Source organism: Colletes latitarsis, chromosome 5 (assembly GCF_051014445.1).
Source record: "Colletes latitarsis isolate SP2378_abdomen chromosome 5, iyColLati1, whole genome shotgun sequence".
NCBI classification, from domain to species: Eukaryota; Metazoa; Arthropoda; class Insecta; order Hymenoptera; family Colletidae; genus Colletes; species Colletes latitarsis.
In genome coordinates, this window is record NC_135138.1 from 37,038,008 (window position 1) to 37,110,096 (window position 72,089).

The window sequence follows — 72,089 nt, forward strand, 5'->3', positions numbered from 1 at the left end:
GACGAGACTGATCTAGATTTCCCTCCTATCGAGGACCATAATTTATCGAACTTATTTAGATCACCGGAACTGTCAATTTGCCGGATTGAATTCAAATTATATTTACAACCAACAAATATTACTTTACAGTTGGGAGACGTTCGCGGAATTGTTCCCATTTTTCGAGCACTTCTTTCTCGATGGTCTACGGAAAATCGATCCACGATCCTTCTACCGGGAATGCTTTCGATTCCGGAGTAATTACACACTCCGATTCTTCCATCGGTGGAAGCGAGGATCCGATCTACTTTCAAGTACACAATAACTCAGAGTTCGAGAACGAATCGTCAAACTGTCCGTGACCACGTTACTTCTCGGGGCCAGTATATTCGTCGGTGTCGAGAAGAGAGTTAATGGAAAAAGCGTATCTGTAACGTGTCTACCAGCCCTTCATCCTTAGTACCTCCGGCGTTCTTTTTATTTCCCTACCGCGTTCCGGACCATCTAGCCCAGGCTATAAAACGCTGGTCGCTTCAACCCCTTCCTTACCTTCCCTCTCAGTCTTTCCTTCCCACTCGGTCTTCTCCGTTCTTCTCATTCCACCCTCTATCAGTCAGCCACCATCTTTCTCCCTTAGCCTGCATCCAGCGCAAACACGCTGTTTTACAGCGACGTTACCTCGTCCGTTCCTTTTTCTAACCGGCCCTTCTTCGCCCCGTGCACCCCCCTACCCTGTTCACGATCCTCTTTGGTGGTTGTTCTTCACCCTTGGTCGCCTCGCATGGGAGCCGTAAAGTTCGTTGCGCAAATAACGAGATATTCAAGGGACGTTTGCTGGCCACGAAACTTCTCGAGCACTGAAAGACACGTTTGTAGTCCGAGAAATTTAACATAAAGATCGCCATTTGTCTGACGATACGCGTCCACAGACTGTCCGCGATACGTCTGCAAAGTTGGATCGTTCGCGGACAATTTGCGGAATTGTACGGTCTGTATTTTGACATGTGTTCACACGGGAAATAAGGGACGAAGTATTATTTCGGTCGTATAATTAATAGGAATTGTTGAAACTTTTTTAGGTATATAGCGTCAAAGTAAATGTCAAAATAAACATGGAAGATAGCAAAAATTATAGTAGGTGATATGGTCATTAGATAGAGGATGAAATGTCCTTTAAAATGAGCGTTTGTGAGAGTCGATAGCTTTATTAGATCCGGAGATATGACAATTTTTGTTTCAAGTCGAGCGTCAAAGTAAATGTCAAAATAAACATGGAAGATAGCCAAAATTATAGTAGGTGATATAGTCATTAGATAGAGGATGAAATGCCCTTTAAAATGAGCGTTTGTGCGAGTCGATAGCTTTATTAGTTCCGGAGATATAGCGATTTTAGTTTCGCGTCGATGCGACGGCTAGTTCCGGAAATATAAGTGTCCTTGTTGTTTACTACGGCCTTGCCAAGGTCGTTGACCGCGCGCGCACATTGGAAAGTAGGTCACTCGGCCAGATGGTCACGTGTCACGTGCGAGAAAGAGAGGTCCAGCGCGACGCGTCAGACGAAGACAGCGATAGTCGAATTAAGAAAAATTACCATTTACATAAATTACGATATCTCGGAAACGGAAAGTCCGATCGACAAAAACCAAAAGCCATTTTAAAGAGGAAGGTTCACCGCCGCCAACAATGGTTCAATTATTAATAAAATATTAGTAGTTTCGGAACTGCATGCGTCTAAACTTTTAGTATTTTTAATACGCGTCTATAGGCTTTCGTACGTCGTGGACAGCGAGATAGCGGAAATTAAAAAAATACCTCCTTACATAAATTACGATATCTCGAAAACGGAAAGTCCGATCAACAAAATTCAAAAGCCATTTTAAAGGGGAAGGTTCACCGCCTCTAACGATGGCGCATTTATGCAAAAAGCATGTGTAGTTTCGGAACTGCGCGCGTGTAAACTTTAACTATTTTTGATACGCGTTGTTGACTGTTCTAAGACAGTGGAAACTGAAGATTCTCTTTTTCTACAATAAGAATAAAGACTAATAGTGGGAGAAACAAATTACCAAAATTGCTGAAAACAAGCCCTTGGAAACAGTTTAGTCGTACCGTTCTCAATGGTAATTGACGCATCGTAATCCCACAGCACCGACAAGGGGGACTTTAATTTATGGACTAGTTCCTTCGTAAACTAAGGTACTCTTGTGCAGTGTCTACAGACTACAGAATGCATTAGACTTGTAGGCGTTGCACAAATTAGGAAAATGCCCCAAAGTTTGCATTGGGAAACTTCTGTTCCTATCTCCGAGCTAGATTTCTCAGGGAATCTTCCAAGTAGAATCCGAACTCTATTGGAAAATAACTTCTTTTTAAAGAAACAGAACTTTGTATAAAAAAAATATGGAAGTTCCATTCGCGTAACAAATTCGATTGAAATTCGTGAAACCGTTTTCCCATTCGGTAATTGTGCCTTGAGAATACTTTGAAATATTTAAATTGGAAATGCACAGTTCGAGAGACCAGTTACGTAGACCAAAGAAAGTCATTCAATTTGCAATTTATCTGTTGCTCATTTTGCGAGGTAAGGAAACTCGCCACGAGCGACTAAGTGTACACGCGACGCTAAATACTTAAAATAATTTTAAAGCGAACGAGTAGCTTTTGTATTCAACGTGTAATTTAACCTGCATTTACTCTGGGAAAATGGCGAAATTAGTTTCGACTCTTTGCTACGGTGAAAGAAACGTATGCACTCTAAAAGCGTTTTCCGTTCGAGCTCACAATGCTTTTGATGCTTTTAGAACTTTAGAAGGGCATTCTTAAATCTTTTCGTTCGGTGCTGACTATATAATGTTACTTTATGTCGACCATTTTATTACAGAGGTCGAAAGGAAACTCGAGAGAAATGGAAAATTACGGGGCAAACGGAAAGAAGGATCTTGAACTGAAAACGCATTGCCCTGTTCTGCAAATTATTTTATCCGTGAATTTTTCATTACAACCATTATACTGTCGTCCAGTCGAGTTCTTATGTATAAAATTAATCCGACTTCTCGTATCGCCTACAGCGGATCGGGCTATCGCGTAATCGATTTCATCAATCCCCTTCGAGCGTACAAAGAGTACGGGAAGCCTCGAGGAGGTTCCACGAGCGTAATGCAACGGACCAAGCATTTCGAGAGCGAGCTCGATCGATAGAGGGCCGTAATCGAGACGCGGATCTTTCCGTTCGTCACGGATTGGATGGCACCCCTGGTGTTTCCCTTCGAACACGAGAAGAAATCCCTAAGAATTTTATCTCGTGGAGTTCGAAATACCGGTGTCCCGTTACCACGTACCGTCTGGTTCGGCCAAAACGCTGGCCACGACGCCAGCTTTCTTTTGCTCAAACTCGTCGGGAGGTCGTGCAACTCCATTCGCGGTTAAACCTACCTTGGGAATTCGTTACGTGTCGGCGCGTGGCCCGTTTGCATGTCGACTTCTCGACACGGTCGGTGCACGCGGGTCTCGTTCCAGACCTCCCTTTCGTTTCGTTCCTCTCCGAGGGCAAAAAAAAAGATGCGCATTACGAATGTAGAACTCGAGATTGGAGGGACGCGTGCGCGGAACGCCTCCGCCACGGGCTGGCAATTAATTTCGCGGATAATTAGAAATTCCGCGGAAAAGGAATTACGTGAACGGCAAAACAATGGCAGTACGACAACTCTCTACCACCCCCTCCCTCAGAAAACGAGAAATTTCTTACATGAAGCACGACTCCATTCTAGGCGAAATACCTTTCTATTCTCTTTGTTGATTTCCTCATAGTAATTCTTCTTGTTATTATTAATAAAATTCTTGGCGTTGAAACGCCTAGGATTAGTGTGTAGTCGGACACTGCATAACGTCGTTAGAGTTTTCCAGTTAAATTTCCATAGGACGGCGTACTTTTCCCACCACTTTACATACGGATTTCTCGGGCGTAAAAGCAACAGCCGCAAACAGCAATTGGATTTACTGCGAGCTCCGCTTCAAAAGAACGCCTGGGAGATTGCTAGCTCTGGTCGAGCATTTTCGTTAGCATATAGTAGAATAAGGAACCATTATACTCTCGAAGTATATATCCTAAGAGATTGTACGTACTATTTTCTCAAATATTACTTTAGTAAAATTGAACGTGTTAACCGGGAAAGTACAAGCAGACGATCCGTAGCTTCCATACAGCCCCGATAACGGTGCTCCTGTTCCACGGATGCGTTTTAATAAAGCCAGGGTTTACGAACAATGTCAGATCGCGTGCATACAATGTTTTTTACGCGTGCTCGAGGGAGCCGTTCGCGAAATTGGAGGGAACGTTCGTGCGAGCCGAGGGAAGACTGCGTCCGAACAATTCCGTCCGCATCGCTCGACTCGCGTTTATTTCAGTGATTCGTTAGTACTTACCGTCCTTTTGTTCGTCCAGCGGTCCTCGTTCTCTTCGTTTGGCCCGAAAACACACTTTACCAGGGTTTTTCGCTCTTCTCGTTTCGCCGGAAGGTGCTCGCCGCGAGCGCTAATTTTCCAGCGGGGGAAAAAAACTTCGAAAAAGGTGTCCCGTCCGCGGCCAGTTAGCCTTAATTTGGACCGCGGCCAGCTACCGGTTATTAGGAGAGGACCGACCGAATCGCGCGGATTAAACTTCCAATTTCCATAGTCTTGGGAGGTCGTGAACTCTTATGTTTTCAAGAATGTCTTAATGTTTGCAAGAATGCTTTTCCGCGAGTCTTTCGTACCTATAGAGTCTATCGAACCATGAATTAGTCGTTTAGGTGTATTATTACCACTCGAACAGTGCTGTGGTTCGTACGGGGCGCGTGATCGAAGCGAGAATTATAAATGTTACGTACCTTTCCTCGTCGATGTGCACGAGCCTTTAATAAGGGCTGGTTGTGGAAGTCAATCACGTAACTAGCGCTGCACGGGCTAATGAAGGTCCAAGTTTTTTCCAGTCGTTTCGTCGGTTGTAAAGTTTCCATTAACGAGGCGATCGATGGAGTTCACCGCGGGGCTCCTCGACTTCCGCGCGCGACCAAAGTCGGAGCTCGAACGTTTCACCGTTCGAGGATCACCTTTCCTGGGCGCGATAAATTAAACGATCGTAAGAAGCTGTCGTCTCGATCCTGCATCGTTGCAATTTTTATCTGTTACTCGCGAATAAAATTAATCCGTCCATTGTCACGATAATTAAGTTGCCTATTTTCACAGTATGCCGTTTCTCGTGTAAAAACGCGTTTCAATTTGTACGAACGTGTATACACGTTTCAGCCCCAAGCTTTGGACCATTGTCACGAACACTGGGTTGCACGCGTAGAACAGTACGTGCTTAATAATTAAAACAAACATCGCCTAATAATGAATTGCATGCGGGCTAGGAACGTTACAAACATTAGATGAATAGTTAAACGTAAAGAACAGATGTTAGGTACGTTTTCTACATAATTTATAGTGTTTCTGAGAATGAGTTGAACCCTGGGGCCGGAACTTTGTTTCAAAGATTCATAAGCCCTTGGTTTGTCCACTAAATACTGCGCTGCATTGCGTGGATCTGCGCCCAATGTGTGCTCAGCTTGAAGGTGGATATTCAATTGTTAAGGTACGTATCCACTTGTTGCGTATCCTCCTATCGAATTGATGTTGCGTATCATTCGACGATACGGTGCAACCGGTGTGTGATTTTTCCCCCGTACCGTCGCTCCGGATGGTGGCCTGTCGATACACGGAAACTCTGATCTCAGTTTTACCTGTTATCGATTGCAATCGGTTTATCTATAGTAATAAAATTTAGAAACGCAATATATTGTACACGCAACGAGGCTACGAAAGAAACGGGTAGCCACCTTAACGCGGTGCAAATGGTGTCAGCGGGTCTGGACCCTCGTTAGTTACTTATCAGCGGGCAAAAGGGAGCAGTCGCGAGGAAAGGATCGCGGACTGGGCCGGAATAAAGGGTCTTCCACAAGGGCGCGCGCTCTGCAAAAGCTGCAGTCCGCCTTCCGGGATCCGTTCGTTTTCGCGGGACGAGCTCAAAGACAGAAATCGGTACAAAGGAACTCCGACGCGATGAAACCGAGCCGGTGAAAGCGCCAGGCGCGTCCCCCGGTGAAAAGGCGCGATGCATCTTACTCCTTTCAACGTATTTATTTAGTAAACATCGTAATGTTATAGTATGTACAATAATATACCTATCTAGTCTAACGATATCACTGCGATTACAGATTCTGTTCGTGTATCCTTCTCTCTCGCCTTGATTCATCCGCTTTCGCTTATGAGCTACAGGCTGTCGAGTGTGTCTCGTTACTTTTACAGGTTTTTTTTTTTTCTTTTTATCCTTTTTCACACACCGCGACACTCGGTCTCGCTTAGTCGAATGGTTGATTTCCATCGGCGCTCAAGGAGCGCGCTTAACGGAAAATACGATAACGTTGTTTCGGATGCGAGCGTTTCGAACGAAATTGATGCTCCGCTCGAAGTTGCTGCATCTTGAATTTGGTACGAGCGACCCTCGAGCGCTAATGGGAACGAAGCTTTTAGCCGGTCGCTCGACACGGCGGAGGAACGTCACCCTGTTGGTCGCGGTTCGAGTCGAAAGGGTGGACCGACGCCCCGGTATTTGCGGTGCCATCGACGCTATTTTTTCTCTCGCCCCGTACGTTTTTCCCTTCGATCCACGTCAGTCGCGATATCACTTTTCCTTTCGCGGGACGAAACTGGCGCGTGCACCGGAACAAAGTGGCCAACGAGAGGCCAAAGCGATTCGTGCACGGTCACGGGACCAGAATCGAAGCCGACGCGCGTGGAACAACGATCCCCGAATCGAATTCTATTCGCTGGGTGGAATTCAATTCGCGACTAGCTCGGCCAGTCGGAACGAACCGACGAAATCCAAAAGAGAGTTTGTTTCGACGCGTCCTTCGTTCTTCCTGTTTCCACCCACTGTCCCTCTTTTTGTCAGCCTCGTTCCGTCGACGCGCAGCGTTTACCTCGTTTCGCGTTTCATAAACCCCGGGAACCGCTATATCCGAGCCTCGAAAAACTCGCGCTGAAAGCGCCTCCCTCTCCCACGTTTCCATTCAAAAGACCAACGGACTCGTCTTTCGAGGGTCTCCATTTTCCTCGCGCGATTACCAATTACTACCCGCCGCGAATGGAAAATTGGCTAGCCACTCGAAACCTTCCAGCAACGACGCGGACAAATTTCCATCGTCGACCAGACCCACGGAGGATCCTTCGAAACTCTGCTCGAGACTTCGACCGACACCGGCGACGAAATAAGAATTCGCTAACAACCACCGCGAAATAAATACTCGCGCCTCTTTCGCATGGATGCACCGCGGAACGCTGAACTCGAGTTACTTTTAAAACGATTTGCGTGCAAGGAGTCGACTACAACGTGGGCGAACTCAATTGCAACCGAGAGATTACATTTTTCGATGCAACGAGGCGTCACGCTCCGAGACGCTGGCGCGGAAATTTTAGTTACAGCGACGATGCTTCGGGAAAAATTCCGGGGAAACGATGTTTCGCGCTGTAGACCCCATTAACGAGGTTCCCTGGTCTAAAACGCCGAACAGTGGCGTTTCTTTATGAACTTATGCCTGGAACGCTATCGACTTTAGGATAGCGCATCGACGTTTACATCGCGCGAAAAACTTAATTTCAAACGCTGTTAATCGAAGGCTTTGTAAATTCATTTAGAAAACCGTGGAGAAGGAATCACATTGAAGTTTTTAATCCGTCAGATCTTTTAAAAAGATTAAACAATCGCGACGCGTAATTTTTATTCGCTCACGGTTATCTACCAATTCTCATGAGTCCGTAAATTTTTCGTATTTCAATCTAATACTTGAGGATTATACTTCCAAAGCGTTCGCTGCTAAAACAGTTTTTCGAGATTACTTCGTTTTGCCGACTCGTGCTTTTTGTACGTTTGGTCGAATTTAGTTGCGGTCTTCTGTATGCGTGCATAAAATCGTATTCCCTATCCACTGGAAACGCGAAAGGGATGTACGTACGTACACGTAGCGTAGGATATTTTGAATTTATTCCCAGCGCAAACTAATTTTTACGTGTTTTTATTTTCGTAGCGCTTCTTTTTCTGTTTGCTTTAAATTTCTCGCGTGCGAACAAAATTGGGAAAACGAATTACTTTATTTTTGCTTCCATTGTCCGATTTTTTAATCTCGAAATACGAGAAAATTATCACGTTCCTTCGTGCTAAAATAAATTCATTCCGCGATAATGATACATTTCGACGAAATAAATCAAAGAATAACGCGACGACAATATCGCGCTAGAATTACTTCTTAAAGAAAAGCACAAGTATACTACGCCAAGTTAACTGAAATTTTAAAGTCGATCTTGACTGTGAACGAAACTTTGATACTTTATTACGATCCACTTTCGAAACAAGCGTCTATGGAGCAGCGCTGACCCAGCAAAGCCTGTTCTAAGGTAAGCATAGTCGATCGGTCCATGAAAAAGTAATAGCTACACATTTTTAAAACTGCAAAAATGAAAGCTGAATATTGCGCTAACGTACAGTAAAAAAAACTGGGTTTAATCGTCGAAGAAAAACGAAAGATGAGAATAAATAAAATTCGAGCTCGTGACATCGATGGTGCGATACTGATCGAAATTCCCGATTTTCTGTGGAGAAAAGAAAACGTTACACGGTATTACCTCGCTTCTTGCACCAAGTTGCGTTAGGGATACTTGCAACCGGCAAGAAGAGAGGCAGTACTTTAGTCAGGCTTCGTAAGACAGACAGCGAGTCCAATTCTACTTACTCGTAGAGATCCCCTTGCTCCGTGACTATTCTCTCTTTCTCCCTACGATACATCCGCCGTTCCTTTCGACTCTTTGCGTGGGATCCAAGTGGGAGAAACGACCACCACCGTGGTAGGAACACAAAACTGACGAGGGGATTCGATTCGTGTTTCGCGCGGGAACGGTCCGCGCGATACTTTCGCTGCGGGTTATCTGCGAGGATATCACATCGAAACACACACAAATAGAGAGTGAAAACTGTCGTGTTGCGTGTCGCGCACCGGAGTGGTCCCGAGCATCGATGGTCCGCCAAAATGTCAGCGGTTGCGATCGCGCCTGTCCCTTTTCGACGCAGCCCTTTCACGGATTCGCACACAGTCGACGGGGAAGCCTTTTAAAGGAAGGAAAAATGTACAAAGTAGTAAAAAGTCCTTCGGGGCTCAGAGGGGGAAATTGTCTAAAAGTTCGCGACATTCGGTCTGCGGACCACCGTACGAAATACGACGCTAGATCATCGCTCTGTTTCGAGTTGCCCACTCAATGTTATTCGTATTAAAATAACCAGAAATATTCTCCTTATTTTAGCATTACGTCTAAAGTAATTACTCAGCTGCGATTCGAAAATTTAACTAAAATGACTTGTCGGACCATCCCGAAACGGGCAAAACTTTCTTGGAATAACAGATGACGAATAAACCGGACATACAGATATTTATTCGCGAAACTTATCGATCAGTTGCAGATTAGCATTTGCCTGCTGCGAGGTACTTAATTCTACAATTTACACTTTCACTCAAAAAGTAGAGAAGTCTATATTTCATTCGTTATTCGGAATTTTATTCTGGCAAGAATTCTGCCCATCCCGTGGCCACTGTCGAGTCGATGATCCCGCGTTCGGTGTTCGAAGCTCGTCTCGACGAGTCCTCTCGAAGAAGTCTCGTCTCGAAAGACGACACTCTCGAGGCCACTCTGGCCCGCGAAACCCGATTTCCAGGTGAGAGAGGGTTCGCGCGCCGCGTCGAGCGGAGCAGGATGTCGCGCGGCGCGCGTGCACGCATTCACGCCTCGCGTCGTCGGCGTGTAACTACCATCGCCCAGCCACAATTTATAATACAGACGTTTATGTACAGATTTCGTGTTTGCCCGCCGGCGCTAATACCGGATCATCCGCGCGCGCGTGTGTGTGTGTGTGTGTGTGTGTGTACGTCCCCCGCGCGATCGCGCCGCAAAGTGTTTGCTCGGAGCAAATTGACGCGTGTGCGTGAAACGACGATCGCGAAACCTCGACCTCTTCCTCTTTAGAGTTCGTTCACGCGCACTCGACGGAGCCGCGTCGTCGTCGCGAGCACTCGAACGAGGCTCGATCGCGTTTGGAATTCCTCGTGCACCCCCGCCGGAAGCGTTGCATCCAAGACTGCTGCGTCGATGTTTTTCAACAGGAATTTTTTGATTCGCCGTTGTGGATTTTGCGAGTTTTATACTCTTTGACCGTGTTTTATTGGCTCTCGGTGCTCGCGTTTCGTTCGAGCGTGTTTCAAAAGCATTTTTGTCGCCGTTGAACGAAGTATAAACAAATCGATAAACCTCCTTTGTTTCGCGGCCTTTGAATATTTCGCGCTTTAATACGTAGTACCAAAGAATTGGGACAGAGACGTTTGGTGCGTGACGTTAAAAATAATTCGGAAAATTCGTCAAAGTATTGTCCCGTGACGCGAACGAATAAGCTCTCGAATGTCTGGAAATTAGAACGCGACTATTCTGCGAATATCGCGGCGATAATAATATCCAGTAATTGTTTTCAAACGTGGAACGTTTGCAATTCTAACTGTTAATCGGTTGGAACGGATTTGCCCGCGTTTTTCGACCCGGCTCGCGACAATGATGCACGCCTCGAATATTAACATTCGTATCGCGCGTATCCGTCGCCTGGATTGGAAATGTTTTCCTGCTCGTGTTATAACAATCCTATCCAATGTAGGTCATGTTTCGCTTAAACCATCGTCCAGCACGCTTCCGGGTCTAGTTCGACCCGTGCTAGCTTCAGAATTCTTCTACAACGTATTCGTATTCGTTGGGACAAAGAATCGAGAACAGAATAGAATCTTCCTAAATGAAACTCGTATTTTATTTATTAAAACCTTGTACTTGGAAGTGTGAAGTAACGAAATTTATATTCGGATCAAAGTGGACTCAGAATCCGTCGTTCTTATTGCTAGTGCAAGGTTTCCAGAAGAAAGATCCAGGAAGGATTGCGGCACGAAACACTAGGGCCACCCTCGTGGCGAGCACAACACTACGCGACCAGTCTCGGTAGGTGCTGACATTTCTGCGATTCTGTTCTGACCCCGGTGTTGCTGGTCGAGAGACGACTCATGATTCGAGACACTTCTCGGGGAAAAAGTTTTCTTGCATTCGTGGGGTCGAGCAGTCGAGTCACGTTTTATTCTCCAAGCGAATGCTGTCTCGCGCACCCTGCATCTTGGATTCGACCAACCGTAAAAGCGTACCGCGAGACGCTCGTTCCTCGCCTTTACGCCTTCCGTAAATCGGTTTCCCTCGATGCGGATTATCGGGTCGGATTATGGTCAACCTCGGAACGGAACAAGGCGTATAGAAGGGCCAGGCACTCCGAATGGCCACGACATCCGGTATTAGCGTCGACGTTCCCTTAACTAAACGCTTCCCGACCGAGATACGACTCTCGTCGGTGTTTCCGCGACATGCATGCTCGTTGATCTCGATTCCCCCGTCAATATTTTATTATTCTGCGCTCGAGTAAGACCACGCGTACGATGATTAGCTACTAGGAAATTTAATTAGGATCCGCTTCGATAAATATTCCTCAACTGTCAACGCATCGGAGTTATCAAAGTGCATATAAAGCGAAGAAATCTTTTCCATCGTACGTAAATAAAGTTTCGTGTACTGTCGAACAGAAACTATTAGACTGTCTCAAGTTTGAAACGTATCCTAATACAGTTTGTTTCGTATCGAGCCATCGTACGCGTCGTTTTAATCTCTCGCTGGGGACGAGCCGAGCTTCTGGGTCTTCTGTGTCTCGATCAAAGATCGACGATCGATATTAGCGCGGATGAGACCGCCAACTTTCGATACCTCGTGCACGATTGTGCTCGATATAGACGCGGGAAGCGTACGTCGGGATACCGATTCGTCGCCGATTCTCTCGATTCTTGCAAACAATGGCGCGCACTTAACGAGAACGTATCCCGACGGACTTAAACTCGGCCTAAGCGGCGTTGCGGCGACGCTTCGTGTCGTTCGACGTTCGTTTACACCGACGATATGTACAAAATGATCAGAGACACCAAAAGACAGCTCGAGGATAAAATGGGTCCCGCCGTTCCGGTCTGCATCGCCTCCGGTCGTTCGCCTGCAACAAAAGGTCACGCGTTCTTATCACAGCTTGCGTCCCGTCTCGACACTGTTTCGTCCATTTCATTCCCGACGTCGACGCGAATTAAATTTTTACTGCGCTCGATGCACTCGTAAAGAAACTGCGCGAAAAGGGTAAAGCACCCTTCGCGATTATGAAAATAAGGACAACTCGAAAGTATCCCCATCAGTCGCAGTATTTCCAAACGAATATAAACGCCGGAATTCTTGGTGCAAATGTTTCTGTTTACCATTTTGCGCGAGCAACGAGAAGCTGAAAGCATCGTTAGAGATTCTAGAGCCGACGAGGCGACTCTCGAGGAACGTTTCCGTACGCGAAATTAACGACGATTACCGGGGCTCGCCGCGACGGAACTCGTTGTTAATTGAGCGAGGTAGGAAAATTCATTAGACCGTCGTATTTTTTTTCGCGTCAGAGCCGGCGGAACTCTTTTCCAACAAAGAGATACGATCGTCGTACTTTAACGTATCGAGCAGCGGCCGCCAGCTCCGTGAAAACAAGTTTCGTCCATGGAAGATCCAGCATTATTCGACGGAGGAGTTTCCAAGATTGTTTACGTTGCGGATGAAAAATACACCTGAGCGTAGCGGGAGACCGTCTAAATCATACTCCCTCGACCGAGTCGTTTCGACCGCAGTGTTTTCGAAAAGAACAACGGGGGAGAACAACTCTCGAAACTCGGAGACGCGGAGATACAGTCCGAGACAAAACACAGCGACCAAAGAGTCAAAGTTGAACGTCGCTCGAACACGATTTTATTCGAGTAAGTTAACTCCGCGCTGGGGATCGGAATTGTTGTTAATACTGTCCCCGACTGTATCTTCCCACCGATATTTCCCAACGACGCTTTGGACACCGTAGTTTCGTAAAGGCTGGCGACCGTCTCGAAGTTCCGTTCGCCGCTTCTTTCTTCGTTAAACGTCGCCCGCGGCGGCAAAGTATTTTATGCGACGGATCGAAATGCAATTTCCGCTCGATTTCGGTTCGATCCGCGCGACGTCGTAAGAATTCCTCGACCCGTGAACGCCGGAGTCCCCGTAATTTACATGGACAAATTTGTCGTCGACGATCGACTGGCCTCATTGTCCGCCAGGAAACGTTGAGTTACGCTCGAAACGCGAACGAACATCGATCCAATGGCGCGTTATTCTAACAGAAGAAAAAAATACTGTAGGACCGAAATTCAATATAAATTTGATACGTATGCTTGCAGGGTGGACCATCTAACTCCACCGTTTCAAATAGCTCCTAAATTGATTATTCCATATAAAACTCCATCAATAATTTAATCTTTCAGAGAGATTTCTAGGCCAGCGTTGATACTTTTAATGGAACTAAACCACCGTTCGAAATGGTATCGAATTTTTGAGCGAAAGGGTATTACAATAGAATATTTATTAAATTTGGCGTGTCACGTAAAATTTTTCTCGGTTTCTCGAGCAGAAAAATATTCGAAAATGTTGTTCGATCGTTCTTATCATTGGACAGGGACCCTAAATTGCATTTTGTCTTAGGCTGTTCGAAGAACACGCCACTGCATCGATCCACGCCCGGTGAAGAATTTCCGCTATTAAAAAAACAAGAAACTTTCGTCCTGAGCTTTCCGCGAAAATATGCGACGGAAATACCGCGCGCTGCAGGACACTGCGAGAGTTGTCGTTGAAGAATGCTGATGAAAAATGCCAGGACGCGTTACAGTTGCGGATGCAATAACAGAAATGACAGGAATTTCATTTGAAGCTGCGTTAACGAGACTAATTTCTCCGACGCGTTCGTATCGGGGAACCGACGAGCACGACGACAAACGTAGACGTCGCGTCGAAGCTCGATCCCACCGCGACGCTCGAGACAGCGTCGCTGAATAAACATGTGGAACTTCGCGACTGCATAATTGCCAAGTTTTGATAGGCTGATCGCGCGGTCCCTCGACGCTTGCAAAATCTAGGGAGGACGGACGCCGACGGTACGGTCAGAAATCGTTCATCCATCAGGAACGAATTAAGGGTCGTTCCCGTCGCGAGGGGGAACGAAATCGATTCCCTTCGTACCACGCAAACGATAATTAAACGGGGTCGCAATTAGCCATTCGTTGCTTGTAATTTTACTTTATTTCGAACCCTGAAAAGACGCTCTCGAGGCAGCGTCTAATATGTCTGATGTTCACGAATTAGGAAACATCTATCAGAGCAGGTTGGTGTGAAAATTAATATCGTAGCGATCCGTTACCGAGACAACGAGGAAATGGTCATGAGCGCCCAATGGGAGCATCGCGTAGTCACGTGTATAAGCACTCACCATTCAGGACATGAACTTTGATGGATGCCGTATTGGCGTTGCTGGGTTTGCAGCTATACTCCCCGGAGTCCGAGGGTTGCGCCGTCTGGATAAGGAGCCAAGAGGTGGTGATGTCTCCACCCTTTTCGGTTATCACCGAGACGCCGCCCCTGACACTGTCGTAGCTCAAGACGTTCTCGTTGTAGTACCAAAAGATATAAGCCGGTGGCTCCGAACTGAAGTGTATGGTGCACGTCAGGTTTATCGTGCTCCCGGCGCCCACGTACAGATCCGGACCGCCCAGTATCGTCGCTGTCGGCACTAAGATAACAAACGAATTCCTTTTTTCTTCTCTCAGACAACTAAAAATTAATCTAATCTTCATCTCAGACGATCGAGAAGCAATACTCGTGGCTAGGGACAGCAAAAGCATTACGGAGTTTCGTCCTGAGTACTGATAGATCGCTAACGTTTACATTAAAGTTAGCAATCAAGCGTTACATACGGTTACGAGCTTTTCATAGCGGGCGGAGAACATTTATCGATCCACGATAGTAATATAAAAATCGGTAATACGTTTCGTGGGACGGTGAGAAGTCTTTGTGGCTCCCCGTTTCCACATATCTTAGTCGTGGTCCGCAAGAAATACGGTGTGGCTCACCAGGGTGCCATATGACATCCAGCACCCGTCGCGAGTCTCCGCAGCAACGGGTCTAGAACGAAACGCCATAATACTTTGGCTCCCGCGAACCAAGGATATTACTTTCCTTTTTGTTCTTCCCGCTGTCTGTCCGTGCGCCCTTTTTCCACCCCGTGTCGCCGATCGCGACATCCACGTGTCGCGAAAGCTGTTCTCGCCCGAGAGGACTCGAGGAAACGATACTCGTCGAAGAGAAAAGGACCCGGACGATGCTTCAGCGATCCGCGAGAACTAACGAGCCGAAGCTTGTTATCGGGGCTCAAGGTCGTTGTAATTGAAATAATGAGGACGGCATCAACGACATCACGCCCCCTGCAATTACGTTAGGAAGTTTCTCCCCGGGCGTCGTTAATGGACGAGTCGATACGTCGTGCGATACGTCTGGATCGCTGTTGCGCGAAATGTTTCAAGAGCAATCGAGAACCCAGGGAACCGTAGGTACGTACTTCTGTGAATCCTTTCAAGAGGAAAGTGATATCGATATCAATCGCACTTGTACGATAATCCGACGTTCCCGTTCGGTGCACGATACCCGTCGGAAATAAATGCAAACATGCGTCTAAGAATCTGAATTTCCGTTTAATTAATTATTGGAAACGTTATTCGACGATCAACGTGAAAAATATCGAGGACGTTCACGCGATAATGAAGCTTCCAGAGGAAACGCAAATTCGATAGAATGAATTTTACTTTGTGCTTTGTCACAAGCTCTCGTATTGTTTAGATCGCGGGCGATTGTCACGCGATAACATTTTCGATCGTGTCGTTTAGACGAGAGAGCGACCCGAGGGGCGTTGAATGGAACTTACCGACAACGTTCAAGCGAAACTGATGCGACTTGACGGGGATGGTGGAGATCTGACATTCGTAGAGTCCCTGGTCTCTCTCCTGCGCCCATTTTATGCAAAGAGTCCATTCAGACCACTCGTTGTTTTGGCCTTTGTTTTGTCCGTGGAGCGCTTGGAATCGCTGATCGCTCGTGTAGGTGTACGCCCCCGCCGTTATAATGTGAATGTCCCTGTGCCTGACCCAGGAAACCTTTGCAAACAGAATTTCAAAGAGGAGTCAATGATTGTTATCGCTGGATGCCGAAAGGAGTGCAGTATTCAATAGCGCCGATTGATCGCTAAGTGAATTCGCTGACAACGCGATACGTTTGCGTTTGAACTTAAAACGTTATTCTTGCTTTCGTCTCCCTTCGTTTGAAAGTCGATAGCCGCGATCGGTGTTCGAGCCACACTCGGTACGGGCACACTGAAAATTTTATACAATTTTTATGCGAGCCAATTTCAGACGCTGGAGCAAACTGTAGCGCAATTCAGAGCTTAGATTCATAATACCGGCGCGGGGAAAGAGCTCGATACCGTAACAGGGGTAAATATATTTTCGCAATACAATTTTTTGTTCAACTTTTGCTTGTCTACATGGAAATATACGCCTTCCTTTACGGAAATTGCCGCGGGCAAAAAGCTCCGTGGACAGAATTTACAAATTTTGTCCAGAACGTTATTGCAGGAAGGGCGAACAAAAAATTCCGGGTTAAGGGGAACGCGTTACTGCGAGCAAGTAGAATGTGGATAGCGTCGAATAATTCTGCCTCACGGGGGCTGACTATAATGTCTGTCTATAAAGTCCGACTTAATACGACTCCTGCGGAAGGTCTTTTCTTCTTTCGACTACTGGTTCTGGCTTCTCATCAAGAAAACAAGTTTTACTAAAAGCATAAAGTTGTACCACGTGGTTAATAGAAGGAAACATTTTCTCGGCGGTATCTAATGTCGTAAAACGACGCTTTACCCAATAATAAATCGGCGAGAAAAATTTACCGTCGGCCAATCTAAAGTAGAATTTACCGGTGGATTAAAACGAAGCTCGGTCTAATATTCACAGTTCATTTTTCATATTAGATTCAAGTTTATTTTAAGAGCAATTAAAATATGTTCCAGCGCGGTAGTTTAACCGGAGCAAAAGTTACGCTTTCTAGTCGACCTAATTATTAGTTTCGACGCTCCGCGAGCAATGTTTAATATTTATTCTGCAGCTAGTTAGAGAATCTGCGAGCAATTGTTCGCGGACGAATGGTCGTCGACGCGAAATCGATAGATCGAACCGGTTCCGTCGTTCCGTGGCGTTAAATATTTCGCGAGGTCAGAAGTTCCGGCACGAGCGAGCTTCCGTCATCCGCAAAGGTCTCCCGCGCCCGCCCATGTAATACATAATTCGTTTCGACGAAGGAGACATTTAAACTTCGGCCCCAGTGAACTTCGACGTCTTCGGGGACGACGGTAATTTCATCAGCCCTGCACACGGCTACGGAGCTCTTACCGGCAACGGGAAAGTAATCTAGCAAACTCTGGGTAAGTCTGGCGCGGGAAAGTAGCTACATCCGTGGCGGCGCGAATCCACACCCCCAAATCTTGATACGGAAACACCGTAACGCCGAGGGTACCTCTATTTCTGCGTTTACAGCGAACCGAAAAACCTGTTCCGTGAGTTCGTTCCCGGCTGAAGTCACCAAGGAACGTGGAACGGTTTCGCCACGCTGTTCGAGTACACGTCGTCTCGCGGGGAGAAGTGTTTTCGCGCCAACCTCCGTGCCGGGAAGTGCAATTGCAATTTTCTAACCCGCACGATGGACACGGAGAAACGATCCGACAAATTCGTTTTCGCGTCGGGCGTCGCTTCGTCTTCTCAAAAATAATATCGTAACGGTGGAATTGTCGAAACAGATCGACCGATTGGTTACGAATCCAATCGAGACGAACGATCAGACGTACTATTATATTGGCCGAATAGGAGAGAGTAAAATAAAACTAGGACGTCGAGTGCTTTCGCACGAATTGTCGTTTGTGGAGCAATCGAGATAAAAATTCGATAGAATTTATCTTTTCAAAATAATTGTTCCTCGAGCCCCTGAAATAGCCCCCTCTTTTGTATTCAATCTTGTTGGCTCCGATGGAAAGACGTACGACGTCGAATAAACGAGGAGTTTGATGAAAAGTGTCTGGAAGCAGTCGTTAAAGCGAGTGGTAGTTTTGGATGGATTGGATTGGAATGACTATAAATGGTCCTGGCTCGATTTGCCAGGTGGAGAGATTCATGGAATTGGCTCGTGAAGCGAAACGATTTTAATTAGCACGTCTATGTCGATATTACTCTGAATAGACGTTTATTTTCGTTCCCTGTCAATAATCCATCGGAAGACTGGATTATTCGATCGTATAATACTCCGAAATACTCTTCCAGCGAGGCAGAAGTATTTTTAAAGAAGCATGGTTTTCGTGTAATAAAAGCTTACGGTTCGAGTCACTTTCTTACGTAGCTAACTATTATACGTACAGAACGTGGTTCGAAATTGCATCCTGCGCAAAAATAAATACCGTCCTATTTATATTCCGTTGTCTCGACTGCAAAATAATCTTTGCAATCTCGTCCGCTTCGACGAAGCAAAGTAGAAATCAGAGCGCCGGACCACGGCGAAGAAATCATTTCGTTGCCTATTGGCGCGAGAAATTGACTTTGCCGTGGAGGAGCTATTAGCAGTACCAAAGGAAGAAGGTGTGAGTCGGATGATTGGTTCGTCCAATTCCATAATCTAAATCGCTCGAGGCGCGAGGCAGACGTATAATGCCGGTGTTCGTATTTAATCGAACACGGAACTAAGACTACGACGGTTCTTCCGTTTACGGATCGTCCTCGCGAAACGAAACGCTTTTAATTAGGTCCTGAACGGACAAGGAAGCTGGCCGTTTAAAAATCGCAACAACGAGGCGTATAACTTTTTATTCGCTCGCGCAGCAAACTTCCCGACTCTCTCCTGGCACGAGTTTTCAACTTTTATATTAACTTTGAACGTCTTTGACACTGCCGGGACAGCTTCTTTTAATACGAGTTTGTCAGTTGCTAAAAGGCTGATGTCTATAGAGAAACTTGGGCCGTAAACAAAGAGAGGACAACTTTCGAAAATGGCCATTTACGAATTCTATGGACGGACGAATTTTTATACGACGCGTTGGTCGTAAGGAACGTTGAGAATCACAGCGGAATACCGAAAGGCAAACTTTAACAAGCACGGAATGTCCATTTTGGATTGATATTCCATTCGTTGCTAGACGTGGCGCTATCCTGGAGTTCGAGACGCGTTCTCCGACGTCAGTGGCGAACAGCGATCGGCATTAATAACCGATGGCGGAAGTTTGCGAATGGCGCGTGTCAGTCGGGCGGAGAACGCTCCAGCGAGCTTATGAACCTTCATGGTCGCTAGCCGATATATCCGCCGTAATTCATCCCTCGATGGAAACCGGAAAAGGCAGCTGTCTCCCGGCGACTTTGGAGCTATGTACGCGCACGTACGCCGCGTTGGCACCACTTAGCGTATTTACTCGAGCAAGTTTACGTCTAGCAACGTCTGGCCAGCCGTTGCTGCTGCCACTACAACGGGAATAGAAGCCGTTTAGCGCTTTCAAACTTACCCATCGAGACGTCGGGGCTCCGGGGCGCGGGGGTGGAGGCGAAACTAAGGAAAGACGTCCAAAATGATGAATGCCGAACGTTAAGCAAAACTGGTACGGGCATAACTGCAAATGGACTCGCGCATTCTCCGACGCGCGAACTTGCCAACATCGCCACCGACTTTTACGGGGGTGAGTATGGTAACGTTCTACGAGCCGAGACGAATTTAAATATTCATTCGGTGCATAGGAAATAATATAATTCACGTTAACTGTTGTTTAAAAAAAAAATTGCATAGTTCCATTTAAGAACTAAATGCAAGAGCGTATTTTGTTTGATGAAAAATCGACGTCATCGAAGAATTGTATCGTCCCTATTACGGATCTGAATCGTATCAAGTTCGCGAATCTTCCGTCTGAAAAGAGCTCGAGGTTGTTCCAGTTTCTGGAATCACCCTGTATTCCAAGGGATGTACCGTTGGTCTCGTGCAACACGGTTGCAACTAGTGTCAATAATTCCGGGGCGGAGGAAAATGAAATGCCAAAAGTGTTGAGGTGGCATGCAAAGTGGCGAGAATCACGTATCGAGGAAATCCGTGTGACCTAGCAATTCGGACGTCGAGCAAATGGAATTCCACGGCTGACGCGGGACAACGAATGAAATTAAGGGCACGTCTGCCCCCGACTGTATAATGAATTTACTTAATACGGTTTACACACTCCGAAATGCCGAAATTGAACGGCCTCGTTTCCATGCTATGCCCGTGTCTGCAGTCGCGCGATCCCGTGCATTTCGCCGCGATCTCTGTCGCGCTCCTTCTTTCGGTGTAATCCTGTTTGCCTACGAGCTTTTCGCAACCGCGGAACTCGGTTGGGAAGCTGCCGGAATATTTAATGACGGAAGAGAGTTGCTCGATCGAAGAAAAACCCCGATGGTCCGTGTGTGTGTGTGTAATTCGTTATTGGTGGCACAATCGAAGCCCAGGCTATTTGTAAAATGTAGCGAAATTTCATCTACGGGAAATTAACGTTTTACGTATATAAGAAATGGAATATACAGTAGAGTTTCGATTATCTGGCACGCGAATATCCGTAACGTCCGGAGAAATATATCGGTGTAAAAAAGTTTTTCAAATCGTTCTCAAAAAATTATTTTATGTTGCAGTGGTCGATTACAATCATTTTTGGTCATTACACATACCCCCGAAATCCTACGCAGTTTCGAGAAAAAAATTCATTACCGAAAATTCTATGTCTGACCATACCGTTGATATGTTTCACTGAAATTTCGTGCGTATCTTTAAAACGTCATAACTCCTGAACGGATTGGACGATTTTGATGTTTAAAAAAGCAAACGACGCGTATTTTAGTGGAGAATATGTAGAAATCACAAAAATATTCGAAAAGTTGCTCCTTGATACTGCAAAATGTGAAAAAACCCATAAAAGTGGTCCAATCTTCGAACAGCCATAACTCCTACAATAGTGAATATATTTCAATGAAACTTTTTTCTGAAGTAGAGCTTATGGGTACCTACAAAAAAGTATTAGACAACTTTTCTGTAGGGGGTCAAACAAAATTATCAAAAATGAAAAACTAATTTTAGACAAATTTATGTGGACAAATTTTTCGGCGAAAAAAAATTTTTTCAAATCCTTCTAAAAAAATTATTTTCAATTTTGGGAGTCAATTACGAGCATTTTTGGTCAATAGACATACCCCCGAAATCCTACACACTTTCGAGAAAAAAATTCTTTTCAATAGCGTTGAAAACAATTTTCAAATTTAGCGTTGGGGTTTCCCAAACGTGTCGTTAGTTTTTGATTTCCCATAGAAATAAAGTTAAAGTATATGATGGAATGAGAAAACTTCTCGTGATATTTCATTCCTGTGAACCATTTCATTCTTATTGTAGTCGTAGAATTACATCGAATTATTAAACAAAATACTTCCGTCGCTTCGTATAAATTTTGCGCCTGTTATTCCGAATTTATCGTGCGTTGCTTGAAACTTATCGCGAACCGTTCGCAATTTATCTTGGCCCACTTGCAGTTCGCCGTGAGTCACTTGAAACTTTCCGTGGGTCACTCGAAACTTATCGTGGGTCACTCGAAACTTATTGTAGGTCAGTCGCAATGTACCGCGATAGATCGGGCAGATATTTTTCCCAGCGAATGTTAAATAATTTGGGTGCATATCCGAGCGCAGTTTTTCCGTTTATATGGATCACAGAAAAGCACACGACCTAATCGCGTATTTCGTGTTTGTTGTGCCTCGCGTGTGTCGTGATTTCGTTCAAATTTTCGCAAAAGCTTTGTTCCGCTTTTCGACTTAGTTTTTCGATGAAGAATCATCCCGTTCTCGTTTGTACCGCCAATAACGGACCAGCATACAATTGAGGTCAACTTCATTTCGGGGTTTTCCTGGCATTTTAACCGCCGTTACGTGAAATTCCAATCTCCGGACGATTACCGCGAAACGACAATGTCTTCTCCGTTCTATCCTGTAATTACGAACTTCGAGAAGAAGTTCCAGTCTCGAGAAAACCCTCCCGCAGGTCCACGAACAGAAAGTTTTCCCTATTTGTCTGAATATCGATTCGCGTGAGCATGCTCCGACACGATTACGTGTATACGCGGTGATAACCTGTGATGCACCGACACTAAGAAAACCTTTCATTCAGAATCCTCTTAGTTTTATCGCTGTGCAACGTCTGCTGCGGACAGACGAGATATTCCAATTCCACGCTTAAAAATACAATTTCATCCCTGGATTAATGAAACTGAATCATTCGATCATTCTTCCTGTTCCTTTAGCTCGAGCAGTCGGAAGCTGTGAAATTAAAAGCGATATCGTGCATCGATTGCTATCCTTTTTCGTATCGAGCCATTTACAATTTATTACGGGAAATTTATAGTAAATTTTATTATAATAAATTTATAGATATTTGTATCGCTTTGCTCATCCTCGACGACGATAATCAATTCGATAATCAATTGAATTAAAATTTTAATTCAATAACGTGTTCTCCATAAATTAATTATGCCTCTATTTATACTCAATTTACAGTATAATAAAATTTCAATTTAATAATACATATTCCATAAATTAATTATGTCCTTAGGAGCAGCCCGTTCCCTACCGATCCTCGATTCTAGAGAACTCGGGAGCCACGATTTTCGATTTTTAAGCCACGTATTGTGTTACTACGCGCGACAGTGATGCAATAATCCGAGACCGTGATCGCGAAGTCATAACTCGAGTAGCTCGCGTACCCTTGGTCGATTACTTTCGATCGACCAATACCTGTAACGGCGGTACCGCGAGCTGCGATAAAATTGAGTTTCCAGTTGCCTTGAAGGTCGATTAACGTCCAATCGAGCCCGGGCAACTCGATTATTTCCTGCAAATCGCTTTTCCTAAGGTCTTTACGGAGACCGGTTTTCCTCTCTTACCGAGCCGAGAGTATACCACCCTACCCTCCCACGTTCGCTGTAATTACCTTACTGCCACAAATTTGTCGAAACCCCGTGGAATAACGCGGAGAAATCGCGAAAGCATTTTTCTGAAACATTGAACTGTCACGGACAATATTTCACGTTACACGCTGCCGGGCTTGCTCGAATAGCTTCCGAATACGAAGGTGAAAAGATTCGCGGAAAGCTGGGGGAATTCGAGGCGACGGAAAGCTGCAATTTCGTTCCGGGCTCGATCGGCGATACGTGACAAATAAACTTACGGTTTTGTCGCCCAGATTGCGAACTCTACACGTGAGATAAGCGGTCTTTCCGATCAGGGCTGTGACGTTTGTGTTCTGCGAGTAGTCGAACGTAGGCTCCGCTTTCGACTTGACGCCCGCAGAATCCACCAGCAGCTGATTCCGTGGTCTGCTCTGGCTCGAGTGTCGATCCATGTTATCTATTGTGCGATCCCCTAAGCTGAGCGTATCTGCAACAGAAAAGAAGAACACGTCGGTCAGACGGTTTTTACCGGGAACCAGTCGGCGAAATCTCCCGGTATCTTCCCCCGTCGTCGACAAATAGAATCGTCCTCCGTGAAAGAGTATCGATTCCGTGAACGAAACCGCCACCCTCTCTGTGCGTAAATACACCACGCGTCCTCCCACTTTTCGTAAACATCTCGATTGCTTTGACTCTGTTCCTTCCCGGGTATAAATACCAGTGCCTCTAGGAATCCAGAACAGCCTGATTCTCGTTGCGACCTCGCCTGGTATCGAATACCTTACTCGGTCACAGTTTCAATGGTTGCCCTACGTTCTATTTGCTTTATCCAAGTTTGATGCGTTCGAACCGAATCCAAGCGTTTCGTGCCATCGCTGCAGACTCGATACGCTTCTCTTATATTTTTTCGATACATTATTTTCCGGCGCGCGCGACAAAACAATGCCCGCTCGATGCCATCGGACTCGAACGAACATTTACCCTGACGCTCCAACGTTCTCGCCCTCGACTCCCCCGGCGCCATTTTATTGTTCGCTCGTCGACTAAACCGTGCTTCGCGCGAGGTTATAATTTCTAACCAGCTGCGGAAAAATACTATTCTACATTCGAACGTGAATTTATTTCAATAGCTACGTACGGATAAATTTTCGTTTTCGTATCGAAACGGTTTCATATTAAACGATACTGTATTGTGTATCGCGAATGATAACGATACAGCTAGTAATTATAATAAACCCATACACAGCCTTCTCGCCTATTACACCGATTTCAACTAACTCTTGCGACAATAATTTATCGGAATATCGCTATCCGTGCCGCGAATCTGTCTATCGATCTGTACGTACCTATCTGCGCTATTAATCTCCCTCGTTTTTCCCTCCCCCGCGGCTCTACCCGCCGTCTACTGGTATTCTCTTCTTATTGTACGCGTGCTAGGCCTAGTCGACGCTCGTTTCGGAAGAAAAAGAAATTTTCGATGCGCGAAATTGCTGGAGCGACGCGCCGCTTCGTCGAACGAACGTCTTATTAGAGCACACCGGGAAAATGGAGCGCGTCGAGAAGCGATTTTCAGTGCAGGGAAACGAATAACCTCGATGTGGAACGAGCGACTAAAATGAATATCAAAAGTACGAGTACCGGAAATGTTATTTAATTGATTTTAGTCGAACGATCGGAATTAGTATCGCGAGCGTCGGGCTAAATCGTTTGGTTATTATGGAGATTAGATTTCTCGTCCCCGTTAGACGTTAAATTTCGCGGTTCTTTCCGTGTCGCGGGCGCGCGATGTTTATGAAAATGCGGCGATAACGCGGCCCGAATTCCCGCGAAAGTCCCGCGGTCGGTGAATTGTAACCCTTACATTATCACAGTAGCCGGATATTAATGTTCCTCTATTTCGCTATTTGCATGGTAATCGTTGTTGCAGTCGTTCTTCGTACAAAGCCGAGCGCGCGCTTGTCGGCCAGGCCAATAAAGGCTGGCTAAAAATTCACAGGCGATACGTGGCGCCGCGGGGCAACGTTAATCACTCGGTCGTTGTAAGAAAGGTAACCCAGGGTCCCTATTAAACGGCAAACCAATTTATCGTGTCACCTGAATACCCAATTACACGCGAAGTGTCCATAAAAGCGTTTCTCTTTGACGTCTCGGGAGCGTAGCGTCGCATCGTTGCTCTCTGGCGAAGCTGAAACGCAAAGAGGAAGAAGAATTCTTTAACGAGACACAACATAGCCGAGAGTCGACGGGCCCTTGAGCATATCCAGTTAAATAAGTTGTTAGAGGGAAGAATAGAGACATTCTGAATAGAAAAGCGCGTATAGAGCGCCTATAGCTCACTCCACGGAGAACCATTATAGCCGCGGGGTGTAGCTATAGCCAGAAAGAGATTGGATGGTATTAGATTAGATCAGAGCTCATTACGCTTCGGCTTAAAAGCGAATTAGGCGGAGAATGGGTCGGACGAGAGCGTCGGAGAAAAGCCACCCCCCCTTGCCGACGGGGGCTGTATCGTCCCCCGTTGTTTTTCTCGTAATCCATCACCGTGAAAAGAAATACCGATACACGCGCGCTACGTCGCTTGAAAACGCGTATGCAGTCGCGTGAGTTATAAATATACATGAATAGGAGGCGACCCTCGACTCGATGTTACGGCTATGGTAATTTCGAAACGTGCATTCTCGCGTAACTTGCTTTCTCGATCGCCTAGCTCGAGAAAAACGACCGCTGCTTCGCTCTCGAATATCGCTCATAATGTACCGTTAAGGGTTTCAACCCCTCCTTTGAGCGTAATTATTTCAACGGTCACCTTTCATAGCATAGGCATTCTTTCCTTTTATATAATACTTCCTACTTCCATATCGTACTGTCATTTCTTGTAATTAATTCTAATTCTAAATAAGCTGGAACGTTTGTACGAAGAAGTTTGGCAGCGCGTTAAAAGGAACGAAATATAGGTTGTCGCGTAATTTTGTGACGCACAGTGGAGTAAATGGCGGGAAATTTCAACTTATTAACGAACCTGACGATCAAATATCGTTCGTGACATCTGCAGCGTAGAAGTTACTTCTGCTCTTAATTTGTATTCGTATGGGTTTAGAAATCCTATACAAGGAAACTGGGATTATTAAGAGCAAGAACTTTGTGTCGTTAATTGCTACTCTCTCTCGCTCTTTCTCTCTATTTCTGCAAGCTTGGCTGTTATTTAAACGTTCGTAGCGATCAGGAGAACAGCAATATAATAAATCCGTCGCGCGCCTAGTAGGGGGACATTTCAAGATATTTTATGCGCTTTACCACGCGCACGGTTTAATTAATTCTGGAGCAGCAACTAAGCCCCAAGAGCTTATAACGAGCTTTTCCGTGCACTCGGGGGACCGCTCTTTGGCTTTCCCAGAACTCTCGCGCCAGTATGCTCTTCGTTCGCTCATTGACTTTTCAGCAACGCGTCGGCAACGTATTGCATCGCGCGACGCTGACTCCGTTCATCCGATCCTCGTTGAAAACCCTCGTCTAAACAGGATGAACCACCTCGATGATTCTGCTAAATCGCAAATTATTTTCCCAGGAATGGGAAAAACATGGCCCATAATGAGATATTTGATTGCCTACATCAGCTTCTATTTAAGATGTCACAGAGACGAAATACTCTTCTTGGCATAAAATATGTCATTTCTCCACCTAGAAAAGGAAAAGAAGAGAGGGAAGAAATCTGCTGATACGGGGAGTGGCGCGAAAGGTTGTATCTCGTTTCGGGGAATCGAGGTCGCGGCAAAGAGCGTGGACTTTCCTCGCAGTACGTATAATTTACCTACAATATTTCCATTTATCTCGGTGGACGTGTAGTGGCAGACTTTACTTTAGAAGCTCATCAATATTTATGGACACACGATAGCTGTGTTACGTTATGGCCTCTATCTAAGCGCGGTAGCTTATGAAGTCGAGCTATAACCGGAACAAATATTCTTTGGCTTTATGGAGGGAATTGTATATAGATCGTGCGAACGGAACTCGACGGGAGAACGTTAAATCGATGGACGCGGTCCTCCATGCTTCGTGATCGAAAATCCTAGAAGCGACGGCTCGTTGAATTATTATTGCTCCGGCGAATAGCGAGGCTGATCCCTGGAAATTGTTTCGAATGGTTTGCAGGAACCGCGAACACGCTGTAAGGTGCATGAAATCTCTCCGGGCTGCGCTATCGCAGTTCGAGTGGATATTCGTTTATTCAAATGACTGGTGTTTGCGATACGCGCGAGCTCGAATATCTGAATAGCGAGCGGGCGTTGCACGCGCACAAACACATCGCTCGGAAACCCCGAGCGTATTTCGTCGACCCAAGAAAACGTGGACGAGACGTTTTTATCGGAATTCTCGCTAATGAAACATCGATTCGGTCGAAATCGGAATTTTGAGTCCGAGTTTCCAGAATACGCAACGTTTTCTATGAGATCCATCCTTTCGCGCATGAAAGATCCACGATATTTCGTTTCACATTCACCCAAAATATATAAATATTTATATTTATTTAGAATTCCATCAATAGTCACGATATTCCGCTCGATTCGCGTGTTCCTCGGTCGGGCGTAAATTTTTAATATGCATCTTTCTATTCATGCCCCTCTAAATTTTACTACCTCCGTCCGACCCGAATATATTAAATTCGCTTCCATCGGAAAAAATGGCACACCGCCAGAAGTCGAAATAATATTAAAACGATCGACGCAGAATTTATCTTCCATTTCGAAACGTTGATTTCCCAATTTTCGTCGCGTTCCGGGCGGCTGTGCCATTATTTCTTCATCCCTTTCTCCGGGAGCGTCAACAACCGGTACTTTTATCTCGTACAAGCATCCGCCGGTGTTAGGAAAATCCCACCCCGAAGAATTTCCATCGGGTTCCCGAAGTAAAACTCCGTGGCGACTTAACGTTGGGGAGGACGACCGTAATTGCCAGGATGATTGAACGCGGTTAGCGTTCCTTATCACCGGAGTAAATCGCGCCTAATGGAAAATAACGACGAATCTCGTCGGAAGCTCCGCGGCGACCGGAAATAAAATTACTCCCGCGGGCCGACCGTGATAAATTGCAATGACAATTTTCGATGACTTATAGCCGAGTGGTTGTCCGCGACAAATTGCGCGGTCGTTCGTTTCGCGGTGGAAAAAAAAAATGCTGGGTATTCGTGGTTGCACCGGCGAGCGGAATTCTCTCTTTTTACGGAGACTTCTGGTAATTGGAGCTGGCGTCGTTCGAGTCACGTTTGACATGGACGGTAACTCGCTCAAGTTTGACGACGGAGTTGTCCGGGTCGCCGGTTACGAGCGAGCTACGCTCGAGCAATTGCGCCCGCGGCGCGATCCAACGAAACAACCGTGTGCAAAAACACGCGACTTCTCGGGCCACCCATCGAGCTCATGCGAATTCGAGCGGTTTAAATTAGAGGAAAAACCCGCGCAGTCTGGCCGAAACTCGATGCGCAGAGCACCGTGGAATTCGCCGCGGGCCGGAGGGGGGATCGCGACGTCGCTGCGTAGCACGGTTGATTTGTTCGCTTGGTAACAACGCGGTTGGCCATCTTGGAAAATGGCAGCGAGTGTTGAGAAACGTTCCGACTCCCGGAAAATCGTGGACAACAGGGTCGAGAAACGGTCCTGAATCTCGGGAAATCGTGGACAACAGGGTCGAGAAACGTCCTGGATCTTGGAGGAGCGTGGAGAACAGTCACGAGGATCCTGTTTTGCTGATTTCCCGATTTGCGGATCTACGATCTGTCTCTTGTGCAAGGTAAGGCGTATAATGTTGTAACCTTGAATAGTGCGTGAACCATTGTATAAAATAGTAGTGTATCTAGTCCGCGTACCTGTTTAATAGTGTCATAAATGCTGTGTTGATTGGCGTTGCAACAAGTACCGATATTCATTTTCCGATAAAGTGTCGTTTACGAGCGAGTTGAGAGGCACGAATCACGGCCGAGCAAGCAGCGGTAATTTACATTGTTGATCCGTGGAAAATCCCAATTCGGTCGCAAACGAAACGATTACGTATACGGAGTGTTAATCTATGGTGTGGTATAATCGGAAACCGGACGGAACGTGGTTGTTCAGCTTGTCGAGTTAGATTTCAGACAGATAATTGTATCATAGGTGTGTTTCATGGTGAACTAATCCCTGTCAGGGTCTTTTTTGCGAGTGCTACATTTTCCTTTACAAAATTACTGCAACCACCGTACAGATTTTCCACGTTAACGCGACACGTTACGTCCGACTTTATGACGATAAAGTGGAAAGCCGTTGGGAACAGTCGATGCGGATAGATATCGTTACAGCTATGGTTGTTGCAGTACCATAAAACGTACCATGATACAGAGGGTGAAAATACAAAGGTTTTAAAGACGATATAGTTCAGGGTACCTCAAACTGTGACTTGCAAATCATCAAAGACGAAAGGATAAAATACGTAAAAATATATGACGCAAGGTAGTTTAAAATTATATCTGAAAATTAAGAATTCAGTTCCACTTTAGAGGATCAGCTAAAAGTTTCGCCTACATCTCTTGTTTTAACGACACGGATTATCACGGAAGTTTGTGAATATTTTCTCGAAACATAAGTTTACGCAATTAACCTTGCCAGGCTGTGGTCCGTTTTAGGAGCGCGTCTTGTTTGGTAGTTAAACGCTGATGAGTAAATACATCCTGAGTGATGGTTAACCACTTTCTGTGTATTTAAGCGTGTCCTTTGTAAAGCCTAAGCGCGTTCTGTTCCTGCGTCTTGTACGACGGCAGAGTGCAAATACATCAAATGGGACGTGTGCGGATGTTTGACATGGAACAGAGGAGTTGATCGATACGATGCGGTGGGTGTATCTGTTTGCTTTCTCGCTTCGCAATCGCGGAAACTTGTCCCTCTGATGACTTTGGGATTATTGAACATCAGATTTACGACGTTGGCCCGTGTTATCGTGTATTGAGAATGGTTTCCGAATAAGCGTCCTAGTTGACTCGGTTGCATGGAGTTCTATATTCGCCTTGGTCGGTCAAACTTCGAAAATATTTTCAGTCTACAGTATTATCATCTGTGTCTCTGTACAATTGGTTTCAGAATCTCCACTTTCCTTACTGTTTTCGCAATCATTTTCGTATACATGAAATGTAAACAGCAAAGATTGCATCAAATTTGAATGCGAAAATATTCGAAAAATTGGTTTCGAAGTAATGACGTTGTTTGCTTATTCGCGATACCTCTGAAATAAACATACGACGTTACTGTGCATTGAAATTACGAAACGGTAGTGTGAGTGAATTCGTAGAATTAATTCGAATTTTAGTTTGGCGACGCGTGACACGAATGTGTGCAAATATTTGTCACGACCGCGTGAAATTAGGTTGGGAGTTTAGTCGGTTGCGACGAGAGAGTTACAGAGTTAAGAAAAGAGAGTTTCAAACTGTGGAGCAATGATATCCGAAAGGGAGGAGTCGCAACCCCTATAAAGCGATTTAGAATCCGAGGGGAAGGCGGAACAGAATGTTTATGTAGAAAAATACGAATGTCTCATACATTTATTTGCATTAATACATTGATCACTAACATAAAAGATACATTTTTCTTTGGAACTGCTTTGGAATAGACTGAAATTCTAATAAATTCCTTTGTTTTAGGTGCAGGGGGTCTGTCTCTTTGTTTTGGCAGCCTCTAGTAAGTATTCGAAGAATCCCAGGAGATTTATGTGTAACTGTGCAATATTGTATAAATATGTGTTTATATTGAATAAAATTTCCCTACCCCCCTCCTAATGGAACACGGAGAATCTACTTTCGGTAGATCGTTTACTGAAGCAATCGTTGATCATTCTAGTAGAATCTGCTCGAGAATATTGGTCGTTAAAATCAAATACCATCCGAGTATTAATAATTCGTTGAACGGAGACATAGTTCCTTCTCGGTTCTCGTGGATCCGACAACGCTTCGTAGATAATCTTCACGGTGTCGACATCCCTGCCGCATGTCGAAGGTCGAAATTACTTTCGCGCGGAATCCCCGATCCGACGACGTTATTGCCGCACCTTGGCCCAAAGGATTTGCACGCGAATCGCATTGGCGTTTCGAGATTAAGGTATTTAAGGGACTCTGGCTGCGGCAACGGCCCCCGTCCCGTCCACTCCGCATTTCGCCGCAATTTCTAGGCAGAACCAACCGAAGAGGAAGAGAGAAAGCCAGAGGGAGAATTCCCGGTTTCGTCGCCGGTGATCTGAATATTTAGATCGCTCTGGAACTTCGGGGAGAACGACCTTTAGCGGAGCGTAGAAAGATCGTTTTCCTGAGAGTTATGATCTTATTTCGAGCCCCCGCGGCTTGTACTTCCGGGCTACGCCGCAGCCCGTGTCCGGAACGAATTAAATCGAGTGTTCGAGATATACGTAGAGGGAAATTAAGAACCATAAAAGCGTTCGATCCACTGGTCTTCGTTCGACACACGAAAAGAAAGTCGAAGCTACTTTTCGTGATTTAATAGTTATATCGAGTATTAGGTTGCGCCTCGTAGAACACGAGGAAATCCCTGAAACAAGAAGAAAGAGAAAAGATCTTGATAGTCTGTAAGGAGGGGTGGTATAAAGAGAATTATCATCTTCGTGTTATTAAAGTCCGGTGAAATAAAATTCTGATAAAATTTACGTCGGACGTTTTTATCGCAACCGGCTCTAATAACATGGAGATGATCATCTTCTTTATGCCCCTTTTCCTTACGAACTATCAAGATGTTTCTCTTCTCACGTTCTACAACTATTTTCATTTCATTTATCGTGGAAGAATTGCCTCTGCCAGCCTTCTAATTAATTAATAGTATTTTATAAATATGTCTCTATGCCAGAGGGAAACAACATCGACCGTGTGCGATGACAGTAATGTAGATTTTGGATATAGATGGCGAACCAGTTTCGAGGAAAGTGGTCAAAGTTTAGGGACGCTTGATGGATTAGCGCTAATGACCATAGTGTTTCATCAAAAGCGGTCGCGGCGGAACAGATACGAGTCTGCCAACTTGTTGGCTCGAAAGCTGCACTTTCGCGTACGATCGAATGGAATATTCGCCGCGGATATGGTTTCAGAAAATGCAAGGGTTCCTCGTTGTTCGTTAAGAGGGAGTGAAATTTGTCCGACGGTGTCGGAAGCTCGTGCCGAGAAAAACGATTACAAGCTGTTCTTTTCAGGGCGCAGTTAATTATCGCGGGGCCGGTCACGTGCGTATTTAGTGTAAATCAGGGGAATTAAATGGGGCTAGATGAAGCCGCGAGCGGGCAAATCGGTCTCCGGTACAAAGCCCCGCAGGACCGATAAATAAGTTCGATAAGGCGTTCCTTATCTTTTAAATAGGCAATGTAATTTAATCACGCGGGGGCGGTCGCGTGACCGCGTCACAGATTTGTCTCTCCGTGTTGCTTTGGCCGAAGCTATGCGGCCGCGTTATATTTTTCTTTTTTCCCTTTTCCACCTGGCCGCAGATTGCGGGAAATAAATAGCACGGTGTACGCGTACGTGGTCTGCCAGCATAACTTTCGCGCTCCGCCGCGGGGATGATTTGTGTGCGGGGGCAAGACGAAGCGAACAAAACGACGAGAATATTGATATACGCGACGCGATAAGTTCCGTTCGCTTGTTTCAATTTTCAAACGAGACTCCGATGGAATCTACGCGGGCTTCGTCGTACGTTGATCCTTGGCTATAGTTTCGGTGTACAACTTATATGTACCTGTCTGGCATAACCGCCTGGTCACGTTCCAGGAGCATTATGTGCGATGCGTGACAGAATACATACCGGCGTTTCTCGTTTCGCAGTTTGTATATTCTGTTTGTACGTCGGCGAGCATCCGGGCGAAAATTTTCGGACGAAAATGTCCAGCAACCGGCGTAAGGCGCACAGCTTTCGAGCGGTTTGTTTGGTCGATAAAATTACAATCTGAATTATACGATAGAATAATGTTCCATAACTGCTCGATCGAGTAAATACAGAGTTCGTGTTCGTAGCCCCTAACGAATAAATTTTTGCTCCCCTTTGTGCCACGGTTTCGCCTTGACTCGTACTCGCGCACCTCTCACCTTTCCTTTCTTCCGTATTTCCATTTCACTCTATTTCTAGCCTTTGTACATTTATTTCGTAGTATTACGTTCATTATTTTTACTCGGGTAATACGTTCTTCCGTTTTTTGGTTTGTCTTTATCAGAGCCGACGAGATGCGAGCGTAATATTCAGAACAGTAGACGAGCATTTGTATGTCAATTAGGGCCGAGCCACGCGCAAGAATAGCAAACGCACGGATTAAAAGCTGGATTATATTACGTGCAGCAACCAAGCAGTAATTACTTTCGTTCGAGCGATTCACCAAAGAATTTCGAATTTAATAACCATCGTATGCTGGAAATGAAACGCGTAGAAAGTAAGTTTCGACGATAGTATCGCTAATCGGAAAAAAATGTTATGAAAATCGGAATAGGATTTCTGAAATAAAACTGTAAAGCCTTTGACATGCATGGATTATATTTACACAATAATGAAAAGCCCTGGACGCTCTGCAGGGAAGGTGAATTAAATCCGTCCGTTTTGCCATTGAAAAGGTAAAAATCAAGTGGAAAATTTAAATAACAACGACGTGGCGCTTTTGTAATTTATTTGGCCGAACAATCGCCGCACAGGTCCTAGCCGCGTTATTTGTTTCGTTGGCGTTCTAAAGTTCCGCTCGCCGGGCAATTATAGGAGTAACAAATAAACAACCCCCGTTTCAATGGCCGTGCACCGTTAATGTAAAAACGTCAAAGGGGACAATCGTGTCGCGTGCAAGAGTCCAACCATCGACGTTTTCAAATAAATGTCGTTTCGATTTCAATTTCGTTAACGACGAGGGCCCAGCGTTTGTTCTTTCCAACGAAAATTAAATCTCGCCGATGGATTTGTTAACGAGTTTGTTCGAACGATACTCATTACCAAAATGGATTCAGTCTTAAGATTATAATTTTATATAAGCCGAGGACTGGTATCGTGCATTTAGATTTTCGACTAATCGTCTCCTAATCGATCGATTTTCCGAGTCCTCCGGTAAACGTTCCCATCTATTAGGAAATCATTATTGAAAACACGGAATAATGGGGTAATGGAGAAAATGGCGTAACGGATGGCTCGGTTCGTAGCCGCGTTCAGCTGGGCGACTAATATGGATCGTGTGAAAAATCTCTTTGGAAAAACCGTCCAAACGATAAATCGCCCTATCGTCGCTGAGGCAGCTCGGAACGTCAGAGAGCGTCCCGGCGCGCGTCCTTGCAATTTATCGGCGCATAAGCTGCACGGTATCGGCCCTATTAGACCCGTTAACGATCTCGGATCAGATTTCATTGCTTCGTTCCTTGGAAGCTGCATCCCCTTTGCTCGTAGCGTGCGACCAAAATAAAAGGAAGAAGGCGCGCGAAGTGGAGCACAAGGGGGAAAGCGGAAGAGTAAAAAGAAAGACGAGTGTTGGCCGAGAGGGTGGCGGGAGATAAAAGCAATTAATTAAAGCTCGAACCCTCCCACCATCTTTACTTCCCTCGCGTGTCCCTCTTTCTCTGTTCTTGCACCGCGTAAATCCAGTCCGCGAAGGTCGATCCTCCCGTCTGCCGTGAAAACGAGCCGACGACACTTCTGTATCCATTATGTGGGGATAAGTGGGCCACGTCGCGAAATAATGGAACGGCCATGATTTTGTGAGTTTATCGTCACCCGTCACGTGACACGGAAATGCAGCAGGCGACTGGCGCAGGCTCTCTCTCGCGTTTAAACGGGTCGAGGGTGCTCGCGCTTAGGCTCGTAATTAAAACACGCTGGGACTTAATGTTTCCTACTCTGCGAGGGCTGAAGTAACAAGCCCCGCGACGCCGTCAGCGTATTTCACCGCGAGTATTTCCGGAAGTCCGGTCGATTTGTCCAGTTCTTGGCGCCTTTTTGATTAGACTCTGGTGCTTTCATCCTTTTTCTTTATCGCGATATTCGCTGTACCGAGCAAGCGACTTTGAGTAGCCAATATATTTCAGAAGGGAGGAACACCATCCTTCTTAACCTAATACATATTTCGTTCACATTGAAGTTTTGCTTGCGTCATTTAACCTTTGCGTCACAAAATTCTGTTTCATGTTCCGAAACACAGTGTCCTAAATTTTCTCCTGACCTAGTCTCCCTACTCCGAAATCTTTAAAAATTCAGACAACTCCTACATAAGTCAACCACTGTAGGTTAGCCAGTTCACTTGTAACTAGACACTCCACCGTTGTATGTATGCCACTTCATTTTTAAGTCGACATTCAACAGTTGTACATCTTCGCTTCCAAGTTTCCCTATATGGAGCACCGAAGCTTCCTTATACCGACTATTGAATCTTTGCCAGTTTATTTCAATATTGACGTCATAAATCATTCCGTCACTGAATCTCTGCCTGCGAGTTTCACCGCGACCTCCATACTTCGAATTATCGTACATCAGAGCGTACGGTTCGTTACGTTTCGAATACCGTGCACATAAATATTTGTCGAATACACATTTATTATGTTCGTTTGCTTGTTTGCGTCGATTCTTCTCTTTATTAAAAATCGTCGCGACCGACAAAACTAATCCATCAATCGAGCACACATAGATTCATCACCTTTTTGTTACGTCGACCAATGAAACAACCTAAATATTACCGAGGAAAGTCACGCGAAACGTAGTCTACAACGCAAACATTCGGTCAAAGTCAGTCAGAAACAAACAGTCAAATATTCAGGAACACACTCGAGTCAGACACTACTAAACCGTTACATGTGCAAATTTACACAGTCACGTTCTAGTTGTTATGCATTCAGTTGTTAAATATACACAGACTGTTGTTCCGAAGTTCACACGCGCAAAGTAGCATTCTTCAGCGACATTACTTGTTTATCTGAACCACAGCCTAGTTTTGCTTCGATAATACTAGTAGGTAGCCTGCTGTTATTAAATATAATATTATAATTCCTGACGAAATACTATTTTCCCACAGTAAATATTGTAGTAACCAGTAGTATAATCGTTTTCAACCATTTTGACTGTTCTGTCTAGTTTCCCCACAGGCTATGTCCTATTTCAGCTCGTCTCTTAGGTTGTCGTGGCGAATCTCGGTGGTTTTCTGTGACTGTTGCGTTTGGAACAGGAATCTAAGTCCAATAGTTATCTGAATCCAGATAAATTACTTGAAAACGATCATAATACAGAACTCACATTTCCATAAATATCGTATAAGTGAAATTTTCGAGCGTCTCGATTCCCTTATTATTAACGAAAGTCCAAGGGACGACGACGTTTCACCAGCTCCGATTAAATGTCTCGTTTAACTGCAAGTTTATGTATTGTTATACACAGTACACAAAAAAAATGAATAGAAATGTGTTAGAAAATGTGAATTTCGTGCCAGGAAAAAACGATAGCAGGTGTTCGAAGTATCTTGCGCTCATTTCGATGCATACCTCGGCACGTTTCTTGTTGGAAATTCTCACATGACCAAGAATTCCTGAATTTTCTTTTATTTCTCGGCAAGAGAAACAAACGTAAAAATTGCTATCAGAGGAAACTCGAAATAACTGTCTTGCACACCGGGTTGAACGAAGAGGTGTAAAAAATTTAAATCGTTCGTAGTATTACTTTCGACGGTAACTTTGTGGAATTGAAAAATCCAGCAATTCGCGTGCAACAACTTAATAATTACCGAGCACTTTGCACACGTTGGTGCGTTCCTTTCGAGGCCAGTAATGAGCCGCGCCCCGGACAACGAGGTGCAACTGGGTATAAACTCCCTCACGAGGAAGCGACGTTTTATTATTGCAAAAAGTTATTTCAAGGTTCGTCATACTTTCCAAGTTTCGTAGGGGCGAAGTAAAACGATTCCGGGGGAAGTTTCTTACTCGCTTCCGAGCGAACTTTCCGAATCGACGAAGCATCTGTCAGCCGTCGGGGGCGTTTATTTTCGAGCACCAGGGTCACCGATAGGCTGGACTAAATTCGACGGCGCGAGAATTTCCGCGAGATCGGGCTAACGGGTATGAAATTAGCGTCGACGATGGAAAGTGGCCGCGGAATGGACTCCCGGCGGAAAAGTTTCCACGGGGTCGTCGCGGCGCTCGTTATTCGCGACCAGTTTCGCCGTTCGACGTCCCGAACTTTCCTCGCGATGCACTCTGCGACGTAATTAAGTCGTTCGAAACCCGAGCGGTGCAAAGTTATTTTGATCGTCCCTCGTTTCGTTCTAAAATCATTTTCCAACGCGAAGAAGTGCCAAAACAGATGTCCCGATTCGCCTCTAAAGTTAAATAAAGAATTATTATCATTAGAAAGGCCTCCATCGGTTGTAGTTTCCCTGAAAAATGCAGTTTGACGCGTCTGACCATTACTCGCTGATTCTACTTGCGCTGACGTTCGCGACGTGTATGAAGTTTCAAAACTGTTTCTTTCGAAAACAAAGCATCGAGTGCGATGTATTCTAGACTCTATACTACAAGGCGTAGAAATATTTCCATTGTATCGTAATCTAAATTTCGGTCACATGCAGAAAGAACGGTCGAATAATATAATTTAGAAGGATTCGGTTGGAAACGGGTCGCGTCGTTTTTGTCCATCGGCTCTGGAAAGTGAAACGAAATCCTCGCAGTTTCCATTTCGCTAATCCCCGTAATGACCTTTTTTCCACTCGACTCCGCGCCGAGGCGGACGAATGAAAATCGTTCTTCACCGTAGATTTACCTCTTCCGTGGACAATGCACCTAGTGCGCCACGGCAAAACCAACCGACTGTTATTTTGAACGCGGATTGTGTCCAGGCGTACTTTGAAAGCACGCAACGAGCGTCCTGGAACTTGGGACCAGAATCGTCTTCTATTTTTTTGTTTCATTGACGCGATATAGTCAGCATATTTACCCTCCTTTCGATGCAAATATACATTCACGGTTCTGGGATCGAGTCGGTGCAAATACACCGAAGAACGCTTCGTCGTGGAACTTTGTTCGGTCACTTCTTTATCGGGGCAAAAACGTCGCAGGAAAATTATAACAATTCATTTCGATGCGGTGAAAATGTCGCGATCGTTAGTCTCGAACCAGAGCGACGGATACGGAATAGCGCAATTTATCATCCAGATAAAGGAGTCGCAATGGTACCCACGTCGACCGAGTTCGATAGCGCGCGCTGGAACCTGCGAAATTCGCCGACGACGCAGCCAGGCAATAAGATAAGATTTCTAAAAGTTCTGCGTTTCCCTGGGACGTTCGTACGGAAAGGAAACGTCCAACGAGGAAATCGCGCGAAGACGCAAACAATGTCACTCGCTCTTTTCAACTTTTCACTCGGTGCGCTGTGACAATGACTTCATAACCGGGTCAACGCCGTTTCGACCTAACAAAATAGCTCCAAGTTACATCACAGAATAGATTCGAAGAAAGTTTTATACGTTGGAGCATTGATTGAGAATGTTAATGGAAACCATGCACAATTCGATCAGGAAAATTTTCAGGAAAAAATCCTTACCTAACAAAATAGCTCCAAGTTACATCACAGAATAGATTCGAAGAAAGTTTTATACGTTGGAGCATTGATTGAGAATGTTAATGGAAACCATGCACAATTCGATCAGGAAAATTTTCAGGAAAAAATCCTGAAGATATTTGTTTGTCTTCTGAAGTATTTCGAGGACCGAACGAATATTTAAATGGCACTGCGGATCAACACTAGAGCCGTGAATGGTACTGCGAACGTTTTCAGCGAATCGGTGGCTGGATTTTAACCGTTTCGGTAACGCGAAACTATCAACGAAATCTGTCGACCGAAGCTGTATTTTTGTTCGCGCTCCCGGCACTCCGGAGAAACGCGAAATTTGATCGTTTTTCACGCGTAAATTCCGTCGAAATCGAAGAACGGACATAATTGATTTCTTCGTTGGGGGGCGAGAATTCCAATGACAACTGTTTTGTTTAAATTTGGGCGCTTCGTAATTGTTTCGCGGTTCGAGATACCGACCGATCAGGAATTAATTTTCTCCCGTAATTCCACAAATGTTCAAATTATTTATTTGGAATACAGTTGTTGATATTTGTCTACCGTGCATTATCACGAACTACGTTCGATGTTTGAAATAGTTCGAATCGAAATACTCCTACGCGTTTCGCGAGTTTTATCATCGCACGAAATGGAAGAATAACGCGAAATCGTGTCTCTCGGATGCTAAGAAGGAGGTACGCAAATTTTAACCATAACGTCACGGAAGAAGACTTCAAAAATTGTCGCGAAGCTGCTGGTTTCCCGGCTTTCCCCGCCGTTTCTTGCTTTGCTTCATCTCGAACAGTCGCGCAGTTATCCTCTCCGCCGTGGGAATTATGCTCGTATTGTTCAGAATCATTTACCCGCGGCGAGCGTAAAGGTAACGGCATGCATAAAGTCGCGGGATTTCATAGCCGACATTAGCATAAACTTTACTGCCGCTTCGTCGTGGAAACATTGTATCGCGCGTTGCACGATCCCGCGATGCGGATCGAACAACGCGCGAATCCCAGGCGTTCGTTCGGGTATCGCTGCAAACTTCGCGGAAACTCATCCCGCGTCAGTCGAATGTAAATGAGACAAGCGCTCGTAATTAACACGCGGACCTGGCGAAATAATATTTCGTAATTAATTGCAATTAGAGTCAAAACGTTCGGGGCAAATTCGGCGGTAAATTAAACCGAACAGCCGCCGCGCTCCTGCTTCATCGTTCCCATAGAACGGCGGAATTAACGAGACGGAAGAATTGACGCGATCCGTTCGAGTAATTCTCGCGATAAAAATAACGATCGGAAATCTGTTATTGGGTTACTCCTACGACAGAAATCGTCACTGTCGCGACGCGATAACGTGTCAATCGACGAAGAAATCGCTTTTCCGTCGGAGAAGTTATACCAGAACGTCCATTATCCGATAGTGAACCTATTAGTATTCGTCTGCTTGTAATTTATTTAGCTCGGAGGAAAGGGAATGATAAATAAGCAATTTTCACTATGGAAATTGTTTTGGGCTATGATACGGAGGCATTAAGAACGTACTAATGGTACGAGAAGGAAACTCGACGAAGCGACTATTCGAGGAAACTTGGTACTTTCGGAGGAGTCGTTGATAGCTGGAGGGCGTGTAGAGTTTAATTTTCGCGATTTTCGACGCATTAATATCCTATCCACGGTATTGCTACGAAAATCTGCATTTTTCTCGCTAATTTTTGCGATTAAAACGAAACGTTCCCAAATACACCGTAATTGCCCATAAACGCAGGTAAATATTTCGTCGCGAGCGATTCCATATTCGAATTACCTTTTTGTTTGGCTTCGTGTATGGTCAGGTATTTAAATTGGAGTAATTAATTGCACGAGTTAATTTAGTTTGCTTATTTGGAAAAGAGTGAGCTAGTCAGAGTCCAAGTAGTGGGAAGCATAGTTGTTTAGTTCCTCATTCGAGCGTTCCAATCAAGAATTTTCGATCGATAATCCAATCGCGTAACCCAAACCCCCGACGAAGCTGGCTGCAACGCTGGTGACCCGTCAGAACTCTCGTCAAAAACGGCCACGGTTTGCGTTAGAAAGCCCCGAACAGTGTTGTAGGTACGAGAGATATTTGTGCGTCATGGATCGTATGGCTGACTATGAATGACAAGTGGTTGGGACAGAGCGGACGGGATCGAGCAAATGTTTTGATTAGAGTATCGATTGCGGGAGTAGAGTAAATGGAAATGGAGTCTCAGGATTCATGTGATTTTGGGTGTAAGGGTACGAACTGGTCAATCTTGAAACGAGATTAAACGGATATCAGTCGTAAATAAATTCTGTCAAAGTGATATAACGGGAATTTCACATTTTGAGAAATTAATTACTGACAATTTGAGTAAAATAGATGCACGCGTTCACTCCTAAGTACAAAGAGAAATCTGATTTTTCGCAAGATGCTTACAAGACAAAGAAGCAAATACGAAAAGAATTGCTAAAGTGAAAAGAGACACTTATGGCGGCTTAGCATGCTACAGTGAGTTTTCTTTTATGAAAAGAAGAAAGTAACTGTGCAATCTTTTACAAAGACATACTCCTGACAAAGTGAACAATCCAGCAGCTTCTTCGGCATTAGACATTCTCGCATTCTCAAACAAATTTTATAGGGTTGTTCAACGCGTCGCAATATTATTCCTGTATTCGAATTGCATGGATACCGGAGATAAATTTAGATACTTAATGAAATATGCGAGTACTCTACCGATAGGATAAAATAGAACATGATCAAATATGTATGCGTTCTACATATTTAATGCATGAACGTAGGATTCGTCGTCAGGAACTCCGACATTATCAATCAGGAAATTGAAAATTGAATTAACGCTATTGCAATATTCACGAAACCTTCTCATGTTTGTCAGAGGCAAGAATTTAGGAAATACGATATTGTGAAATGCATTACTGATCAAAACTCGCGAGCTCTCTACCGTTGGGGGGGTTTGGGTCCCCCGGTTTCATGGCTCGAACAACTTTCTTCCAGGTGAATTCGTCTGGCTGGATTCCCTATGGTGCTCTCGAAACAATGAAAAAGGGTCATCGACTTTGTGCTCGCGGGGGAGCGTTAGTCGCGATCCGGCGTCGTGTCCGTTGGAAGTTTCGCGGCGTTGGATCGAGCGGTTCCGAGACAAGCGTTTAATTTACCGAAGCAAATTCGGATCGCGAGCAGAGACCGCCGCGGGCGTGTATAGCGTCGAACGAAATTGCCAAAGTTGTTCGTCCAGAACGACAATGGCGTAAACGAGGTGTAAAGCCTGGGGTACGAGGCGTCGTCCCGCGACGACGGCTAGTAGACGCGTCTGATTTTCGAGCGCGATCCGTCGCGAGACGCGTAATTAGTTTACGAGAATCGATATTAACGGGCCTCCCGTGTACACGACGGCCGTCGTGTTGCGTTTCACGGCGGAAAGAAAAACGCTTTCCATCCCCGTGTATCATTTCCGAGGCAGAGCCACGAGCAACCGACTTATGAATAATGCATACGATAAATTCGCGTCGCACGCACGCATGCACGCCGCTAATTCCATTAGTTGTACCATTTTGCCGCTCGATAGCTACGACATTTTCGATCGAGTAACTCCTCCCGGCAATCTGTCGGATCAACGAGTGTTTCCAAGCGAATTAATACGCGCGACCGTTCCCCGAGTTCGTCCTAACCTCGTTGTTCTTTTATCGTGGAAAGATTATTGGTACTGGGTCAGCTTTTTCCGAAGTTCAATGTCCACGAGAGTAGGAACCTTTAGCGAACACAGCATGGGGAGGAAGGATCCTTTCGCACGGTCAACCTTACGAGTGACGAGCAACTTCCAGCACGATGGCTCTTCGACCTGCTCGTGCGAAAAGAAGCTTATTCTCGATAGAAACTCTCAAGAGTGAAACTCTTGATAAAACTCTGGACACTGGATAGAAAGAGCAAGTAATTTCGTCGTACGAAGGCTGACTATTCTGTGGGAGGGAAAAAAACCTTTCGTGCGAAGCGTGGTTCGTGTGGTGCTGTAGTCAGCCTTTGCGTGGTAAATTCGCTTCGCGATGTCCACATTCTACTTTCTTGAGGCACTACATTCCCCTTAATACAAGGCAATTCTTTCTTTATCCCCGTAATAGAACGTTTCGCCTAATAGACTCGAACGAAGGTTTTTATACGTAGAATATCTGATCTGCTATTGAGTGAAAATTACTGTAATTTGTCGACGTTACGTTTAATCACCAAACTATACAAACTTTGACGTGGCCACGGAATTGCTTAGATGACTATTCTATTGCAGAACGTTTCGTCGTATATCTCAGTGCCTAGATTATTGAGTTTAATGATCTCCTTTCGCCTAAAGTCCAAGCTATACCCGAAGTGCTCCAGAGTTCGTATCTGGGTCATCTATTACGCTATTCCGCACTGTTTATTAATGATATATCTACCTTGCAGCAGAGACGTATTAGTTACGGACGATTAGAAATTATTCAACATAGCGAACTATGGAGGAGGCGCGAGACTCGGTGGGATCTTGAAAATTTAAATTCTTGTGCCCACAATATTCCATAAATTTTAGTTTTCGAATATTAATAACTCCTCTGTATGTACTGACATTGTTATACCGCGTAGTGCATCCCGTTTAGAAGCGATATGAATAAATAAGCGTGCGGAAGAAGAGACTCGTGTCACGTTGACCACGACGGCGTAATAAAATGGCGGTATTTTGGTCCTTAAATAGTCCGTTTACGCCCTGCGAAAACCGCGTTTTCGGTGGCGCCTAATAGCCATTCAAAATTAGCGAGATCGAGCGGATTATTTCGGGGAAACGGTTATCGTCGAAATGTTCAAGACTGATAATTACCTTCCGTGCACATGAAGAGAATGGCAGCAATGGACAGCCTCGCTTGCCACCTCAAAGCCATGTCCGCAAATGTTTGATGGCGCGTTCACTTTGGTACCGAAGCGATTCACATCCTCTTCATCGGATGACAACGCACCGTCCACTCACTGACATGTACCAGCACAACGCGGGGGGGGGGGGGGGGATATCCTTTATCGCGGCCGCGTTGTCATCGCGCGAGACCGGAAATCACTGTTCACCGACGACCACGAGATCCGACGACCCGAGGCTCGCCCGCGATTAGTCGGATCAGAGTTCGCGCGTCGCCTCGAACGCGTCGTCAGGCCGTCTATTGTCTCCTGGATCTTCCATAGGCGGCTATCCTTTATCCACGGGCAGTCCAAGCGGTGAAAATAAGCTAGCACGAACGATTTTATGCGTAATCGAGTCTCACGCGAGGGAGTTTCGTGTCGACGGTCGCGACGATCGGGACATCCGGACGCCTAACAGATTCGTTGAACTCCTACGACCCCTGCGGAGCGTTGATCCGCCGTGGCACGACACCTATCGAATCTCGATCGGCCAGTTTCTGCGCAAAGATAAAGAGTTCCAGATAATTCCGTGGTCACCAACAGCGTCACTAACCCCCTTTCGTGTCGCGGCTCGTGCAAACTTTTCGAGCGTGGGGACTTCTCGGGGCCCGGTCGAGGGGCCCGAAGCAGAGGCGCGACACGGTTTCACGTGTCCACGGCGCGGTTCTTTCTATGGAAATTCCCGTGGAGGCGAAACTTGGTCGCGCACGGTTCACACTGTACGCGCTGTCCGGCGCTCAGAGAAACGTTCCGTACTCGGGGGTCGCGCGGAAACACATTTCCAAACGGTGCTCGATTCGCGATAATTTTTTTTTTTTTAACGGGAACCTCGCGTCTGTGTACGCGACATATCGTATATAGGACGACGGGACACGCACCACGTCTCGATTCGGTGGCAGATTTACCCTGACTGGGGAGATTCTCGGCCGTGGGAGCATGCGCGCTTCCGAACCACCTCCTGGTGATGGTGGAAACGCGCAGAGGGTCCACGAACAGGGTCCGCGCACACGTAAGGTCCACCCGCACACCGAAACCCTGTCGCACGTACGACGTCACCGACGCCACCGGGGCTCACCCACACCCCGACCCTCGGACGTAGGTGTAGCCTTAAGGGTGGCCCGCGACGTACGGGCACTGTGTGTCACGGGCAGAAAGTGTGGCAGGCCGTGCAAGGAGTACGGGATCGAGCCACGAGATCTACGATACTCTTTGGAGCCCGCTCTCGCGATGGGACCACAGATTTAGCCGCATGTTCATTTCGCGCGTCACCATGATCGCCGATCTGCCCGCGATGAGACGTGGATCGCGCGATAGCCGAGGATATGCGAGCTGTAACCTCCCTGCGTGCTGATTTCGGAGCCCGGGATCTACAGGATCTCCCATTGTCGGTCCGGGACGTAACTCGACTCACGGTGACGCGTAAAAATTGTAGGGTGTAGCTTGTAGAAAATCGATCGATCATTTTCCAACCTCCCTAAGAGCACCCCCACGATAAAGCGTTAAGCAGAATTTTACTCCCCGTGTAACTAATAAAAATTTCAGACTCGATCGTAAACCAACTTCCGTCCGCGATTCTGCTCGCTATCGATTTCATAAATTAATGGGTTCCAATTTATGGAGGGATGGAAAAAATTTGATCCGTAACGCTCGAATCACATTTGCCGGGGTACGCGTGTAAATTCCGAGGAAACGGCTCGTATACGCGCTCCGCTACCGGTGTACTGTTTATGCTAATGCGCTTTGTATACGATAATGCTACAATAATAAGGAAAGCTAGGTAATTGCTGGCTCGGTCGTTATCGGGATAGCAGCCTGACAAGTGCATGTTTCGCGCGGTCGTTCCGTTTTTTCCACTTTTTCCTTCTTCGCCGAGGCACACGCGTGACGGAGATATTGAAGTACACGGCTCGGATTCTTGAAGGTTGTCGCGTGATCTTTTAGCGACGGTTGCGCAGAACGAACCGCTTTGAAGACCTCGTACGAAGCTATTCAACGTCGAGTCGCATTACGCTTCACGCCTTTTGTCTTTAAACATCGTTTATGAATAGTCCCGAGACACTGGTTAGCGTGGTACCCACGAAACCTCGTCTTTCAGTACTTTCAACGTTGAGCTTTAAATAACGTCATCCCCCTCCGTATCCTTCCGTGGATCCTGCCGTTTTTGGAAACGTCGGAGCGATTAACGCGTTAAAGTAACGCGAGAAACGCCCTTATACGAACTTTGGATCTCAATGCTGCGCCGCCATTCTTTTCGCTCGCATAAATCTGTTGCAACGATCGTCGAGCACGCTATTAATGCACGCTGTTAGATGAACCAGATGAAAGTGGACACGCGAGTTACGCCGGGCGTTACACGCGACACTGCCAGTTGCCGGTGATTAGCTCGACTCGATCATCGTGCGAAAGTAATTTCATGGGATTGCGTTACATACGCGGACACTCCACTTTGTTCGTTTCGTTTGCCGATTGGATCGTGCCGTGTTTGTTCCGTGGATATTAAAATATGCCGAGGAAACCCCATGTCGACGATAACAAACTCCAGTAATTATACTCTGCACTCTGCTCGCTAACCCAGACCTTCCACACATTTTCATAACAGGAAATGTGGAACAAAAATTACGGTTCTTTCGTGGATATCGTTAACGGATAATTTAGAAATTAAATAACGTTGGTGGTTGTTGTTTTGCAAAGGGCGTATGGAAGTTCGCGAGCAATGCGTTGCGGAATTGAAATGAAAATTCTCGAAACGAGGAGGAGAATGGTTCTGTAATGCGACCAATGAAACGCGAGGGGCCATTATGCGCGACAGGTTGAAAAATCCGCTCGTAATTTTAATTCTCGTCGCGCGTCACGTGCGATCAGATACCATTAGACGCGCTCATGGCATCGTGGAACGTTAGCGTATGCGCCACCCGAGACGGATGTGCATGCAAAATATGTAAAGAAGGTATAATATTTTGACGACACCCGGGAAACAAATGACGTTGGCTGCGGTCGTATTACGTGCGCCTCGAGCTTAACAACTATCTAGGAAAGTTTGATGAAATCTACTTTATAACCCCTCGCTTTGTGAAATATTTGCAGGGAAATTTCGCGCACGTGTGACACTGATGTAATAACTTCTGCTTTTCGCGCAATGAATACACGTTCCGCGTGCGCACACACTCGCGTGCTATCGCGTGCGAGAATTATGAGCCAATGTCGATACAATTCGTTCGCAGAGATAGCAAGCTTCGATATCCTTTTCACGGTAATAATGGTAACTCGTATATCGTACAAAGACGATCCTGCTTGTGTTAATTATCCGTTGCTAAATTCCTTTCCACATATGGTACGTCAAATTCAATTTTGCCCGAGGACTACGCGTTTCTAATGCATTGCCATGTTGCAAATCGTCCCTTTTACAAAGAATTACATAGAGAATTGTATAGTTAAGAAGAAAGCTTGTCACGACGAGTAAGAACGATGCGATGTCTCTCGGGGATCTTTCATTTTACAATTTTCTAGGTTCGCAATAACCGTCAGGCGTAGTGAAAACACTTACAATGATTGCGATATGGCTGGCGATTTCAAAGTTTTCCTCGAAGTTTTGGATTTTATATTCAAATATTTCCCAAATCCATGACGTTCATTCGTATTACTTGGCCGTACCATTTAATTTTCCATTGTTTGCAACCATAATATCGTCGTGTTTTGTCACGCCACTCCGATGACAATTACCGCGACTTAGTTTATGGCGTCTGTCTTTCTTCTCCACTATATTCCCTTGTTCAGCGTATCCAAAATTTGCATCTTCGTTAATCTTGCTGTTCTCGTAAATTCGACCACATTACTCCTCGGTTTCAGCGTTCGGGCCGGCTTAAAACGCGACAAAGATGGATTCTTCGTGCACCACTACTTATTCACGACGCTCTCGCCTCGGTGTTGTTTCCAATTTAATCTCCTCCTCGCGAGTCTTATGAATCAATAATACCTCGACAACTAATTGTCAATTATTCTGCATTTACAGGTAACGACCATCGTCTCTCGTAAAGCTGATGGACCACTGGACGTTTACCTGCGCCATTCTCGTGGGAAGAAGGTCCGAATGTAGTAAACGATTTGGAATCCGCGAAACCTGTCGTACATCGTTTGTGATTTCGTTTCACCGACGTTCGTTCAAAAAGCCCCCTGGCTGACGTACGGGCTCCCGAGCCAAAGTTATAAATAACGTTTCACGTGACGGGTGTGCCTTTGCAGACGCGGGACCATTCATCAGCTACGCCTCGCACGTGAACCCACCGATAACGACGCCCTGCCGGGAGACTCGATCGTTCAATGAAAGGCGCCCTGTCGAACGAACCGCGAGTCCGGAGTCATAGTGGTCTCCTATAGTCCGAACAAAATCAACTGGACTCTTCTACCGCGTCAACGATCACTGAGGATCGTCTCCTGCAAAATTAAATCTCGGTAGGATTCAATAATAATATCTTAGTCGTTATTTTATTCATTTTATCATTCGTACTCGGAATCAGTCGATAGCGTTTGATATTTTCTTGAAAAGTAATTCACTCAGAAAAGGTTAAATGTGCAGGAAACGCGGAAAGAAATTTTCATGGGTTCTCCGTTGACGGGTCAGCCCGCATGTTTCGAGCAGAGGCGAATTGTTTGGTTGAAACGATTGTTTGGTAGGACAGTGAGGCAACTTTCGCCTGACCTGTTTCCTTTCTCGTCGGTAGCCCGTTTTCGAGACTGTTATAAATATCCGCCATAAAATCCGCCGAAAAACGGGCCGCGATCTTACAGTGGAATCGTTAGTTTTTGGACGCCCTTCCGCGCGATTCGTAGGCAACCACTAATTTCTGAGCGCAGTGGCGTATTGGGCAGCCGACAATTACGGTCCGTAAAACACACGGAGTGAATACCGAGGGGGTGTATAACTTTACACACCAGCGATAAAACCGACGATAGCGGTGTGTCGGCGCGTGTGCACGTGAAATCCGGAGGAAGAAAGGGGTAGATTGTAGGCGTCGAGCACCTGGCAGCCAGGTAAACGTTTGTCTCCACGCAGAAGGCGTCGACCTCCTTTTTCCCGTACCGGGAGAACACGGCTGCAACACGCTAAGATTTTCGATACTTCGAAATTGATGACGATAACAAGCCCGCGTTGCACCTCCGTCGTCCAACGTTCTTGTTTCGCTGTTGTTTTATCGGCGCCACGCACGAACATTTCCGCACGAAATTGAAAAACGCCATGGCAAGGAGAACGAACACGTCAACCATGAATTCTTACCCTTTCCCTCCGTAGACACATAACCCCAGTCTTACGGTTTCCGATCCAACTATCGATGTTTCACGTTGGAGTGAGAAACGAATTATTATTTGGACGGTTCCTCCTCGAGTGCATCCGTGTAGCTAAAATTCCAGCGGTGAGTAATCATGTCGCGGAATATCCGTACGAGTTGATAAACCTGGCTTCTCGTTGGGGAGGACGAAACGAAATGAAATTGCCCGTAGCGAGCGTCGGTTGATAGCGAAGTTACGTTCCGATAGATTTGTTCGTTGCATGTCTATCTGTTAGCGCGACCGAGAACGTAACTTCTACGGTGTCTCTCAGTCAAAGGGCCTGCAATATCGGAGAAGTTGAATCCGGTGAGTTTCGGAGCTCCGATTCGCAGTCCTGGCTCTTGCTTCCTCCCTTGACCGGATGACGGTTCGAAACGTTACGCGGGTATTCAGCTTGTTAACCAATCAGCGAACTCTGCCGAGTAGTTTGCCCTGCTTTCTGCGTAGATTCGGCTCTTTAGGCTATCGATTTCCCACCCCTGGCCCGCCTTTGTCAGCCAGCGTTGCATCGCCGTGTCGCACGCAGTGACTTATTGTTTTCCATTTTCTCGTTTCCCTCTTTCAGCTGCTTTCATCGCTCCTCTCCTCCCATCGAAGCGATCCCGTTGTTTGTTATGGCCTTTAAAGACTGCTTTTATATTATTATGCTAACATCGAACGTCTGAAATTGTCGGAATTATGTCTTTATAGAAACGAGGCTCTATTAAAGACCTGCTTCTTATACTTATAGTATCGTTAGATCCTCAGGTAAATTAGCTTTCTTACGAGTTGCAGGCCTTCGTTTATATCTTTATGCAGAGTGATTTTCATTCTTCGAATTCTTTTCGGTAAAGATCCCGTTACTTTTGATTGAATTTTGAACCTGTGAGTAGTGTAGGCGCGAGAGTTTCGCTTTATTTATCCACGAGGATGGAAAGTATTTTACGAATGGTAGAAAGGGGACCGTAATACTTAATTCGCGCAGAGTCAAAGAGCGAGCGGAAGCTGGGTAGACAGATGGAAGTCTCCCTGTTGTTCCAGATACGCCATCCTCTCTCCAGGATACCCTACATTATACTCCGAAACATAGATGGAGTCTTGGGATGTACACCTCAAGGTACGTTCGTTCCGCGGTTTGGAAATTATCCAAGAATTGCCGCCATATTGAATTAATCTGGCTCCCAGTCTGGCTGAACCGGAAAGTTTATCTGCCCGTTACTCCTCGTACACCTCGCTCGCTGTTTGCCTCTGGTATAGGAATTCTATTAAGTACGCCCCCGCGCGACCAACTTTTAAGTATCGAAACTTCGATGGGTTCCGAAAGGCTCGGCCTCTGCCTCCAAGAATTTTCGTCCGGCAGGAATTGCGAACGGGAAACGTTTCGATACGAAGCTTATCGACTCCCGAAAAACTCGACGCTGGCTAGTTTTCTCGAAGGGCATAATACGACTTCCACAGCGGAGTTTCGATTAAACGGAGACGCGAGTTATCGGGATTCGCGCGGCTAATGAAAATCGTAACAAGGTTCACACGGGAGAGTTATCATTTTTGATATTCACGAGGCCCCCGTAAAAGATAATGCACTCCGGGATGACGTGAGCTACGAGTTAACAACCTTAGCTGTTGTTCCGGGACGATGGTGCTTGGCCCTTGGAGGGGCTCGTTCGCCGTGGCCCTCGACGCCACAAGCTGCGAGCTAACTGAAAATTAACGCGCCAGGCGAAACCCTTAAAACCCGACGTGAATTTACGCGGTCATTTCGAGAGTCAGCTTTCAATCGCGAGGCATGCATCGTAACGGGCCCCTTTGTGAAATACGATTTTACTAACTGCGCCAGGGAAATCCGTGATTTTTCTCGGCCAGCGTTCGACTACGTTCCGCGAGTGGCTTCGGTTGAATTATTGAGCGGCGGAAAGTGTGTATTATTGAAACCCTGGCGCGATAGTCGGCATCGACAAACGAGAAATAATTCCTTGGGGCGAAACGAACGTGGTTTCTCGCGAATTAACGAATCACCGTCGCACCTGTTGGCTTCGAGCGCGGAAACTGGGATCGGTTTAAACGCGAGCTAGGATTGTTTCGGCTATCGAGTTCGCGAAACAATTTCTACCCCCGGATTCGCGATACGCGCGTGCCGAGATAAAGTTTGCCCCAAGTTCGCTCGGGGATCGTTTGTCCCGCGAGAGCTTATCGTTTCGCTGGAGACCCAACGAGCTTTCGGAATTCAGACGAATCAGCGGCGATGTTTCGCGCCTGTGCACGCGAATGTCGTGCATACGAATCGCCAAGAATGGGCTCGTCGGGCGGAATGGAAATAAAAACCGAGCTTGCGCCAGGCAAGACGCGAAAATATTTCTCCGACGGTTTTCAGAACGACGCTGCGCGACTGTGAATTTTTTCGAATTTGCACGCACCGTGCACTTTGACAGAACTCTTTCGCCGGAATTAACTGCAACCACGATCCGCCCGAGTTGACGCGAACAGTCGTCTTGGATTCGAGATCGATATTAATTCTGGGAACCTTCGAATGATTAACAGACACTCGATGTTCATTTGTACGGTGCATGTTCCGTGAGTAGACTAATCTATTCTACGAACTTGCACAGTGCATTGACACTCGTCGTGAAATGCAGTGTACCGCGTGGTCCATTAATCACAAAGTTGTCACGCGTCGACAGTGCATATTGTTTCGGATCTGAATATAATTCTCGAGGTTAATGAACCGGTGCATCGGTCGGTGGATCATCTCGCGCTACTGGAAGCTACGAAACGATGGATGGTTTCGTTGCTCGACGACTCTCGTAGCTAACGTGGACGAAATTTTTATTTTCCCCGGCGCAGAATAAACTCGACGGAGTCGATCACTCGTAAACACTTCGTTTGCCGTCTAGCAAATCGAATCAGAACGAGATACCAGTCGGTTTTCGTCCGTAGCCGGCCGGTGTATCTGATTTTACGAGGAAATCGAGCTTCGGTCAAGTTTCGATCGACGTTCGGACCCCCGGATCAGCAGCGTCTCTCGTTTCGTTCGGTTTATATTTAGATTTACGTTCAGATCGACGTCTCGTCTTGCGAAATGATGAAATTGGATCCATAACGTCCTAACTCTTCGAATTAATGGATCGAAACATACATCATTCCACTGGACGATAGAACGGTAAAATGAAATTAATCAATGAAACCAGATAGCAGTGGAATAAATTGTTTATTCTCGAAGAAATTAATAATTTTCCAGTCTTTTGCTCGAGCGCTTAAATTCTTATCGTGGCCTCGATTTCTCGAGCGTTTTATCTTCGACAAGGGGGTTTTAATAAACGAAATCTACGTGAAAACGTTTTGAAATTTTTTCCACGTTCCTAGTCCCCCCGCCGTCGCGAAACAATACGCACGAAAGCAGCATCAACGGCGAAAGAATCTCTTTAGAAGGTAGAATGATCGACACTGAAGCGGTACTGCATTCAGAATTCGTTTTCCCAAGGAACGCTCGGGCCATTTTTCTCGTGAATGGAAACGTTTCCTTATCTCCGCGCGACGGCCCCGCTGAAAAATCTCCGGTCGGAGATGTACAGCATTCCTTTGTTCCTTTGCCTAAAGTCGCCTATCCTTTGATTAATTTTCTACAGGCATCTGGATCCGCCGGAACACGACAAATACGCGTATATCCGTCCTGCTGTCCTCCAAACCGCAAACCGCGTCCGTATTTTTCTTTCGGTCCTCTGCCCAGTTCCCGGCTGCTCTTCCCAGCCACTCGTCTCCCTCGTGAATTTATCATTTCGCGAATTTGCCCCTTTTTAATCTCCTCCTCGTCTTTTTCTTACGTCGAGAGGTCTCCTCCAAAGTCCACGTAAACGCGGGAACAGCGATTCAAACTTTTGCGAACGATGTCTTGTCCTCTTTTAACAAAGCGTGTACTTTCTCAAAGTTTAACTAAATTAATCCTTACTAAATATATAATGGAAAGTTGTTTAACGTACATTGTACCAAATAACCGGAAATTTAATTCTATTAAAATGGTTCCTCCGTCGAAAGTGTTCGTGGGTAGGCAAAGTTCGAGAAACATTGCTAGATTATATCGCTTAATGGCTAAGTGCTAAAACTTGTTCCTCGCAAGCTTTAATCATCCAAATGACTCCACATTGCTGGTTTTAACTAAAAAAACGATAGCAAAATCGATCCGAAAGCAGGTAAAAATATTCGAGCACCGTTAATGTATCTCTTCGGTTTAAGTAGAAAAATCGAGGTATAGTCAGACATGGCACAGTTATCATTTTTCTATTAATTCTAAGTGCTTAAACTTGGTCCTCTCACGTTTTATCACGCAAGTGACTCCACGTAAATATTTTCAACTGATGAAACGATAATAAAATCGATCTCAACGACATTTTAAGTAGAAAGAATCGAAAAATAGTCAGACATGGACAAAATGCTTAACATCGTCAATCAATTTTCTATTATTTCACGAGTATTATACACTCTCGATACTCATTATACGAGGAGGATTATTACATTTAAAGCGTCCTTGGTTCGCCACCGGTTAAAAATTCGTCGTGAAGAACGAGGCCCCTGCTGATTGCCACATCCCTCGACATTTTCAGACGCCATTACCCGGCCGTGTTTCCACGGACGACAAATTTATTTATCGATCTGTCTCCCTCTTTCGTCTCGTTCCTTCGCCTCTCCGACCACTTGTCCGGCTGTGTTTCGTCGAGAGCTATTTATTGCGATCCTACACCGCGATTGCCTGCCTCCCCCGCCCTTCCCGGCTCGCTCAACTTCCGCCGGAACGTTCCTTCGAATTTTTTCCTCGATAGATTCTCCACTCTTGGCTTCTCCCAGCGGTCTAGGCTCTTAGCTCCCGACGAGAAGGCACGCTCGGGCTCAAATTGTTTTCCAATTCGACAAACCGGTACAACATATGGCCAACAGAGGCGTGCGAATTCGTTTTCCTTCGCGTATCTCCCGACATCGCAGTTGCCTTTGTAAGTCCTTCCACACGAAGATCTTCATGCTATCCGACGAATCCCTTTGTTTGCCTTTCGACTCCTGAAACGCGTCGGCTATCGTTCGTTTGATACACACGGCTGGAAAAATTTATCGCGTCGCTCGGATGCCCCTGCGAAGCCCTGTCACACGTGTAAGTTGCACTGCTTTGTTAAAATTTTTCCGAGAAAAGCTAAATACGAAACATTGAACGCCTCGATGTCGTTCAAATGGGCCACGTGGAATTTTCAGGACAAGAGACATTCAGGTTAAATTAAATATTCCACTTTTTATTTGTATTTTTTCTTAGAGAGAGAAATAGAAATTTTTATTGCACGGCTGGCACCCGATGGGCGGTGTCGTGTATAATTGTGAGCGATTCCCTTTTATCGTTCGTACGAGAAAATGGCCAACCACTTAAGAAGCTGAATCACGAAAAAAGCACTCGTGACCGTCGCGGTTCTATTACGTCAAGGGGTCGAATAACTTTCGCGCAACGGTCGTGGTGTTCGTGTCCCTCGAGAATTCTAACGATGTAATCATTGTAATGGCGTTCCTGCTGTGTCCTCGAATCCCCGAGAAGAATCTAGGATGAGACGGAAATATGCGAGACAAACCTCTTCTTGTGTTATTATGCCGTGATTCGCTTTGCAGATGGAAACCAAATAAACTGGGGCGAATCTGTGCATCTCGACGAGATAAAAACGATCCTTGAACTAGGAGTAGGAGTCTCTACGAACTCAGTTTCCTGCCCAATGTTTATGTTCGGTAAAAGTAATTTTAATGTAACTTAGACGGAATTTTCATTTTTATATAAAGATCCGCGTAAATGTTCCGGCGAAGTTTCGACGCTTCACTCGTTGAATTTACAGAAAATTGTTTCGGATAAAAGTTTAACTATCTTTCGCCGAGCGTAATTCGCGAGGAGGCGAACTTTCTTAACCCTGTTTCTTTTTTCTTAACTAGTTCCGACGGTTACTTCCATTTATTTGAACGGAGGCGTAACACTTTTTGTGCAAACTTTTTATCGTTATTCGAAGCATCTCCGTAAAGTATGTCGCGATAGAACACGCGCGTAAACGGATCCTGCGAGGCCATTAAAATAATTAAAATAGAAAATGAACAAATAGAGACGGAGGTTTCGAGGTGTTCGTGATTTCGATTAAATTTTCGTCGGAAACGATTCGTAACGAGTGGACCCGTTCCGGCGATTCCCTTTGATTTCTCGCCGCGTCCCCGTTAATATGCAAAATCTTTTAATCGGTCTCATTATCGTTCGAGATCATTTATTCATCCTCATAGATGTATTTATTCGTTCCTGGTACATCCATTTAATTAGCGAAAATTGTTCGTAGCTGGTAACATCGCGATGCGTAGCCAGCAAGCGAAATGACTAATTCAATCGATCGATTTACCGATTAATCGCTCGGTTCGGTATAATTGATCAAAAGTAACAATCACGAAATTAATAGCAGCTCGTATAACGCGTTGCATCTCGATGCGAGTACTAATTGTTTGATAACCATTTGTAAATCATGATACATCTGTTCTTAGTCCAGCGAAATTATACCCGATGATCTACCGAATACAGCTCGACCATAAAGGGCTAAATTAAGCTCCCATTCGAAGCACGCGTTAATTCTATCGATTCTCCGGATCTATTAAGATGATATTGTAATCGGAAACTCGATAATATAGGTACTTATCGGAACTATGTATCATTGACTTTCAAGTGTAATTGAGAGTTCTTTGAAGATCTCTCAAAGGATCACAAATACGAATAGTATTCAGGCGTTACTATCCTGTATATTTACAGAGAATCCAATAAAAAGGAAATGGATTTGTTTCGTATTCCTAGTGGGAACATCCCTTTAAAGAGGCAAACGACACGCGTTTCCCTTTTTCGACGTGGGGGGGAAAAAACTTGCGCGGGTTGAAAAAAGGTTTCGTTTCGGAATCTGGCAGTGACAGTGCGCTTCGGAATTTATTACGCGCTCGGTGCGCACGCGCGTTTAAAGAAAACACCGACAGTAACAGATCTGCGAAATTCATGCCACGGAGGCGACCTTTGTCCAGCCGGACAGCCGTGCTGTAAAATTTATTTTAAATCCGCGAAAACGTTTCTCCGCCTTGCACGAGCTATCGCGCGTTTCGAGAAAATTCGCAGGAATCGCGCACCGTCGACTAATTGAGAATTGCAAAGGGTTGGAACACGAGGGGGTGAGCGTGGGGGTGGAAAGTGTCGAGGGATCGGTAGTCCGCGTCCGCGCAGACAGATGCTGGCATCGCGAGAAGGACGATGTAAACAGCGAGGACGAAGGAATATCGGTGTCGAGAATCGAGCAGGGTGGAGCGTGTGCAGAGAACCGTGGCTTGTGCCAGAAATCCATCCCCGTTCCCGGGGTCCCGAGGCGGGGTTCGGGGAAGCCCCTGGTGGTCGATACGTGGGTCAGCAGCATGCTTCACTGACAGCGCCAATGGGGCGGTTTGCGAAATCCTCGAGCAGTACAATCCGAATACGAAGTAACACAGGTGTCGGACAGCGGCAGAATCCTCCGGATGCCGCGACGAAGACCGCGACAATGACCACAATTAATAACGGTTATCAAACCCGAACTCTGGAGGGAAGCTAATCCTTCCCGTGGGATCCTACGAATCGCACTCCCGTGAATTCAGAATTTGCGGCTGCGGAATCTCAAGCGGAAGCTGACCGATGATCCGTGCGAGGGATGCTCGAAAATGTCAAGGTTTGCTTGCAAAGGACTGCACACCTGCTCGAAGTTATCACACAGGACTTACTCTTGTCCATAGCAATCAGATTGATTGCATTTGTAACAGTGAGATTTATTGTAATATTTCTACGAATTTTATAATTTGGTAACGCATCCTCAGAGGATCGATCTCGAAGAAAGGCACGCGAAAAGATTTATTTCTTGCTTGACTCGTTAAACGAAGATATTTCCTTGAAGGACTCGGAGATCGTTTAACGTTGGTAGCTATGCAAAGAAAAATCTCTTGGGAACATCTGCAGGGGAATTTTCCGAGGCATCTGCGTACCAGAGTTGGGCAATTTTCTCGTAGACTACGGTGCGTTTCTCAGGACATTATCTTTCGAGTTTATAGATCTGGCAATCTTCGCAGAGCGCACGACATTAGACACGACAGACGACGGAAGAACTCTGACACGTAATTGTTCGAGTCACTCGATTTAGAAATGATAATGAGATAAAGAATCATAGAAGTATCTTAATTTGTTTTTATACGGAGAATCGTCTGATTGTAATGGTTAATGTACCGAAAATATTCGATGATCTTTGAACGTCGCGAGTTCACTTCAGGTCGTTGGACTTTGCGAGCCCTCATATTCATTGCATTCAAAGTTAATATTGTACAGTCGTGCGATACTCGCGTCTGTAACTTGATCTTAGATTAATCCGGCCTGAGCGCTCGGACGACATCGATCCATTGAAGCCATCGCTGGATGAAGCGTGGTGTAGCTTGTCGCTATTAATATCCAGGCTTCTCTCCTATTATTGGTGGCATAATCGTGATTCACGCAAGTGCTGTATGTCGCTTTTAATACTCGCGCGCGTCGACACTGGATTTTCACCCGCGACAACACCGCGATCAAAGCTCTTTCGCGATCTTAGATCCAAGAAGGAAGCTTTTAAAATAATAAATCTTCCGCGAATTGTTTTCAATATTTTATCTGTCCAGAATTGTTGTTTTCAAATGGGATAATGCGGTCGGGGATGAGTACGTAAGTGATTTGAACAGATTGTGGACATTTTCAATGGCATTCAAGTTCCTCATGCGAGATGTCCTCCGATGAAAGGAGCTCCGTGATGGATTTGGCTCCGTGACATGGTGCTCCATCCTACATAAATGTATATTGGAATATCCGTAGCAAAAATTCTCCCAATTTTTTATTCTGCGATGGCCACACTCAAATTATTCTATTTTCAAAAGTAACTCGGATCTGCATTTAACGTTTCGTTTCGGCTGCCATAGCGTTCACTGTAACAGGGGCGATTACTTTGCAAGAATTACACGGTCACGGTGGCGATATCTCTTCGAAACAATTATGATTTTGCGCGGCCGCGAAAGTTGCAAGCCAGGCAAGTTTGAAATCCGGCAGAAAATTGACGCTGCGTCGTTCGAGCGGAGCTTCCTCGTCGGTTTTCTTAACCCCCGAAGCCACCTCGTCTATTTTCCACTTTGCGAATCGCCATCCTATCCCCTTTCGCGTGCTCCTGTTCTTTTCTGCGATGCTTTCCCCTCGGCGTACTTTCTTCTCTCCAGCCATTTCATTCCACCAACTCCATTCTCGTTCCCTCGATCTGATCAATGTTGAATGCATGCTCCGCCAACGACGAGGATCCCAGACGACATTCGAGCGCGTCAAGTCGAGGCGCCCTTTCGATCGGGAATCGATTTTCGACCCTCCGCGATAAATGGCCGTCCAGTCCTGCCGTTTATTTAATTAGTCAGGGGATCGGATAGGAATCGCGCCGCATCAATTCCGCGTCTGCTCGGGGATCCCCTTGGAAACAAATATTTTTCGCGGTGCCAAATTTGGCGGAACGCGATTCGTTTTATTCACTTTGTTCCCCCGCTTCGTAAAATAGCTATTCGAAAGGCTGCCCGGAAAACTGTTTACCGAAAGAAAGTCACCGGATTCGTCGACTCTGAATTCATAACGCAACAGTGAAAACAGCGGCCAGGTAGGAAATAATTCGCATAACCGTGCTGTGTCATTAGCGAGATTAAAGGTCCGCCTTGTTAGGAGAACGTTAAATATTTACGTTAATCGGTTCCCGGTTAGCCCGAAGCGCGTTCATTTTATTCTCTCTGCGACTTGGCGTAGCTCGCGGTGCCCGGTTACTTTTTACGTTCCATTTTATTTGAAATACACTCGACGCGTTTGGTCCTTGCTGGAAACGCGGTCTCGTTAATTTAAGGGATTGCGACAACGAGGACTCCGGGATCATCGTCGGCTACGGAACGATACGACTCATTTGGCGAATCGATAAAACAAATTTGCCCGCGAACGGATCGTTAACCAAGGGCATCGTGCCACGAAGGGAACCTATCCGTTCGTCCCTTTGAAGCGCCGATTATTTGTACGTCGACGACAACTGTTTCCACGGCGCGATAATTGCTATGCAAGTTAGTCCTTAATCCATTAGAAAAATTGAAACTCGTGTTACCGCTGAAAGGATTCCCGGAGATCCACTTTTGTTGGACCCTTTAACCGCGAAGTCGCTTCGTCCATTTTCCACTTTGCGAGTCGGCAAAGCTTCCACTATCCGCTACCCTTCCTGTGTTCCTTTTTCTTCGTAGTCCCGCCATCTTATCTGGTACGTCTTGAATCTACGGCCAGGCCTTCTTCAAATCGAACCGGAGTTCCGAGTAGATGAAAGGAATCCCGGCCACGTAATCGAGTCTTTCGATACATGAAATTGCAATGGATTGCCGGCTACTTCGTACAGATTACCGATATTTTTCAAGAAACAAGTAGTCAGGTACTTGAAACTCTTCTCGTTGAGAAGGAAAAAGGATTAATACCCATTAATGTGGAAGAACGTAGGCGTTTGAGTTTAATTGCGATAAAAATAAAACCATTATTGTATATTAGAGAACACCTTTTCATCCGCAGGGGTCGTTGACGTATTATTGGAAATAATATTAATACATTTGTTCGTGAATTACAGGTTCGTATAATCGCGTTACCGCAAAGGATCGCGGGGGAAAAAAGTGATCGATACGTTTGAAATAAAATAATATCGGCGCAATGCCGCGGAACGCAATTGCAAATACTATTTTCCCATCGAGCAACAAATCAAATTATCGTGTTTATAAATATTTATTTCCGTGGAAATTGTCGTTTTCATTTCAATGGTATTCGTGTTTGTTTGCGACACAACGGAGAAATGACTGAATAATGGCTTTTAAAATACTGTTGGTTCTCCTGGAATAATTACGCACATATGGCCGACAGTGAGAATTGGGTAGTTTTTATTTAAATAACAATTTATGAATAATGCATGGAATGGTTATTGTTATAAGCTGTTACTTTCAGTATTGAATAAAGCTTGGGTCGCGATAATATTACATTTTAGCGACTCGATTAATGATTTGTACGAAACAAATAATTAATCTCGATAATTTATGTGAAATTTGTCGTCTAGGATATCGCGTATACCATACTCTTCGAACGGTTTGACAAAGAGTTTCGATGTATGCAAGTGAAAATCGCTATTAATTTTCTGCAGCGAACGAGCTATTTTATCAAATGAACGAGTCTCTTTCAATCGATGACAGTCGAAAGCTGCAGATTTTCTTTCAAAACTACTGCAATCGATCAAACGGGCTGTCACGTCCAGAAATCGTCTCTGATCGTTTGACCAAACACCGGAGTACATGCATATTCCACGCTTCCTCCAGTCCCTATGTTTCTTCCGTTATAGTCGCCACGCGTTTTATTTATAAAATTGTAGCCCGAAGAAAAACTTTAATGCTTTCGATAAAAAGAATTTCATTAACGAGTTTCGTTGCCGAGCGTATCAAGTTCTGGGATGGTGCAGGAGGGGGGAAAAAATCGTTTCGGTACCTCAGTCACTGTTGAAGTTGCCGCTTTGCCGTGCTCTTCAGTTGGGAAGCCAGCGATTTTCCGCTTCACGGCCCGCGAAACTTTCCCATCGTTTGTTTTCCACGTCTCCTTTTATCCTCGTGCCTCTTCGGAGCCCCGATGAATTTACATCTCTCGCTTGTGCCCGGTTCGAAAACTTTTATCGTGGCACTTTGAGCTTCCGGATTAAGAACAGTAGCGACCGATCGTGTTTCACGCTGCCGGTGCACCGTGTGTACGGATTCTCAATTTTCCCCGGGAAAACAGCGGCGTCGTGGACGGGCTCCGGAATATTTACCGCCGCGAAAAAGAGAAGGACAGCCCCCGAGGCCCTCCTCGGTCCATTTTCCACTTTTCGACTCGACGAATTTTCCTGTTCCCCGCGACTGTCCCATCTTATCCGATTCGTGCCGAGTCGACAGCCGGGGATCCTGGCCGCGGGCAATTGGAAATCGATTCTCGACGCGAAAGTAATTCGTAAGGAGACACTCGGTTCCGCCGCGGCGGCGAATAAACGTCCCTTTGTCTCTCGTTACGAACGGCCTCGATGAAAGCGACCTTACCCTGAAATGCAACCCACGGAGGATCGGTTCTCCAGCCCCCGAAACGCGACTTTGTCATTTATTAGAGACTCGTAAACAGCGTACGAAAGGAATTCTCATGCATCGCGGAAGATTTAAGGGGAGAAACAGGGCAGGATTACTAAAGAGGATCCGGTGGTCTCCGAGCCAAGGAGTTGATAATCTCGAGGAATTATTCCTGCGGTACTTCGATATTTGACACTGACGGACAAAGATCAGAAGCATTTGCCGAGGCAACGGATAAACTTCGTGCGTTAGGACGGAAGTTTTCGATGAGAAGAGCTCGTTACTATGTCGGATAAGGCAGCAAGGTTCCGTCTTTTGACGTCAGATCCGTCCCCATCACGGCGGGGGAAGAAACCTTCATCCACTTCGGGATAATTTCATAAGGAGAGCCGCAATCCCACCGCGGAGTTAATTTTAGACTGCGGGAATTACAGCTCGGACTGCAACTGCGCGGTGCAATTTCAGTTATCCTGTTTATTAATTATTTTCCTGATTTAACCGCCCACGCGAGCTCGACTCGTTACAGAAACGCTCGTTTCGAGTAAATCAAAGGCACTCGCGGGAAACATTTTTAAACAAGAAGCTCGGTAGTAATTTGTGCAATAGACACGGTAATTTCGCCTTCCGTGTGTAAAATTCACGGAACTTGATCATCCAATTTCCGATACTGACACGTATCGCGAGGGTCAGCCAGTTAATCAGCGTTTACCGTAATTACCGAACGTTCCATCGATCCTCGGATCGGATCTTCTTTCCCAATATGGAGGGATTCTCAGCGCGGTTCGCTGTGAATGTAAGCCAGTCTCACGTTGGAACTGCGGTAGTTTCAACATCGTTCGCTACCTAACCCACTCAGCCGGGAATAGATACACCAGTGCCTAGAAACCGTTGTCGGTGGTTCTGGGTACAGCTGCAAATACAATGGGGTTTCACGGGGAACGAGCGTTGCCGCGATGAGAAAGTCGTACCGAAAATAAAGACGGATCCCGGTGTTGTTTTTGCACCGAGAACCTCCGGCGACGATGTTTGACTTTGCCTTCTGGCTACGTCCTTTCGAAAGACGAACTCGAAGAAGTTCTCCGATTTTACACGCGCGGCTGATCGTGCATTCTCTACTCGCCGGACCACGCGTCGAGGCGTTCTACTGTGCACGCGGCTGACCACATACGCGGCCACTCTACTTCGATTCGACGTCGTTGCTTGCACAACGCTAGATTTCCAGAGCTTGAAACTCGATATTGCAGAACACATAAATATTAGATTAATAGGATTTGAATGTATCATAGAGAGTGTCCGTGTGAAGCCTCCTCCATTAAACAGGAACGTTCCCTAGCCGTGCTCCGGAGATTTCCAACTGATTTTTAATGTAATTATTGCAGCAAAAGGCGATAATGCTGTTGATTACCGTACGCTTAAGCACGGTGCAAATGGAATTAATACCTTCTGAAGACATTTTCGCGGGGCGGAAAAATTATGGGTCACTCTTAAGACACCGAATCTTTTCTCTGGTCGTTCGTTTAGTTTTACGCGATTGTTTAAACTCGGATAATTCGAAGAAAGGCGAAACGCTTGGGAGAAGCGTACAGACAATCGAGTAAATTACCGTTTGCTTCCGCGGTTCTGGATTGTATTTCACGGTTTAACGGGTACCAGCTCTTCTTTTCATCGTGCCTCTCTCAAACCTTTTAGCCTCTGTTTGCCGAACGTCCCACTCCCCTGCGGAAACTTCCAAAAACAGCTCGAGGGCAGCGCACACACACACACACGCGCGAAATTTTCCACGATTTTCCTTGCAGTCTTTCATTCGTCGATCTTTTCGGTGGCGTCGTCTCCGTTTCCGTTATGGGTGGCCCAGAGTAGTCGACAGTTCCCGTTGTTTCGCGAGTTTTAATCGCTTCTTGGCGATTGTTGGCGTCTAAATTCGAGCGTCTTGCAAATTAGCCTGGAAACGGTGTCAAGACACAATAATTCGTTGAAAACGCTCCTTTCGCGAAACGTTGCCGGCAGCGACGTTAGGTTGACGCTCGTTAATAATGGCCACGGTTCCCGCGAGGGTATAAATTACGATTCTGACGAACGCTAACGAGGACGTACGCTCGGACCAGCTGACGGAACGAATCCGGGAACGTCGAAACAATGGTTGCGTCTGCGACACGACGCTGCGTGACGATGACGCTCGAAAATTTCGTGGACAAACCGTTAGGTTACCAAATGCAACTGCACAAAGAAATACAATCTGTATAGTCAGCGACTACAATCTGTTCGCGACGTTCAATTAACTGTTAATGGATTGCAGGGAAAATTGCTTCGTTTGCTTTGACACAGGCTGCTCGGTTTATCGATAATTACTGATAAATTTATCGTTGACTGAGAACCGCTAATTCAGTTACGACGAACATAGGTAATTTCGAGACACCTATTATTAGGCGCTCGTGCTACGCATTTTCGTCTCTTAGTGCTTGAAACGTCGCGTCTAATTTTGGGTTACAGAATTAAACGCGTTATCCAATCCAATGTAAACAGAAATTTTGAGAAATTCCTTACTGTTTTTCTATTTTCTACGTTTTAAGGGGTCGTTAAAAATCGACCCTGCTTCGTGGGACGTCCTGTAGATCCATCCGGTTATACGGATACGGGCCACGGTATACGGAAACGCGATCAAAGGCTAATGTCGCGTTTCAAGTAGCATTCTTTTTATGTCCCTCGCGATCGTCAACGTTCGCAAATGACATGAAACATTTACTGCGATCGTATATCAGTGGATAACTCGGTGCAGCGGGAGTAAGCCTCTGAGGGGATTAAACAGTGATGAAGATTTTACTACTGCTCGATCGACGGTAGCCAAGGCGGTTCGGCTCTTGGAGTTCTACCATGAAAATTGTAAAACGCTATACGAGACGAGTTTAACTCAAGCAGAATCGATGGGGCAGTAGTAACGCAACAAACGTTTCCGTAACTTGTCGGCAAATTGACTAAAAGTTGTCGGAATTGATGGTCCTTCGCTCTTACTGCCGGTTTTGTCGATCTTGCGTTAGAGCAATGGACTGACAAATAAAATAGCTCTTTCCCTATTTTTATTAAATTGCTGAAGTTCTTAAATTTATTTATGAATCTAATTTCATTGAACGTTTATCTATTCACAAACGTACTAGATACAAAATTCTGTATATGACACCCTGTATATGAGGGAGCCTTCCATATACAAACATCAATTATCTAATTATCCTACTGTTCAAACTAGCGCCACTCTGTTTTGATAACGAGTTCAGGAAGTGCAGTGTTCGGCTAGTAAGATATTCAGATAATTAATATTTGGATACGGGAGGCTGTACTGCATTAAACTTTCCATTACTGGTAGCTTAATTCAATAGTGCAATATGATCGAGTGCTACGAAAGACCAGAAACTGTTTCGTATATAAATTGGTGATATTTGTAATATTTTGCGTTTCTTCTTCGTGGTTTATAAATCTTTATAATATACAAAGTAACCACGGTAAAGGATATCAGGCAAATAAATGTCCACTAAATTGCAATAAATTCGGTTACGCTAAATCCCTTAACCCGTATCCCTCGTCCATTCGGGAGGATAAGTTCTCAAAAATTTCATAACCCTGCCTCTCTTGTTTTTGTCTCGGTTTACCGCGGGGAATCGCGTAATCTCGCATGGAACGCGACAGCATCTCACGCGTAATAATCCAGGACCTATCCCTCCAAGTTTTTCCTTTTCACTCGCTGGATCGCGTCCTTCCCGGGCAACTTTTTCCAATCTTTAAATCGAAGCTTCGATCCATTGGTCGCGGAAAGTTTCGAGCCCCTCGGAAAACGAGGTCACCGGACTTCTTTGGCGAACGACTAGCGCCATTGGATCACGAATTAGTCGTATTAAATCCACAGATTCGATAGAAATGAAACTGATCGTCGATGACTGGCGAATCGAAATGAAACGCACTCGTAGTTGACAGCGAAATCTGTTAACGAGGCGGCAGGGTTAATCAACTTTCTACGCAGTCTCGCAATCAGCGCCGTGTCTCGGAATTTCCCTCGGGGAGTCGTTGGGCCGAATTCCCGAATTTACGACGCAAGCCTCGACGATGAGAAATTGGTTTCACACGCGTCTCCTCCTCTAGCGAATAAAATCCCTGGACCAGCAACGACCAATTACACGTGTGGTTTCTCGAAAAGCGTAGTCGTAATTACAGCAGCGCGAACGATAAGGTACGAAACTGTCGAGTTATGGCCGCCCTAAGCCGGAGACAGACCTTCAACTTCGGACTGTAAAATCGTTTACGCGAATTTATACAGTGTTTCGTATTCTGCATGGCGTTGTAGGATCCCTGTGGGAAGAAATATGAATACGCGTTTTATACAGCTGCCTTAAACGGTCCGCGTAGATAATACCCATCTATAGCGATCGCGAGCAAGCGGCGCATTTATGTCGTACGTCGCTATCTTTCTTCGTCTTTTACAGCCCGATTCCACGGTTCGCGATGGCATCTCTATATTACGCTCCCGTTTTATTTCCCCGGGAGCGTCTCCGATCGAGAAATCGAGCGATAATCGACGGATGACGCTCGTGGAATTCTCTATCCCGAAAGTGATCCTCGCGGATCGAATAGCGAAAATATCCGGCCGCGTCGAATTATTTCGCGACGCGTTCAATATTTCGACGTTGCTGCGAGACCCGGATTACCGTCTCGCGATAAACAGCTGGCTTATATTGAATTAACGACGTCGCCGCCCCCGCATCAGGCGTGAAACGACGTTACGCTCCACTCGAGCTGCTTCCACCGGCTATTTTTAAACGTTCCCCGCTGTAAACAGCTGGTATTTTATAAGTAACGGACCGCTCGATCGATCCAGGCGTGGAAGTTTAACACCATCGAGCGAGAAACGATCGAAGATAAGTCCGCACGCACCGCAACGTGCGAGAAAAATAACGGGCCCTTTGTACGGATTAATCCCCTCGTGTGAAAATGACGAATTACGTTCGCGTAACTTCACCTCGACGGGTCGAAATATTTCGAATATTTCAATACCGTGTTTGGGTAGAATAAATCGTTACCGTTAATTTTATTACCGGCGAAAATGTTTTTGTATAAATATAAGCTGGACGGAGAGCCGTGTTAATTAACTCGACATAAATTAAAAGGAACAGTACGTGTAAATTTAACCAGCAGCTCTTCAAAGCTCGTCCAGTGATCGAGATATAGGGCTTATTTAGAATATATTCCACAGAAGGAGATAAAACGTATAAAAGGAACCGTACGTTACGAATCTCTTTTTCATAAAAGATTGTTGAAGTTTTTGCAGGAAATTAATTGTGCAGAGTAGCTCCTCGCTGTGGAGATTTTCCCTCACTTTATCCTCCCGGTTACTGTATGCACGAGCGATTCTTACGTGTATTCGCGCCACACAAACATAATACGCTGCGTGGAATGAAACAAAACCGTGGGAGGTGCACTGCCAGTGAATGAGATTATATTAAATGGATTTAATTCTCTGCGGGATTACATTTTACCCGTCTAATGTTACAGCCCGAAAAGAACATTATAAAACGCTGACAATGTTGTCGGAAAATTCGCTCGTCATTAGTTCCCAATGTGTAAAGTTTGGTTTTTAGTGGACAGAACTAGCAACGGAAAATGTCGAGGCAACGAGATAAAAGAAATTACATTATCCTACTTTGCGTTCTATAAAGTTAAGATACTAGACAATAAAAACGAGAAGACTCTTGCCTTTTAGAGGCAGTAATTCTTGATCGTTCGAAGGCCATGTCAATTATAGGTCCTTTCGAAGCCCTGGTAATTCCGCTCGATGGATGAGAAGACTCCGATTTCAATTCTAAAGACCAAATATATAAATTCTCCCTCCAAGACTCGTTTGGGCTAAGAATATAGACGGCAAGTAAATACCGATGGAAATTTAGAGTGCTTTCCTAAATGAGTGCTTCGCAATCTTTTCAAACTTCGACCCAAATTGCGTAGTGAGCTGTTCTTTACGACTCGTCGTTAAATTTTAACGTTTTAATAAAAATGTCCGACCTTATGAACAGACACTTAATATTCTACAAAGTGTCGCGTTTTAATGGTTAAATTGATATATCTGGTAACGTAAATTGAATCGAAAGCTACGGAACTTTTTGACAATAGTAGCAGGACGCGTTTGGATCCAGAATTACCCTCCTAACCTTCTCCGTATCGTCGAGGAGGATTACTTAAAAGAGACCATCATCTTGGCTCGAAGCGCTATCGCGCGCAAGGACCTGTTTTCCCGGGGTCTTTTCCATCCGGTCTGAGTCTCTATTATTCCAGGATCCAGGGTCTAGATTCGAAACAAAGCGTCTCTCGAACGAAACGCGGCGTAGAATGAAATCAACAGCTGCGGAAGACATCCGCGTAATCGCGCCTCGACTCTTTGACACGCGCGATACGGTTGCATTTCAAGCATCCCTTGCCGTTCTGTCCGCTCGCTTAGACGTCTCCTCCTTGCCTCGTTCGGCAAACATCCTCGCGAACGATTACTCCGCGAACGAGGAAACCGACGCGAGTCGCCCGGAGGGATGAAGCTCGTCTATCACGGCTCGGTCGCGTCCGAGGATCGTATAAGTCGGTTCCTGCGTATCCGTTTCGTTTCGTTACGGAGTCGAATGTTCTCGCTCGAACGGTTAGCCTCCGCTGGCAGAGACAAAGAGGCACGAAAGGGTTGTAGGGGCTGACGGGGGTGGGGGCCGAAACGCGGTTAAAGAACGGACGTGGAAGAGCAAAGGGAAGCGAAACGAGCGTTAACTTCCAACTGCAGAGCCAAACCTGCTCGCCTATCTCTCTCTCCCTCTCTCTCGGTCAACGAGATTTATATGTTTACGCGCTCCAACGGCAACTTTCTATTTTCTCCGGAGTCGCGATCATCCTAGTTTTATTTTATCCCGCCCCCGTTGCCCCCGGGCCAGCTTCCGTTCTCGCGCGCGTCTTTCGCGATCGCCGGATCGCTCGCGAGCGGTTCGTTTGGCGCCTGGCCAACGCCAGTCGCCGGGCGAAAACTGTTTTCGACAGAGCCACCTAAACGATATTTTTCCGTTTCTAAACGTTTTCGAACTCCCCGCGCTTTGCCACCCCACGCGACGCCTGTCGCCGCCCCTTTCAACGACCGCGTCTCACCGATCCCATATTTCTCCCTTTCGTTTCGCGAAAATCGGTTATCCCTTGGAGTACCGTGGACAACGATCTCGTGTCGATAGCTTTTGCAACCCCGAGTAGGCCATATTTTCTTTGAACAACTGAGGGAACTCCACGAATACTTTATTTTTACACGGACTATTGTGAAAATCCTCTGGTTGTTTGTCATGAGAGTTATTAGAGAATGCTACACACGCGTCTCGACGATTTAGCGATTGAAGTACGCTGACTGTGCGTTTCGTTGAACCGTTATCTCTTGGGTCGATCGTGAAGCACCCACTGAGACTCGTCGTGCATCTTGCACGAGACTCGACGGCCTCTTTTCCGTCGCGAGCCACTCGAAGTATCTCGAGCGGAGAGGCCCAATCTCCCAATATTCTCTAATCGAGACGCAATAAATTTCGGAGGCGCGTTTTGAGCGTTTCGGCGCCTCGAATCGGCCCGGACAATTTCGCCAGCGAAGGGCCCGGCCAAGGCGGAGGAAGGTATTTGCCACGGCCTTCGCAAACGGCATCGTTTCGAAATTTCGAGAGCAGTTTACGTGTCTCTGTGTACACGGCTTAATACCCCGATTCCGCTGACGTTGATTACGAGCCGTAGGACGAGTCACGATTTAATCCAGATTCAATACGGAATAGAGCCCCGGCGACCCCCGACAGAGAGGGTTACGGTGCTCTGCATCGAGTTCCACTCGCTGAGCTTTAACTCGTGCATTGGCAAGATTCGAATCGAGGCACGCGAATGCTCCGTGAAATTGGCCGCAAGTGTAGACTAGTTAAGCCGTTCGTGCTGACCCTGTAACGGACAGTTTCTCGATTTACCCTCTCTCTTGCACGCTATCTGTCCTTCTCTCACCTCTCACTGGCTTTTGGAATTCTGGATATGGAACGTTCTCTCCAGACGACACCACTATTGAATTTCTTGCCAAGGATCTCACGCTCGAGAACTCAAAGTGTCGACTCGCCCGCGTAACTCCTCTCGAACGGACTTTCCTCGGACTTTGGTTTTCGGGGGAGAATTCGGGAACGAAAAGAGCGCGGCAAAGGCACGATCTCCTCGTGGAAGAAACTGCCCAGGGAAGGGTAGTAAATTTCGTTTGTTCGTAAATTCCAAGCCGGCGTAGTGCTCGTATCGTTCGTCGGAGGAACACGAAAGTAGATCTGATTCGAGAAATACTTTCCGCGGATCCGGATGAGAACCTCTGCCGTGAAATTAGCCTCCCGCGGGGGGTGGTTGCGACACGGGGAAAAGGAGAAACGGAGGTGGCGCGGCACGCGTTCGAAGGTAAGGGCGTACTCGTTCCGTGGCGTCGATTCGCGCGGTCGTCAATTAAGGAAAAACGCGCGTAGAGGCAGAGAAGAGCAATCGTGAGCCCGCGAGACGAGCACAAAACCCTTTTGCGCCTCCGTACGTGTCGCAATTACACGGAACAAACAGCCTCCCGCGTCTTTCTCCGTCCCTCGTTTTTCAGGCTGTCGTCAGGCCGCCTCTCTCCCAGCGCCGAACAAAACAGCCTCGAAATTTGCGTACGCGAGAACCTTTGAAACGCAACGGAATTCCCGCCGTCGGCTTTGTGCCTTCAAAGGGGAATTGTGCGGCCGAAATTTCAATGAACGTGACGCGGGCACACGTAGGTACTCGCGTCGCGCAACCAGCCCGCTCCAGCTACCGGTAATTGTACGACGGTTACGGGAAAACCGCAGCTTATGTGTTCGCGCGTTGATAACGCGCACCCTCGAAACGAGACGCGCCTGGCTTCCCCCCGACCCCCTCCTCGTAATTGGAAAAACGTTTACGCGACCGTCCTCGAACCTCCCGAAACACCACCCTTTTAGTTCCACTTTTTGGACGTTCATATAACGTCTTCGTGCTTCAGAATGGAAGAAAAAACAAACGATCGTCGCAGACTACACCCCTCGGAAGCATCAAAGTTATTGCAAGAAGATTTATTACGAGAACACTCGAAAACGACACAATTGCTAGTGTTTTTGCCTCTCGCGTTAAATTTTGTTTTTTCCAAGCTGGTTAGATGTATTAGGTCGTGCGTTCGCGACGAATTTTATACTAGAATTTAAAACAACGATTCGGACATTCCAGCGAATTGTATGAATAACTGTAATCCCCTTCTGGTCGCCTCTCGTATTTTTTCGACGAAGCGATTATACCGTTACTATGAAACTTGTTCGATTTTTCAGTCGAACGAAATTGTGTTTTAGTATTTTATCTGTTGAACTTACGAGCCTAACTTTTCACTGTATTCTGGACTTATTTCTTTCGTTCCGGCCTTTTCCGGATTGTGAAACTGGTTCGAAGACACCCGAAGTATTTGGCACGGTGCGTGAAACTTATCCGTTGGCTTTTAACCAAGCTTTCGCGAACCAATCGGTGGTTTTTTTTGGGTCGACGGATATCCTGTTACGGTAATACGATTTATCTACGGTACTCGAGCTTTGTTATTAATTTATTATTAGGAAATGATAGATAAAGTTGTTGGAGGAGGACTTTGCTCTACACGATTTATTTTTCAACGATTGAATCAAGATTCCTCGAGAGTGGAGACAATGTAATTGGGAGAAACGTCGATAAGTATAGATAGAGAAGCACTGCATCGGCAGACGAGATTCCAGAAAATGCAAGGAAGTCTTGTTGATCCATCAGACTTTGATGGTTTATGCGCTCGAGGCCGAGCAGTGTTTGGTTTGTCAATATTTCATATTAGCTCTTCCCCTGGATGCATCAATCGAGGAGTTTTCAATTGTTTACTTGCTCCTCGCTTCCTTTTCTGTTGGCCAATCAATTTACCGTACCAGTACAAGTAACGCTAACGCTTTGTTGTTTTACGGTCGGATCTTTCTCATTAAAAATTCAATCCTATTCTTTCCTTCCATACGACAGAATTTTTCATGTCGGACTAATCCTGTTCCCGTCCAGTCAGCAGGTAAAATGAAAAAGGGGAACTGAAAAGCCCGTTAGTTACGGAAAAGAGGAGGGAAGAACGAAATCCAAAAGTGCAGCTCACTCGCGCATGAAAGCAAACTAGAAAGGGAGGCAGCCGGAGAAAAGGGATAAAATGGTCTGTACAACGCGACAGAACTGCAATATTCCATGACGACGCGGAGAAGAGACCGAGAGAAACTCTCTTTAAAAAGAGAACGGGAGCAAGGAAACTACCAGCTCACAAGGGAAGAATGTAGACGCACATATCATAGGAACCAGAAGAGAAAACTCTTTCGAACATGTTACAGGGGATCCTTTTATGTCGCTGCATTCTCCGTCCGCGTCCCTTGCCAAAAAACAAGGAAATTACGTCGCGTAACTCTTGGTCTAATTCGAGGAAGCTGTAACGCAGAAATATCGTTGCGCCGAGTCAGTGTTTCTCAAACTTTCCCGACCGCGGTCCACTTGAACGAAGCACATAAATCAAGCTCCTCCTTGCCGATAGGTCATATTTTACCCTCTAATGTGACCCCACCACTGACACCCTCGACTGTAAAATTCTTTGCTGCTTGACTTCGTATTTATTCTCACGCCCAACGTTAAGGTTTTCTAATTTAGAATCCTGAAAATGCAACGTTTCTTCGAGTATTGTTTACTACCGTTAAAATATTTTTTTCTTAAGATTCGATTTTGTTTTGAGTAAAATCGATTTACGAAAGAAAATTCTTTCACGTTTAGCGGAGACAGTTCCGCGAGGGATGTGATTATTTTAACGAGCACTCTCCGGAGCGACAAAGCCACTTTCGAGCGCATTGGATACGGACAAGCCGAGAAAATGTTGCGAACGAGTCGCGAAAAATGTTGTCAAAGCGCGCGGAGTAGCGTTTGGCTTTAATTGGCAGCGGAATGTCGGTACTTGGTAAAGTTAT

At 45.8% G+C, this 72,089-nt stretch overlaps 1 protein-coding gene across 1 annotated transcript; it reads right to left on the minus strand.

Moving 5' to 3' along the window:
* Positions 1–6,116: 6,116 nt before the first annotated feature.
* Positions 6,117–44,453, minus strand: LOC143341795 (zwei Ig domain protein zig-8). The gene is made up of 5 exons (XM_076765012.1): positions 43,478–44,453; positions 23,344–23,552; positions 15,962–16,190; positions 14,474–14,773; positions 6,117–12,154 (listed from the first exon to the last, which is right to left on the minus strand). The coding sequence occupies exons 1-5, from the start codon at positions 43,536–43,538 to the stop codon at positions 12,054–12,056; spliced, it is 900 nt and encodes a 299-aa protein (XP_076621127.1). The 5' UTR covers positions 43,539–44,453; the 3' UTR covers positions 6,117–12,053.
* Positions 44,454–72,089: the final 27,636 nt, after the last annotated feature.

Bases quoted from the DNA above. Each gene is read 5' to 3' on its own strand.
- LOC143341795 (XM_076765012.1), bottom strand. From the start codon at position 43,538: ATGGCTTTGAGGTGGCAAGCGAGGCTGTCCATTGCTGCCATTCTCTTC. The intron at 16,191-23,343 runs GTAAGTTTATTT...CTGTTTGCAAAG, and splicing joins GCAATCTGGGCGACAAAACC to GTTTCCTGGGTCAGGCACAG. The intron at 14,774-15,961 runs GTAAGTTCCATT...TTGTTATCTTAG, and splicing joins GTTTCGCTTGAACGTTGTCG to TGCCGACAGCGACGATACTG.